Consider the following 72,089-nt stretch of genomic DNA (forward strand, 5'->3'; position numbering starts at 1 on the left):
AGCTGTTTGCCATAATAAGGTATTAAACAAACAATAAAAATTTAACTATTAATAGGATGAAAGTATAAAAAAACGTGTACGTACAAATAAAAGCTTATTAAATAAAATGTATCAAATTATTGGGATCTATTGGCATTGGCATTAACAAAAATGAATATAGTGATAAAAATGTGACTTATCAATGATGCAAAAGTAAATTTTCTACTAGTTACGATTCTTGTTCGACCGATAACTTATAATTTATTTACCATTGATAGCAAACGTGTGTGTGCGAGCTATAAATTAAATTAATGTATGAACTCAAGAGAACATAAACATCATTTAAACGTGTTCTGCAATGATTGTTTTTTAAATTATTTTATATTTTAACTTAAAAAGCCCACTTTAACTCGCACAAAAATCTTAATTCATTCCGCTATAGTGTCGTAAATCGTTGCAACATTATTATTTAGCTTTTTTTAAATATATCTTCATACGTATGAATTCATTTGCATTTTGTTTTAGTGTGAATGATTCAAAGCGATGCTTGCATAAATTTATGTGTATAAAGATAAAGTACGTTAGTGAGAAAGTCAGTGTTTAAATAGTAATAATTTTTATTTACAACTGTGAGTTCTTATCACGGTCCGCTGCCGGTGGCCTAAGTATCCACTTTGAAATCGCAATATGTTAACATTCACAACATTTTCACTTTGTATTACGCTTTGTTGGTCACTGATACCCTGGACGGAGGATGATCACCAAACAAATACATTAAGACCTTTATTCAAGTTCATTATGTTAAAAAAGCCTCGTTAATAAATTCCTTTCTTTGTGTAATGTAAAATGTTTATAACAAAAAATTTAACCGCCTCCAAGAAGTTATTATTATAGTTAAAAAAGCCCAAATAACACGCTTTAATGATAGAATCAACTGAGTTTTATTCGATTTTGTTTTTATTCGTAGTATATATACTACGTATAAAAACGCAAAACTAAGAGACTACGCAAGGAAATTATTTAAGCCTGGTGATCCCAATTGTGATAATAAAATAAACTCCTGAAATGACCTATCATGTTTTCAACGATTCTTGATAACTGTACAATATTTGGATAAAATCTACCCGTTTAAAGTGAGTCAATCTCAAGGAGTCTATAAGCATCCAAACATACAGACAAAGCTAATGAAGGGGTTTAATTTTTTATTTAATAAATTAATAGTTCCTTTTCCTGTTTTTATTGCAAAAATGTTTATGTACTTTGTACATACACGTTGTTATGCTTTTGTACGATCTATGCACTTTAAAAAAATTAACAATCAACAATAAAAAAGTGGCTTATCGATGAATTAAAAGATCGACGATACGTGACATGTGCCATCCCGAACTTGGCCAGCTTGATGGATTATGGCCTGAACTGTTACAGGAAGCCTCGGAGTGGAAATTGTATTTCAGCAGTGGCATATAGGCCGATAATGATGACTATAATAAAATTACTTCTATGCCCAAACAGTGGTTATAAATAAAGGTTTCACGGTGCTTCGAAATATTTAAGTCAGAACTAGGTACCTATTGAGGATCGTTGGATATTTCCTATTACCGTTCGTGACCACAAAAAATAACTACAGATATTAGTTTTATATTCAATAAACATTTATATATAAGTATAAGTTGACGTTAGTTAATGAGCCTCTGCCTGGGGAGACATGTGTACAATATAGAAGATATACTGATGTAATTCCATTTGCCTTTAGGCCACTATTACTTTTCTCTGTGCTGCATCAGTCAATATCTATTTTGTTGCTTGGCCTCATTTAACAGACATATTATGCTTGTGAAGTTTATCAATTTTTATTTAATTCTATTACGGTGTTCTGAGTAAATAATAGTGTCTTACGTAAATAACAAATACTTTTATATATTAAGTGCAGTTATTGTAAACGAAATGTTTAAATGAAAGCAAACATAAAAAGACGTTTCATTGATTAAACAAAATAATGCCAAAGATCGTTATAAATCAAATATGATACATTTATTGGTAAATATAAAAAACGTTTATAGTTGTATTATAATAATTAAAGAACCATTTCATGTCTGCGATATTGTGATATTATTCTATAGCTATTCAAAGTTTAGGACCAATGTAACGAATCCACGTACAAACATACATTAACACAAAAATTGAATAACAGGTGTTGTAACGATGTTACACACATTGATTATAATAGATAAATGGTTAAGATACAGTAAGGCGTCAAAAATAAAACTACAGGAGGTTTTAGGCACATGTCCATTATAGCCGATTTGAATGGCAAATATTTTATTCTTATATAGTTATTTTAATTGTATTCATAACATTATTCAACGCGAAGCAGTTTACTCGGATAAAAAATATTTCTTTTTCTTTTACATACTTTGCTGTCAGGTGGTTTTTACATTTATATTTATGCGTTGGATAGACGATCTAGATCCCACAAAAGTTATGCAAAATTATAATGTTAAAAACATCATGTTTTTTCTATCCAATGTAGACATAAATTACCATTTCGTTTTTACGCATTGAACGTATAAAATCGGGGCCTGTGAAAACGTCATTATTGTTTACGCTTTAATTTTTTTTATCGATTATGTTGAAAATTATTCTTTCAAAATCGATTTTTATTATTTGCACAATGTTAATTAACCGATCTGACAGTTGAGGCCTACTAAAATGTCTCGTTAACCATAAATTATATTTAAAACGATACTTATACTTTTTTACAACGTCACGTAACATCATATTTTGGGTGTTTGGTTCCTACTTTAATGTACTTATTTTACTATAATAACCTTGATAATTTTATATTATTATGGTATAATCTTTAAAATATTTAGAATCTTTTAAAATAATTTCAATACCTAAATAGTTCGATCGTTTTCTTACATTTATACCATTAGACTGAAGTGAGATAGTCTTAATAAAACAGCTACTTAATGTAGCTAATAAAATAATAGCTAAATAAGAACAGATCTGACACCAGTTTAATTACGCAGCCTCGCACAATGCTCTTCCATTAGACGAACAGAAATATACAAGGGGATATTTTAAATAGGTGTACAGATAGAACCACGCTTAATTTCTTTATTCTCGAGATATAATTTATTCTTAACATCCAGTTCTCTTTTTCAATTCTATTTGTGATGTTAATTCCATTACGAAATAACAAACATCTAGAAATCCCGGAGTTTTTAAATTACCTAGGTTCTGAGCTCGTAACAAGCTAAGTTTTCTACAAGTTTTACAACTAATGGCTTTATGCTCTTACAGTACTGATTTGTAAAGTGTTTTTTGTTATGAACATGCACTTCAACTGTTGGCAAACTTTAAACAAGCTTATTTCACAATTAATTATTCGAAATAAAGTGGACATTTATTTTTATTAGCTGTAACAAGATGGTAACTGTAATTGATAAATGAAAATGTTTTTATAAAATCCTTTTAGAATTATAATCTAATGAAAAAATCTAATTTTACTATATCGACTCATTGACTCCGGTCCAATGAACACATTTAGAAGTTTAAAATTCTGTTTTATCGAATTTCCTGCCTTACCCCATTATTTATAAGTTTTAACTAAAGTAGTAGTCTTGAATATAAATATTCTTGTAATATATTTATAAGCATTGGCTCAGTGGCGAGGACCTCGGACTTAAAATCAACAAGTCGGGGTTCGAGACCAGGCGAGCGTGCAGAAATGAATTGATTTTTCAATTTATCTGAGCATGTGGATAACATTACCACTACTTTAAACGGTGTAGGAAAACATCGTGAGGAAACCGGCATGTCCAAGAATCAAAAGTTCGACGACATGTGACATCTGCCAATCCGAACTTGGCCAGCGTGGTTGATTATGGCCTGAACCTTCATAGGACGCCTTGCAGAGGAGACATATATGGGCTGATGATGATGATGATAATAACTTCTTATTTTTATTTATTTTTGAAGCAAACCTTTAAAAAATAAACAGTTCTTATAAAATTGCTCCCCCTCTCATTATAATGAAATTAATTAATCATCCTAGGCATAAAAAAATAATCATAAGACGACGGCATTTTATTATTTCCTTAGGAAAAGCAACGAAAGTTAGTTTATTCATGTAAGTTTAATACATGTGCGTAATATAACAATATATCATAACGATGTAGACCGTGTTATTTATAAGCTACAATTTAGAATATAAAAGAGTTATCGTGCGCAGCTAACGGTGTGATACGCAGCCATATTTTAATAGGCTTTTTCCAATTTTTGAAACGAATGAAATAATTTGCTTTTGTTGTTTGGCAAGTTCAGTTATTAGGAGATAGGGATTATGTTTTATATTGTCTGTGTACGTATTTTACAGTAAACAAGATCATATTAAAAGGGAATTACATCCCGGGAAAATGTAATTAGCATAGAAATTAAAAAAAAAACTACTTTCCACATTGTATCGAACGAAAGTTACAAATAACTTCATTAACAGCATTTACTTCTAAAAGGTGATGACGCAGAGGTCAAGGACGGTCAAAAGTTTGATGCCACGTGTTTATTATGTATTTCAACCGTCATTTATTGCGCCTAGTGGATTATGTCATAAACTTAAATTACAGTCCTGTGACTACTACCGTAATATAAATACGGTACAAATAGGCTGGAGATAGCGATGACATATTTGAGGAAAGTAACTATTAAGGAATGCAACCAAAACGTAAAGCTAACGATGTCATCATCAAGCGCTACAATACCCAACATTAGATTGATACATAATATTTTGTTTCGAACGCATTCTATAATCGAAACAGCACCCCACTAAAGCAATTAAAAATCAAACAATCAAATTTTACAGCGTAACAAAATCGGATCGGATCGCGTTTACTAACCAACAATAAACCGGCGGTGAAACAGTAAAAAAAGATATAATTGTTGTGCCATAAACGGACGGTCCTCTATGCGTTAACTACCGCGGTTTTTTGTGGATATTTACAACTAGAGATCAAACACTGGGAGCGGTGATAGCTGAACTAACTTTTAAAATGTATTTCGACGCTATAAATTTCAATTTTTATTTTCCTAGTAGAAATCTGAGACAGAAACGCTCTGCAACAGTATGACGAATAGGAAAGACATTTCGGGATATTTATCGTATTTATGGAAGCGTCTAGTACGAAATAAAAGCTTAGATGGAAATAAACGTTCATCGTGCAACAATTTAAGTCTTTTTATAATGATAGACTATAAAAATAAAAATAAAGTTCATACTGTAACTAAATCCCATATTTCATGAACCTCAGACCGACTTAACTTTTCAACATACAATAAGGATGACTAACTGAATAAAGGAAAACAATAAACATTCATAAAACTCTTTGCGCAATTTGCAAAATTTTCATACAATATATACATTATACGACACGCAAAAATAATGACAATATACGATGCATTACACAAAAAGTCTGACCAAAGGAGATTAACAGTGAAATGAAGTGTTAATTGTGTGGAAACATTGAAAAATGATCAGCATACGTTATATAAATAGCCATAAATAATGTCTCGAAATTCAGTTTAAATAATAATAAGTGCAAGAGCAGAACCGAAATTAAAAATCAACATGTTATTAATTTTGTGTTCGGCTGAGGTGTGAGATGAGATCACAGGGCATGATGGGAGACGCTATTGTCCTATTTTATTTTAGTTCATACTATTGTTTATTATTATTTGGGTTATTTAGGTCTTTAATTAAGTTATAAAAACAATTTAAATTAAATGCATATAGATTACTACTTTCTACTTCAGAACTCCCCAAGTTTTTACTTAACACTAGCTTTCCGCCTGCAGCCTCGCTCGCGTAGTTAAGGGAAAATATACATAGTCCCGGCGTTTTATTCGCATAGTACGTTCTTCTGGAATTTCCGGGATAAGAATATGTCTCATTAATCACATTTATAAAAATCCGTCTGTATGTTATGCATTGGTTTGATTGGATCATTTTTTTATGTAATCGCCTGATGATAAGCTACTAGCAATGCTATAAAACATTTGCAATAAATTTGCATCACTGCAAATGCAGTGCTGATTCTTCTTGATAAGGGATAAGGAAAGCATTAAAAGATAGAATGAAATATACAGCTGGCCCTCCCAGTCTTATAATTTCGTCCTATCCTTTATTTCTTACCCTTGTAAGGAAAAAGATACAAGTCTCCGGTTACCTCACTCACCGAACGAAATACAGTATCTTTGTACTATTTCGCACCATACTTATGTGGTTTATTCCCCAAAGCGACTTGGCCCAATTGAAGCCAACCATGCTGGCTAAGAAATATATTATGATAATTTTATTGTTGATTGATTATGAATATAGGAGTGGTATTCGGGATCTTCAAATTTTATATTATCAATTCATATCATTATAATATTTAAAAGAACTTACAACTGTCTAAAGTTTATTCAAAAGTATGGAAATTAATAAATACTCCTATCAAATGCAAGGCAAATGTCTTACTGCCCACTATATTAAACTCAATACCACAATATATTATGAAAGATATAAATACTAAAAACTACTTATACTACTTATAATACTAAAAGAATATATAAAAAATATTTTCTGAATATATCGAAACACCAAAATGATTAAACAATAAATAGCATTGAACACTCTGTATTTGTATGTAATATCCAGATAAGGAACCGGTTTATGTAGGCACTGCTTTTGTCTTTCTTGCGAATAACAAACGGCGATTATGCGACTGTGAGCGTTGTTACAAACCTCATAAGGTTTCACAGCGCAAAATATTTTGTAAAAAGTGTTTTATTTTCTGTACTAATAATAAATAAAGAAATAAATCAATTTTGTACCAAAATATATTAAATATGTATATAGTACTTAAAAAAACTTGGCTTTCATTTTTTTACCACAATAGCCGCTCCACGCAATCGCTGTTCCGAGTTCAATCCAGAACCAGCGTTTGACTTACGAGGCGGTTCTAAATAACTGCCGGCCACTCATTACATTCCCCATCGCTATTTGCATAACTATTGGAATCTCGACCCGACCGTGTGTGCTTAGAGTGTGATGTATGTATGTCTTCGCCGGCGCTAAATGAATTTCCTGTCAAACACCATTGTTTTATTTTGCAATCGCCCTTAAATATGAGGTGTAAACAATTGTCAGGGGATACACGATTAATTGTATCAGTTTTTTGCGAGCGTGGCGTTCGTGTGAAGACTTATATTTGTTTGTCGATAAATCGATATGAGCTTGTGCGATTAAACCGAGATACGTACATATAATTGTGGATAAGTGTTAGTGGTACTATTTAATTATAGGTTAGTATTACTTATTCTATTTTATTCCTGGGTTTTGCCAAATAGGCAAATAATTTTTTGTATAAATCATTTATTACAAAGCAATATTTTCTAAATTCGTTTTCTGTGTCATAATAATTAATATTTCTTATAGCAGACAGTAACATACGTAGTAAAAGTACACTATAAAAAACTATTCAGACATATGTCTTTATATTATCATCGTTATTTATTTTCCATGATTGATTCGCAATTTCGCACTAACATTAAAATATAATAACCATTGATTTTATTTCATCCTAACAAAACACTTCATGGACGTTATTACTATTTTTTGAAGAGCCTCGCTACCGTGAATTTACTACACTCAATAGTACCGATACCGACTTCGAAAACACTCGATGCAAAAAAAAACACAACACTTAAGAAGCGGCCTCTCTTGCTCCGAAAAAAATTAAAATACTGCACCCAATAGTCCTTCAATAAAATCTGTAGGATTTCGTCTTTATTTTCGAAATTAAAAGGTAACAGTTCTTGGAAGTGATCGGTCTGTTTTCTCACGAGGCAGTAAATAAAGACATACGCTCGCGTTTGATAGAGTTACCGGTAATAAATCGTTGATTATAGGGTAAGCGTCGTCGGACTGTAAAGGCATATAATATGTTTTATGATGGATATAAATGCACTTGTATGCGTTGATACTTATGCATGATGCGTTTCTTATTTTGTTTGATTCTTAATATACATTTCGTTCGAAATGCGTTTACGTTATTGAAACTTCATTAAAATAGACACGTTTAATGGTCCTAATTACTAAATTAAACAAAAAAAATATAAATAAACAAACATGGTTTTAATAATTTGTATGACTTAAGAGTGTTATTATTTTTTTTTTAATTGAAATAGATTCGAGTCTGCTCATACTGGCGAGGTGTCACATGATGATCGGGTGTTCGGTGCGTGGAGGAGCTGAAGGTAATCCATTTGTCAGACCTCTACGTGGTCTTTAATAGATCTCACGCCTTTGCAAATGTTCGTGAGTGCTACCAGCGGTTGCCATTAAGCGCCTCTGCTCTTTTGCCAATGCTGACATAAAAACAATTTAAACCCAATGGCATTTGAAAATATATTTCGTTAAACGTTGTTTCGCATAGTGGACACCGTTTTTCCCCTATGTTTAAAATAAAACTAGCCAGCTTTTGCCCGCGGCTTCGCACGCGTTAAATTCGGAGAAGTTTAACAGTTGTTATTATTCATATAATCCTACGTCTTGAATCACTTTATCTATAAAAAAAAATCGCATCAAAATCCGTTGCGTAGATTTAAAGATATAAGCATATATAGGGATAGAGAAAGCGACTTTGATTTATACTATTTAGTTATTCTGCATAACAACAGCAATTCCGATGATACTTAACTTGCTGAAATATTGTTTTATCTTTTGTAGAAATAAAAGGCATTAATTACAACAATATAAGATTTATCGACGGATGAGACTTGGCAAATGATACCCCCCCACGCAAAATAGTAATTACTATTTAACCTTAACATGATATTTTAAAAACTTATTTCGAATTAATTATTTTAATAGAATTAAGAATCTATGCATATTTAAACTCCCTTCGTTTAAAAATACAATAATCGAAAATTCACATTCATTACCTTTCTTTGAATATTTGGGGGCTTATTAATGTACATTTTAAATAACACATCAATGGAATCGAATGAATGAAATTTATTTGAAACTTGTTCAAAATATTGTTTAATGCTTCAACAATACCACGTTTAATACTATTAAACAAAGCCTGATTTAACACCTCTACAATATTATATTTTAATGTTAATATTACTGAAAGAGATATTAATTAAAACTGTGTGTGGATTGAGGGCAACGCGTAATACATTCAAATTGCTGGACTACTAATAATATTGTTAAATTTGAAAAGCAGATTGGATTCCATCGCTACGATACTTTCATTGATGGCGTTTCATTTTCTATTCTAATTCCTTGAGCACAATTTAATTGTTTTTATCATTAAAGCGTGTTTTTTTTAGTTTTTTTTTCGAGTTACAAAAAAGGAGCTGGGAAGTTTTACCATTATTAGATCTTTATAAAAACTTAGGCAGTGTTTTAGGAAAAAATTGTGTCTTAATATAAATAAATACAGGTATGCTAAATTGCCGTGTAGAGCTGCAAGGCCATTGAATTTTGGTTATATCTTGATAATATTTTTATAGTCACGAATAAAGGCATACCGAAAATGTTCAGCAAATTTGCGGCTGTTTTTATTTGTGACCACGCAATTACACCTATATATGTACACAAACTCTCAACAATAAAATGGAACTTTCACAATCGCCATTCCATGTTTTGTTAGGTATCTACGTGATTCTATTCAATGTTATTCCTATATTTTATTTCAAGTGAGAAATCTAGTACCGCAATTGTCCGATTTGATTTTTATCAGTCAACTGTCCTAACACCAGCTGTAGGTGTGAATATCTCAATTTAGTTTCAAAATGTGCAGGTGCTTCCAACAAAGAACTTTTTGTTTTATATATTCGGTTAATAGAATAGGTGCTAAACGCCACCTCACGGCAGCGTGTTAACGTCATGGTAATTGAATGGTGTTTGGAATCTTTATTGGTTAACACTAAATCGCTGAAATCAAAACTTTTCCTATAATTGCAGGTTAGGACGTTTGTTGTAATCATTTAGTTACATAAGACGTTTATTTCAGAGTATAATAGAGTTGATATTACATTAAGTGTAAGTTACACCTCTTTTCACTTTTAGGTACATTTTGACAAATTCAAATCTTATCATTAACAGAGTAGACGAACGGTATATTAAATATAGAATTATATGAAGGGTTCTGAAATTAATCTGTTCAAAACTTGACATTGGCAGAATCCGCCCTCGGTGGGATCGGAAATTGCCACTAAAGAAAATGAAGAATAGGAAATATACAATTTACTTTTATTATGAAATTTCTATAATATATCTTTTTAAACTGTGATCATATAAATTTTCATGCTTTTAAGTTATAAAAATTCTATATAATTTTTACCTCAATATTTGACGTGATTTGAGTGCCTTAGGAAAAAATTATACAACAGAGAATAAACGCATCTGATATTAAAAACACATCTTATGTTTAAATATCAAAGAGATGAGATGTATATGCATAATACGCTGGTATCGTATTAAATTATGATATCGGGAAAATAAATCCGTGAAGTTAAACGTAAGGCGATTGTTTCAAGCCCTAGGGAGAGTTGGGAAGGAAAGCTCTCCTCCTAGTAATGGTATTAAAATCGCATAAAGTTAACAATGGCTTGAGATATTTTAAAATGCTTCAGTTTCTGTGCCTTTATTTTGCTATTTTTATTTTATATTAAGTGGCAATTCTACTAAGATAATCTAATCTGGATCATCCATCCATATTTTTAATAACTTTAAACAGTTTGTACGATTATGATTAAGTCCACACTATTATATTATACACTAGATGCTTAGACTAGTAGTTTCATGATGATTGACGGATAAACCTTTTAACATACAAACCTTCACATTTATAATATTAGTTTCATTATATTAACTAAAGAATGTAAGAAAAATGTGAGAACAGTATAAGTCTAAAGAAAATGGGGCAACGAATTTTGTTTTGAATGCGTCTTATCAAAAGCAAGTAATTATCCTACGTGCTAATTATGGTATTATAATTAATTGTATTACGAAATACGTCATTAGTCATTACCCTTTGCTTATTATAAACAGCGCGTGCATTATGTCGGGGTGAGCAATGAACGTCATACGATGCGGATACCACGGCCTTTGATGTGCCGCTCTTTGGTAATATGAGATCAGATGTCCAAATGACACCTTAGGTATAGTTAGCGACGTGTTGATGTTATAAACGTGTTGACTGAAGACGGGTAAGCTGAGACACCGGCTGAAAGAAATATCTTCGCACTGTAACGCGTCTGGGGTTTCGGAAGACAATTAGTTGAATATTTGTTGCTCATTTTTGATAGGCGCTGAAGAAGTGATGTTCAGTCCTGAGACCAACATACGACGCTGAGTGGTATAGATGTTAATTAGAATTTAATAAATTTTTAATCGCATTACTAGATTGGATATTCAATTTCCATAGACATACCAGATAGTGCGCTTTATTGTATTATCAGATTAAGATTTTAAGGATTCGAACATTTATTATGAAATTTTTTGATTAACGATATGAGTTTCGAAGTAAAACGGAGAGCCATCTGATGTTGAAAATTTTTTTACCAATACAAAGCTTTAGGTAATGTATTTTGCGAGTGTCATATTATATTTTGATCATTTTGGGAACGGTAGCTGGCTTCTGATATAAAGGTGTAAAAGTACCTATGTCTAGTTTGAGAATCATAAACTTTATTCGATGCAACTAAATGTAGAAAAATTAAATTTAAATATTATAGTGTTTTTGGAACTGTAAAAGATTTATTTAATCACTATGTTAAATATTAATATCTTATATATATTCTACCCATCGTAGCATAGTAAACAACGCATTGAAATATCTGGGATGTAACGAAGTATCTTTTAAGAAACAAATCCCTAGAAACCCTTAAAAACAAACCAGCAACGCAATTACATATTTTGGAAGTTATTCACATTGTTCACATATAAATTGAATACATATTTTCCTCTAAGTATATTAATTGCATATTTAGCAATATTAATACGATATTTACGAATGAGTAATGAATTTTAGACTGTACCAGCAAAAAAACCATCAATGTCATCTATTATTTTGGGTTTTCCTTAATTTTGTTGTTTGGTGTATAATTAATATTTTATTGATGTGGTAGAACTTATCATGAGGACATGTATAACGGGTGGTAGTGAAGTGTTTATCGTTAAAGTTTCCTTGTTTAATTCAGAGCACTGTAGTAAGAACGTCAATCAATAGGCTAATTCAAATTTTATTAACGGTTATATTAAAAGAAAAATGTACGCGAAATGAGAGTGATAAATTCAAATTTAATGCTAAGAAATTCGTTTACAATTGATAACATTTAAAATATTTAAATTCTTTTTAAATTTTGACTAATTTCAATGACAATTATCAATATTGCATTTTGAAATTAGCATTCACACATGATATATTTTTAGAAACATTTTAAACAATGTCTTCAGATGCTCTTTATGGACACATGAGGGTATGTGCCACCTGTTCCGATCACTATCAATGCTAGGAAAGATAGATATTTGTCTCGTCATTAACCATTATTATGAAGATTTGGAAGTTATAGCAAAATGGATCTTGAATAAATATTATATTGAGCTGGTTTGATATAATTAAGTTTTAACATTAATTAATATGAAACTGCATCTGCATAGAAAATGAGAAAAAAGGGCATACCTATACGCTTATAGAAAGAACGAACTCTTATAGAAAGAAGGCAGATAACTTCGATGTACTGAACAGCTTAGCTAAAAACAATGCTAGGCATTGTTGTTTTAACCGACTTAAAAAAGGTTCTCAATACGATTGTATTTTCTGGGTGAACCAATTCTGATAATCCTTTTTTATTTAAAAGCTGGTGCCTTCCTTGTGCTACCAATTAAATTTGCTCTAGATTAGACCATTTGAACGCGATTTATTTTTTTTGATGAATTTTGGTCTCCGATCGACTATAATTAAATATCTGTATGACCAAGGTAATATGACGTATTATTTTTATTAGTACAATAGGTAAATCGGGATATTGTTTTAGTGAGAATATGTGTCGTAAATTTCTCATTGCGATTGCCTTTAATTTGGATAAGAATTTATTCACAAAAGAAACACTCGTCCTAATATAAGGGAATCTACGCATTATGACGATAGTGTATCCTATGATTATGCTATCAGCTTAAAATCAGGTTACAAGGAAATATATATATGTAATATAAGGAATATAAATATGTATATAAAAATATAATCTAATATATAAAAAAAATCTCGTGTCACAGTTTTTGTTGCCATACTCCTCCGAAACGGCTTGACCGATTCCTCTGAAATTTGGTAAGCATATTGGGTAGGTCTGAGAATCGGCCAACATCTATTTTTTATCCCGATATTCCTACGGGATACGGACTTACGCGGGTGAAACCGCGGGGCGCAGCTAGTATATATATATATATATATATATATATATATGTAATATAAGGAATATAAATATGTATATAAAAATAATCTAATATATAAAATTCTCGTGTCACAGTTTTCGTTGCCATACTCCTCCGAAACGGCTTGACCGATTCTTATGAAATTTTGTGTGCATATAAGGTATGTTTGAGAATCGGCTAAGATCTTTTTTTCATACCTCTAAATGATCAGAGTAGGGCAGAACAGCGTTTGCCGGGTGCAGCTAGTATATTATATATTAATGAAACGCAGCATACATGAAAGCCTGTTACATTGTATGAAGCAAACTTCAGATTGATAGCTGTCGGCCATCGTACCTTCGAGTTGTCAAAACAACGGTCTCTGATGCGTGCATCATAAGTCATACTGGTATCAGAAATTCAAACAGACAAACTTAGCAATTCGGTTGGCGATTCCCTGCGCACGATGAAATCTTGTTTTTATACCATCGTGGTGAAAGGCGGGTCCATAATTGATATTAATTTCATGATTATATTGAAATAAAAACCGACGTAGCGGTCGAATGATGACAAGATAGCCATGTTATGTTTTTGCAACGATCCCGATGAATACTTGATTATTCCGCTTCGTGGTAGTTGTACGTGACTTCACCGCTACCTATTTGTAGACTTTCATCTATTAATGTAGTTACTCATCTACATAATTTTTTGCTTTGTCAATTATATCGTTTTACACGCAATGTTGTACAATAATTATTTACAAATTAGTGTAAAAATAGCGAGTGATTTATTTGATGTCGTAGGTATGTTTTGGGATAAAACTGGCGCCGTCAGTCAACGGGAGCATAATAATTGTCGATGTGCGGGTATAACGAGATGAAAGCAAGGGGGTCTATTTTAGGCAAATAGGTGAGCGACGACATATAACGTGTAAGTTTGATGGACGTGTTGTATTGCAAATATTATTATTGAATCTTTTAACCAGTATAATGAGCGCACTTGATATTAAGGCCATTCGGATTGTTAATAATTCAACAGTTGTAATCAAGATATACAACCACAACTCTCTAAATAAAACAATACGTTATTATAACGACCGTTCACATTAATAACATTTATTCAGCAATGGCACCGTCCGTGTGTGGTATTTCTAATTATTATAAATCTGTCGGCGGTGTCGGGACGTGACATTGTGTAGTTTTATTTGTAAAGAAGCGAACAAATTCACACGAACAAGTGTTAGGGTTTTTTAATAATATGTTTTCGTATATTTCCTGGCAATGAATTCGGAGGAAATTTTCGTTTCGCATCTGGTATATTGAGCTATTTGTTATTTTATTTGTATAAGTGATTATGAATAAGATTTTATTAATAGAATTTAGATATTGAAATATATCGGTTTATCTATAGGATAAAATGTAGGACAAATCTACTCAAGTATCTACTATTTCAGACACTTTCATAAAATATTATAAGACAAATGTTTTTTGAATATATAACGTAAAAATGTAAGTAACAAATAAGTTTGGATAAAAAAGTATTTTCTATTAGCGCGATGAATATAAGTTAGTTTGTTCTTATTGTGATAGCAAATGGAATATAAATAAAATATTGAAATTCATTACAGTAGATATCGTGCTTTGAAATATTGTTGTTAAATACCTGACAAGAGAACTCAAAATGGTCTTCTTGTCATACTGTCCTTCATATATTACACCCACAAATTAGTCAAACTTTCATCATCATCACTATCATCATCATTCCACATTAGTTGCCACGGCCTCTAGTAAGGGTTCAAACCATTATTCACTACGTTGGCAAACTTAGAAGTTTTTGGACTTACCAATTTCCTCGCGATGTTTTCCTGCACCATTTAGAGCTGTGGTGGTTTGGAGTTAAATTGAAAATTATTTCTTGCACGCTCGTCTGTATTGCGCTGCATTAAAGTGGTATCACATTATCTTCTCTTTATCTTATATCTTTATCTCTTTAGGACATAGGAAATATGTCCTAAAGTGTACGAAATCTATTATTAGGTATTAACAAAAAACAACAACGCTTTGAAATAGAACAACTAAATTTAAATGGGACCACTCGCTAGAGACAAGCTTTCAAATATATAAGAATCATCAAAATCGGTTCACTCAGAAACAATTTACGAGATAACAAAAATACGGTCGATTGGAGAGCTTCCTTTTTTGAAGTCGGTAAAAACATCCTGTATAACACATAAATGAGACCAACAGACGAAAAATTTTTTTTGTGTTTATATTTGCATAGAAAATACAGTTAGTTTACGTTAGTTATTGTGACCCATATTTTGTGATTTTAAAGGCAATATGACATAAAACTAAAAAAAATATCATTCAATTTTTTTTAATTATTTAACAGCTACTTTATAAAATTTACAATCATATTTAAGCATTTATAGAATTAACTCCAAAATACTGTCTATTGGACATATAAAATATTATATCTTTCCTGTTCAAATATTCGCCAGAGGCGCCATACGTAACTGCGGGGATTTCAAGAACTATATTAGTATACAGTAAGTTGGAAGTTCGTAGTATCTGTAATGAGTTATTTAAGCTAGTTCGCGAACTCACTAAACCTGATTATTGAGTTAGAGTGTTCTGAAACTCAGTAAGTGGGCTCCATCGACATTATTGGAAAAAATATTATACAAAAAAACTCACATATGAACGTGACAAGTGAGGTTTGCGTAATTCGCGTATAGATGGCGTTGTGTGAAGATTCATTTATTCACGATTATAAACTCATTAGAAATTTATATATATCTTCTATCGGAAATATACCTACATGTAAATTTATATTTCAGGAGATAAGAATGATTGTCGTGAATGATGTTTTATATTTAGTGGAATAAAGTTCAAAGTCGTAGCATGGGAGTGTCGCTTCCACAGAACCTTCTAGATAAATCATCATCAATTCGCTATACACGTGATACTGAGAAATCATAGCTATATATTATGTGTCGTCTCCTGTCGTCGCACCGCATTCAGGTAACAATATCTATGTACTGATGTGTCAAGCATTAATTAGTTACCATGAATGTGTTACTGTAGCATGCATTCTATTATACATGCATTCAAATTAATTACTGTAACTCCAGGAATTGACCAGAATTCAATTGACACCTACCTACCTATAATAATATGATAGGTAGGTGTTATAGGTATTATATTATAATGTTATAAGGTAGGAAGGATTTGACATTTGGAAGTATTGTTCAAGTGAATCTTTTATACTTTGTTTATAAATTAATAAAGTTTACAAAGGACATGTTAGGACATGAATATCCAAACATCTCTGTAGGTACAAACCGATGGAAATTCATACAGTAACTTTTCATTAAAACTCTATCCAGAAACACTCAATGCTTTTTATTTGCATGTGTACATCACAGTACTCTATACATTCATGAAAAATGTAAATATATCATCGCTAAATAAATAAATAAAAATTGTCGTTGCTTAATAAAGCAATGTGTGCATTTATTTTAATTTTACTTTATCTGGCAGAAATGATCTTCTATTTTGTGTTGAGCTATTTGTATAATAAAACGATCATACAAGAGTATCATTTCATAACAAAGAGTGTCTTTTTATACTATTGCAGACTCCGGAACTCTATCTCAAATTTAAGCATAATCGATGCTCAACCGCGTGGAAGCATATTATACTTAAACTTACCATTTCATTTTACCGCTACTATTATCTTATCGTACAAATAAATTCAAAATAAAATAGCTCATATAGCGATGCGTTAGAGTATCAAATATCTCATTTTGATTTAAGACATAGGCCGTTTTAACCGACGACTATACGAAACATTTGAAAATAATTTCAAACAGCGAGCACATGGCATCTCGCTCTATGATGTCAATTTTCGAGAATGCTGAAAGAGACAAAATGTACGAACCAGTTTGTATTCTAAATCACATGTGATGAGGTGACGGATGCGATTGGTGTACACTGGGAAAGAGGCGTGGCAACGTCGCAGCATCGTTTCGCCTCCTCAGATGTCCGACAAACTCTTGCAGTGCCGCGTTCAAATTTCGAACAGTTGAATGCGTATTGTAACTGTTTGGCGGCAATTTTAACGTGCCGCGCGACGTTGCCACTTCGCGCTTCGAATTAGGAGGTAACTAATTGAATTACGATATTTTAATACTCATGCTGCTAGTAGCGGTTGTCTTTAAGTGTTATGCTGTAGTTACGTTAGTAGCGAGCCGATTTAACTCCATCGCTAAATGCGTGGGCCGACTACGTGTTCAAACAAATGTTAATTTATTGTATCCAGTCGTAATAATTTCATTGTATGAAAGCATTCGAAATACCTATTCTGCGAAATTGTTTTATAGCACTTTATTTCAATTAAGTAACATAATAACTGATCTTCCACACTATTTAGTAACAATAGGCAAGAACCTTTTCTGAGTATTACGTTGGATAGTAGACGTAGTATAAATAAATTGTAACATTCAATAACTGATGGAAACTTTATTTACTCGGTAATACTTTTTGGACTTATTTTACTTGTCATACTAATTGTTGTTTGTTAAAATAGTTTGGTGTAATTATTTAAAGATGTTTACATTTTCTTAGAAATTTAATTGCTATAAAAATATACATATGTATCTTTTATTAACGATGTTATTGTCTCGCATTAGTCCATGAACTCTTTTGTCTGGAAGTATTGTTTTTTATTGGGGAATAGGAGGGAGGAGAAATTTTAATAATAGGTCGAAGGTATCCATCTGTTAGTAACTTACCTAGTAATAAATACCGTATTTTAGTGCAATATAAATAGGAAAATGAGTAGTTAATTTTAGTTTGTTTTGATTTTTCGAAACCATTTGAGGAAATATTAGCAAACATAATTGATCAAGTAATTTTTGATGATTTATGTATGCTTTTGAATTACATATGAAGATATTTGTTTATTATACATTCAATATATTTTAAATGTTTCAGTCAGATAAATATTGCTGCTCGTTTATGTATAGATATTTATCTATATAATAAAGAGAAAGATATAATAGTCATTTAAAGTAAATAATTATTAAATTTAGCAGTATTAAAAAATTAATGTACATCATTATTAATAATTTACTATCACGATATTATAAGTATTTATATCTGTGTTCCGTAACAAAGTAATCATTTCATGTTTATATTTTACATAAAAATTCCCGAGGTTTCAGTTAATTTTGAAGAAATATAAGATAAATATTTATCTGAAATTATTCCATCTTTGCGAGTAGGTATGTGTATGTTTGTATATTCGACGTGTTATCAAATGTGACTTCAAACTATACAAGATACGTGCACAGCTATACATAAATCTTTCCACCGAAAAGACCACCAACATCCCTGCGGTGGGAGGTACGACTTTGTATCTCAAAATGGGAACAAACTACAAGAATTTCCTATTAAACATAAAAATAATTACATCCATCCAAACAAACAAAACCTAAAATTACATTCGAATCTCAATTACATACAAAGTATTCATATAACGAGGGTCTAAAGAATGTTTGTTCCATTATATTTACTAGACTACCATTTTCCGCTAAACTAATCAATATAACAAGCCCTATTAACATTATGCACCTACCCTCACCTAGCTATGAACCGACGAATACCTACGAATTTAGTTTATATACCTATGTTTCACTTAAGCTCAGCCATTCAGTGAGGTAAGGCATTCTCTTGCTGGATACCAACATGTAATTGAAGAACACTTGCTGGCCTGTTAATTACGCTGTAAACTCTTGTACTATGTCCCTTAACAAACTAATTACGCTTGCGATTATAATTATGTAATAGCTTACCTATAAAAAGAAACGGATAATGAAATTTATTTCACGCACTATCGTTCTTAATGTGTGGTTTAATGTCAGGAGGATGAGAACTTAAATTCGCTTTGACCACATTTATGATGGAGTTTATCTAAAAGCGGCATTACATTTGCAATGTGCTATCTATTCTCGATGTGCTGAGCGGTAATTGATCTCAAAGTTTAATCTGTTAATTACAGTTTTCGTTTCGAGCGTTCTAGGTAGTTTGAAAGTTTTACGCAAACATGAATTAACTGAATCCATTTTATGAAAATACTATTAATTTCGATATGAAGGGAACATTTTGTTAGTTAGCGACCAAGACAACAATGTTGTTTCCTCATGAGATATTAAATAAATTAATTTGAAAGGGAAAATAAGTTTGTTAAATGTTTAAAAATGTATTTAACCGATAGATATCAGAATATTTTATATCACCTTGTGTAAAGCTTAAAATTGTAATTGGTCGTGATCTGATTTAACACCCACAGCGAATCGAGGCTAATTAATTACATTTTAATTACGTCAATTTTGGGTAGATTGGTATATAAATTATTGTTCAATATAGGTAAGTATATAAGACGATTTTTTTTTATTGTTTCGAAACATTGTCAATCTTCCTTTCCATGATATTATATTCTAGCTACGTTTCACCCGCGTGAGTTTTTCCTTTAATTACAATGATGCTGGAATGTCGAAATGGAAGTATCCAAATTGCTCCTTATCTCCGCTGTGTACAAGTGAAATTTCCGTCAAAATCGGCCCAACCGTTCCAGAGATTGACCGGATCAAACACCATATATACAATCGTATATTTAGTTGTTTAATAACCGGTTATTTTAATATAACAAACTGACAGTGCAATTGAATATATGTATAGATGTACCGTATAATGTTGCGGGTAAAAAACTTAGGTTTAGCCTTCTTCTTATAGTAATACCCTGCGTCTTTGGGTAATATTCGAAACTCACATAGAACTTTAAATAACAACTTATTATAAGAATCAAAAAAAAAATCAATAGAACTTTTATGGGACTAAACATAGAATTTACAAATTCCATAATTTACCGAATGTATTAGACGAAATCAAGTGATATTAAGTTATAAGTGAACTGTGATCTGCATAATATTCCCAATTAATTCGGTTCATTCTCTTTTTATACATTGTTTGCGAAGTTTTAATTTTGAATTTTACCAAGTTCTGCTATATTCTTCTAAATTCTTAAATATTTAGATAAATTGGAAATTTCTTTGTCTATTGTTTAGAAAAGAAAACAATAAATAAAGTGCGCTTTGTGGGTGAAAAACTAACAGTTATAAGTGGGTACGTTAATACTATAATTTAGTTTTTCAGCGCTGCTAGACTTGCATAGTAGGTACCCTAGCCCCTGATAAAATATTAATCCATTCCTAACTATATTTATAAGAAAATTTAACAAAATTAAAGTATGCATTAGTTTATTAACGATTTATAGATGGCACAAAATTATATTATATGACAAAATGATGAATGATGTACTTCCTAAATGTTATATAATAATAATATATAATAACCAAAACAAAGACAAAACAGCGATAGGGTTTATAATATAATGTCAAACTAATCAGCTTACCGCCTTCAAGGGTATCACCATAGCAACATATACCTTTGATTAACTACGCGACTAAATACGCAAACATGAAATAAATCTTACATAAAAGAACTTACATAATACTAAACATGAATATGAATATATGATATTTTAAGGTTATGCACACCCATTATTATGCACACACATTTTTTGTCTTTGCATTATTCGCATAATTGCAAGTATACCTATAATTTATGTACTCTATGAATTATGTATCTTTCTGATAATTCATATTGTTCATATTTACTAAATACCTTATAACATTGCTTTGCTTCAAGTTTCATTTATTGTGTTTTATTTTATTGAAAAAATTTTTTATGATTTTGTTTACTATCATACTGCTCGTTCAATTGAACTATCATATAACTGATGATAAAACAGGTACTAGTGGTAAAAATAATTTTGAAAATGTAGATAGCATAACGCTATCAGACTAGTCCGTAGCGTCCGGAAACTTACCCCATTCTAACCGCCGGATTTTCTTAGCAACAAACGTTCAGTTCTCGCATTTCGAAGGGAGTGGTGAGGAGGGGAGTCTGCGAGGGATTCCGCCCAAAGGGGTCGAGGGCGTACTTTTTGCAACCCTCATTCGCGCGAATGCGTTGCAGTTGCAAATTGCGTACTCCAATATTTTATACATTTCCCTCCGTTATAATTTCGCTGTAAAGTGATTTGTATAGCTCTAAGCCCAGTGTGTGTACATAGAACTTTTTCAATGAGCTGTAGTGACAGTGTTTTAATGAAGCAATGTTTTTATTATGTGACACTTAATTATCTCCAGGTAACGCTAAGTTAAAATTATATTTGTTTACATTTCCCTTTCGTTGATGTACGTACTGTGAAATTGTGAAAGAATACATAAGGTATTGTATATACCGATATCTATAACGGAACCGAAACCTTTAATTATACGTCGATAGCAAATAACGTGTATTGCTACGAATAAAACAGAAACAAAAGAACAGTAAACGTTACGAGTTTATTGCACTTAATTTTAAAACCGAAACTTTAGAACCCTGATATCGAAACCACGAGTTACAACGGCCATAAAACTATTAACGGTCAGCGGTTAATAAACGCAATAAATGATAAAATTTTAGGAGTTATTTTGTTTTTGATTAGATAAAGCTTGAAAGTTTTATGTTCGAACAATTCCTGTACAGTTCGCTTTATTTTTCTGTATTTATTGCCCCTAATATTAATACACTTACGTTTCTATTTTCGTATCTAGTAATAGTTAGGAATTAAAAATAACTCTGGAATTGATTAAGTAGAGACAAATAAAGAGTAAATAATTGAATTATAAGAGTAAATTCGAGGTTATGATAGAAATATAACTATCTCAATTTTTGCACAAATATCACAATAATCATAGACGATAATAAGACACAACAGTATTTTAGTTGAAATAATTAAAGGTACATTCAGATTTGGTTAAATCAACATATCCACAAGCTGAGTTTCGTATAAAAATATGCTTTGAAACTCCGTTTTATTATGATTAATTCGCTGTAATGCGCGATACTTAAACAATTGCAGCTGCGTATGAAAAACGTGATGGCTCCTTAGACTTAATTTACCACCCACTGACTGGTACCGACCCAATACATACAAAAGGTTGCCACATCTATTATGGTCCTAGAAAAAACCATCATCTTTTACCCATTACATTTAATTGTCGATCTTATTCGAACTTAACACCCGCGTATTATAATTCGCACCTATAATTTTGTACGTAAGATTTCATCCTATAATTAAAAATGTCAGTTCGATACGCATCGTAGGCTGGATGGTATGAATTACATTTAATTAGAATCGTATAATTATATTATTTATGGCCAGTTTTGTCAGTTTTAATTAGTTATATCACAAACTTAGTCGGTTTTTGTGGCTATAAGCATGAATACTTTCAGTAGCTGCATTCTTTAAATGCTACCATGACGGTAACATGTCGTACACGATAAGTTATTAATTAGTAATCCATGGGCATGTAGAAACGTGTGGCAAGTGGCAACAATGAGTCATAAATTTTTTTTTTACTCGTCGATGTCTGAAAAATAAACAGCTTTCTTTCTTAGTAAAATAAAGGGCATATAACGGAATAAAGATTTAATTTACGACTTATTGTGAACAGTCACAGTTGTGGTGGGATTAAGGTTTCATGAGTTTTCTACTCCCTAACGGCAGTTCTGGATTGGAAGCTAGAGTGACTAACTATATTTTAATTGATTTAAATTTATGTACATACATTTCAACCGGTATATATAGAATTCATAAACTGTTTTATCGACAATACTTGCATGAAATCTAAAACTTTTACCATTTCGAATAAATACACAACACGTAGGTAACCTAAGAAAGTTCAGTGGATATTATTTGTGGGTCGCAAACGTAGTCGTCATATAATTTCTTACTTGTAGGTAAGTTACAAAATCTTCACTGAAATAAATATTGATATATTTTATTGCATTCCGGTTGTACATGTCTACGTGAAATTCTGGCGTAGAGAGGTCTATTCATGCAGTTTGCACGACAGCATATATCGCTCGATTGGTCATTTACGACCCTGCAAATTGCCATATTAATTGCCTCTTTGTTACGCTTTGGCGTTTCGCAGCCTATTCATGGAATAATTCCTGTGTGAGATTTATTAAATTCCTTTTACAGTTGCAGTGTAGCGAGTTTGCGAGTCGGTTCGTACGGTGCTTTTATTTTTATACTATATATACTAGCTTATCGCCCCGAATCAGTACTGTGAGTAGTTTTTTGTTGGTTTTTGAGATTTTGAATTAGGTGAATTTACCAGTATATTTAAGATGCACTTACATGCGAAGGCTAATCCAAAAAACCAAAACTCTAAATCCACTTAATCGTTTTCAGGTTAATCTTGGGTAACACGTCTTTCTTTTATTTATTAAGATTGTTTTAACATTAATTTGCATTTTGCATTAATTAGCATGTAATGACACTCGTGTATTATTATTATAACAACAACCTTACAAAAGTAATTATTTTATTTGTGTGTAAATTTATTTATACAGGTATATTGATTAATTTGGAATTTCTTTGTTATATCGTTTAAAATTTAAAAGTTTGAAGAATGTAGTTCTAAATAAGGACTTTATTTTTCTTTAATTAGGCAAATAAGCGGTTAGCGTGGACATGGCAGTCACGACTTTCGCCTTGTGCGTACGAAAATTTATCTGAGACAATTGACAAAGAGTAAAATTTAGTAGGAGTGGACATTAGTTTCAAAATGTCGAAAGTATAAAGTAATAAATATGTAATAAAATCTAAAAAAATTACATCTATAAAAGTTTTGGAATTATAAAAAAAACATACATATTGCTAACATTATATAACATATTATTTATCTACCTGTACCGAAGTCCACATTATTATTGATAACAAACGGAAAACACAAATGCTAGTCTGCATACCAACCGAAATGTAGAAATTATGATTCCTTAATTTCCCTCTTCAAAAAGTAGATATATATAAATGCATCATATCCAGTAGCGCTATCTATATAAAATTTTGAGTTTTAATATTTGACTAAGTCGCGCTGGCGCTGATTAAAAATAAAGAACTAACTCCCATTGTCTGTTCCAATAAAACGCCGGCGGTGAATCTTGCACAGGATTCTTTAGACATCCTATTGTATACAGATCTCTACTGTCTATAGCGGGGAATAATAAATGATATGCTAAGAGGGGAACACGCTATGTGTTCCCGATTATACAGTTTTCAATTCAAATGTAACATACAGAATACATTTTATTGTTTTTCCTTTCAAATTCCAGTTCATGCGTAACATTACAATATTAATGCCTCTTCAACATTTTGCGAAGCTCTTGAATGGTGGAAACAAAATAACTTAAGACATAGAATGTTAAAGAAAAACGATAATAAGGACAAAAACCTGTTGTTTTGTATTGAGCTAACTTTATTTTTCGATTACGCCTCGTCATCTTTAACTTAATATACGCAAGATCTGGTCTACAAAGTCTATTATTAAAAACAAAGTACTTATAAAGAATAATTTGATATGTAAGTATATCAAAGAATTGGTCTCTGATCGTTCATGGTAGTTGGTTTCTATAAACGTTATTTATTTCGTATAGAGGAATTCCTGTTTTATTTGACCTATCGTAAAACAAATACTACTACAACTAATACATTTTCAGATAACTTTCAGGTAATTTCGAGGAAACAGTCTTTACTCGTGTAATTGACTGGGATCCTTGAACGTACGTTTCAACGTACAAATCACAATATAAATGAACATTATAGAACATTGTCTAGTAGGTCTCATATCGTAGCGTCGTTTCATTGTTCGTGAGGACATTCCGTAAATTCCAGTTCAAAAATTACTTTTTATTTTTTATTTAGTTAATTTAATGCAATTGTTAATCTATATACTATCTTCCATTTAGCTGAATTGTACACCATACGTAGTTTTCGCGTATATTTGCAAATTTCTTGTAGTTTCTATTAACAAATTTAACAGAAAATTGATAATAAAAATATTGAGCTCGAAAATTTACGAATGTAAGTTTGATGCTTTTCAAAGTTTTAAAATGTTTGCCTAAATGAAACGAAAATTAAGGTCAGCAGGGGGTGCCCATTTAATAGTAATCACTCACTAACGCCACCAACAGATTAGCGAGTCAATACGACGCATAGCGAACCGAAACCGAGCCATGTATTCGGGACTGAGGCAACTATCTGACTTTAATCCTAGATGTTGTTGTGTGAATCATATCTCATCACATCTATACTTAACATTGTATGTTTTGTTGGTTCCTAACAGGTTCCATCCATAAGGAATCCAGCCCTGATTCAATCAAGCAAAAACATAACAGCTATGTCTGTCCCAAACTCCGTCGAAGAAGGAGTGATCCAAGGTGAAATGAGCCTTGTTATTTGAGACAAAGAGTCGTGTCCAGAAGGCAGGACGGGTTCAGAAACAATGCTGAAGGAGCGGGAGAGCTCAGAGGGGTCACCCGCTACTCCTGACGAGTGCGCGGGGTGCGGGGGCAGGATACAGGACAGGTGAGATTGCCAATTCAGCTGTTAACTGTATAGTTATAAACTAAACTATTGAAAAAGCCATGAAATATTTATGAAAGCGTACACAAATTATCAAACATGTTAATGGCAGAACAAAAATAGCTTGTTAACAATTAGCACAATGACAACGACTCTTATGGTATACCGTATTTTAATTATCTTCTAGCGTGAATGTTGATTAAGGCTATATTGAGTTTAATTGTTTTAAGCTGAAAAAGTTTAATACAAAAAGTATCTACATTCTTAGCAATTATTAATAGTGTTATCTTTTTGATCTTAGATCATTAACGCAATGGATACTTATAGGCTGTAGCGTCCTATTTCTGTTTCTTCAAATCAAGTAAACACTATGTTGTAAAATATATTTGAGGATACAATTTTGCTATTTTGAAATATATTTAATTAGACATTTGGAAATTTTGTGTAGGTATTACCTCCTCGCCGTGGACCGTCAGTGGCATGGTTCCTGTCTGCGCTGCTGTGAGTGTCGTTTGCCTCTGGACTCAGAATTAACTTGTTTCTCTCGAGATGGCAACATTTATTGCAAGGAAGACTATTACAGGTAAAACTTCAATCTACCACTAATAATATTCTAGAACTATCCCTTAGAAGCAATCGAATGTTGCATTCAATGATATGTATCTATTGAAGATTTAGAATAACTTCAGCCATTTTTAAAGTTCCCAATCCTTTCATTATTTGTTAAAAAGTCGTCCGATACGTTTAAAATAAGACATAAGATTATCACTGATGTGATTTAAACAAAGGCATCTATTACGTAGACACTCATTGAATCCATCATTCATAATTCATTTGAAGAAAAGTCATTTTTTAGTATATTTAGGTGTTTGATACAGGTAAGTCGTAAGTACCACTGATGCGGTTCGTGTGTGTGCCTCCGATATTGAGCGGTAGGCGAAACCTGTATTCCCCAGGCTCTGAGGTTTTCTGCAACTGCGAACGTGTATTGCTAAAAGCGATTTTATTCAGAATCATTGTGGTCATATTAATTATTATGCTAGCGATATGATATTCCTTTAAATATAATGCATTTCAGGTATGAAATCCAAAAAGGGATTAAGTAAGTTTTAATTGATCTTTCGCGGAATATCATATAATGTGAGTACATTTATTTTGTAAAAGAGCCAATATTGGTTGGGAAACTACCAACATCAACTTACAGCTTTATTCAACGACAATGACACTCTCAATATCACATAACTACTATTCCTTAAAAATGAACATTATATTATTATTTACATTATATTATCGAAGAAATATCCAATGAAAGTTCCCGCAAAGCTGCAGAATGAAATTCCTATCGCCAATGATAACAAGCGAATAGTGAAGATTACGAAGCAGCTACATACGCTAGTGAGTTACACGCACATTGTTACAGTTGTCACGTGTCAACCCACGTAATTACAGCGAAGTGCGTTTATGCTGTCCGTCAGACCGAACGCACTTGTGAGTTTCACACACCTGTCGAATCGAATACATTCTACATATGTTTTTTTACATGTGTCCCGCTACAGTTTACCAGGAAAATGATAAACGTGATACTATTTTGCGCTCATGTATGTCATTTAAATGAATATTTTTAAGTGAACGGTCAATTACGCTAGATCATACCAATTATTCGAATTTTCGCTACAAAGTTGTGTTGCTCGTGAAGGAATTGAATTTAAAAAGGAACAGTTTGTATTGAAAATACAATGTGAAGTTGCGCGTAAAAATGTATTTGAGCAATTCATTATGTTTTAGTTTTACTTCCAGTACACCTTCCAGTTAGCAATAGCTGATGTTTTTGTTCCCTAAAACCTGAAGAAAAAATAAAACAGCAGACCTGCTTTAAATTTATGCTCATGTTATATATTTAATATGCATTAAATATTTCAATGAACAGCAGTTAAATCGACACATAAATTTCATTTTTATCTATATGTCGATATCTATAAGTATATCTAGTAACAAAGCACAATATTTATCAACTGTCATCTATAGACCGATATAATAATTCACTGCTACATTTCTTGACACAACCAAACTCCGAAGCCTGCTATTAAACCATATGCCCATAACAATTTGAGGGCCAGTGATTGTTTACCAAATTATGTCAGGTTTAACCCCTAACGTCAACAGTGTCAAGAGATTCCATATGCCTTCATTGATGCATACGAACCCCAATGTTTAGTAGTCCGCCATCATTTCAATTGCGACACACCATAATTATAACAAACAAATACATTTATTTAGAATACCGAATACAAACTTTAACTTATGCAATAATAAATCGAAACAGTTAATCATTATGACAATTGATTAGTATGTAAGCGATAATTGTGTTATTTAGAAATCAAGGAAGAAAATAAAACTAAAGTCTTCATCATTTCAAAAATCAATGTGTTAATGAATTAATATGATAAATACTTATTCACATTAATTTATTAAATACCTATAATTCATCAATAAAACCATAATACACAGTTAATTATAATATACTTCAATTTCTTTGTAAGTAGATATTAAAATTGATATCCAATAATTATGACGATAATTTGGTACATTTTAGTGGAGGCAATTATAGCACTTATTATCACAACGGAGGTTCATTTGTTTCAGATTGTTCTGCGTCAAGCGGTGTGCGAGATGCGGTAATGGCATAACAGCCAATGAGCTGGTGATGAGAGCGAGGGACATGGTATACCACCTGACGTGCTTCACCTGCGTGGCCTGCGGCACCCTGCTGTCCAAGGGCGATGTGTTCGGCATGCGAGATGGCCTGGTGTACTGCAGGCCGCACTACGACAGCGCATGCTTGGACGAGTATTGTGATGAAGATATGAACATGTACAGGTATAGCTGACTGACGAACAATATCGGCTTCTAATGAGCGCTGAGTGTAATTAAACACGAGGTTCAAACCATAATTATTGGATGCTATTCATTATTATCCGGGTTGCTCATAATTAATTAAATTGTGTATTTGTTAAAACTGTTGTTACATATTTTCGCTAAACGCCATTTCCTGTGTAGGCATAAATGTGTCAGATATAAATACATGATATATTTTATTAAGTTAGTATTATAAGTTACTAATAATAGTCAGCGATAACGGTAGTTGGAAAACAGTTACGTATTTTTCGTCATTGTGTTACGTCAGATTTATAAGGTCTGTTTTCAGTCGCTACCCTTTACAGTCGATGTATAATAAATATATGTTACACTAAACTTACTAACTAAATTAATACATACGGAATTGTCTCTCCCTCTGTCGTACATCATGTATTTCTATTGCCGCTATAATTACAAAATATATTAAAACGGCTTAAGCCAAACGTCCATCAAACGCGATTTTTACCGACTCGCTCGAACTTAGCCAGATTAATATTCTGTTGAGAGACTTCAAAGTAATAAAAAAAACCGTAGAATTAGTGTCAATACGTTGAATGCATATATGTACTGCAGATGTCAAGAAATGCACAGCGAAGGCGATTCCCCATCGCAATACTACTCGGGAGGGCCAAGCCAAAAAGGACGCCCAAGGAAAAGAAAAGTCGCCCAAGGGTCTCCTGAAGACATGCAAGTACAAACGATGCGGATGGCGAGCACAGCATTAGGTAAGTAACATACCACCCACACAAGAAGGCTAAGCCCTGCGAATATATTTATACTGCGAATTTTTATTACAAAGACTTACTGTAATTAAAAACAGTTTATTAATTATATTTCTCGTCCAATCGAAAGCTTCTTTCGTAAAGCTTATTTGCTTCCCTCGTTTCATCTTAAATTCAAGACTTCGCCATTTATTTTCCTTTGAAATGTACTTCTTAGATGGTCGTGCAAGAAAGAAAGAAAAACAAGCCAATAAATAAATATTGCTATATGTGAATGACTTTGGGGAAATTTTCAGTTTTTGACAGCCGTTTAAAATTTATCAGAGAACTCAGAAGGGAAAACACGACGGGTTCCCCTCGATTCATCCCAGTCCGACCGTAATCACGACTAATGAATAGATGACGCGCTATCAAAAGTGATATCGTCTCTTTCCCGCTCGCTTTTTTCCACTCAGGTTAGAATGAGAAAAGTAGAGTCGAAAATGTTCAGACTGTTCTTGGGGTCGTTTGGATTATTCTTTGTAGCGTTGAAATACGAGGCACTCGTTGAGGTGAATTCAGGTTGTGTGACTTCTCGACCCCGATTAATCATTGCGAGCCTGAATGGACCACGGGACGTTACTTCGTTATAGCCAGTCTAGACGCAACGACAGCTGCACACCATGTCACTACGATGACTTTTTGTTGCATGAAGACGCGGTTCTACGTTTTGAATATTATGTATGGACTTGACACAGTTTTTAATTTTAAAAAGTTACGCGCACTCTTTTGATTTGTAACCTTTAAACTAGTTTTGGTCGACAACGTTTTGAGTGACTGATAATTAATGTTTTTAATACATGTAACGTCTTTCATGTACCTAGGAGTATCCTTAAAGTAGACATTACTATCGTCTCACTGAATATCGAACATAGAGCCGCTATTTTCAAATGCTGATGCCAACGTTGCGCTTCTAAGATATAATATATTTGTAAACAAAAATAGCAATTATTAATTAATATCTACCTGTGGTAACCTTGTAACTCTGATATGTACATAACGTATTAATATAATAAATAGGTAGTTTGCAAATTTGTATATTTGTGACGTTGGGCTCTGAATCTACTCAACCGTTTTTTATCAATTACAAAGCCATTGTCTATACAATATGCTTTTTCCATCTTTAGTCCCGGGTCAAAACCCGGGGCCAGCAGCTAGTTTACATATATTTGGATGACTGCGATTATATAAATACAAGTTCATATAAATATAACATAAAAAACATAGATAACGAAATGGCCCTATAGATACAGATGTTTTATATTTGCATAAAAGTGGGCAGATATTTTTCCCGCGCTATGTTGACAAAACAACGTCAGAGAGGAGCGCGCGTGACAACGATAATGCAAACTAAAGACCCTTGAAAACTTTTCGTGCCCTATCAGTTATCGCACCATCATTATGCTCATTTTGTTCCTTTGCTTGAAAAGCCAAACCCTATAGATATTAGCTGTATAGCCAAGGTTTTTCGATCAGCCTCATTAGCCATGCATATTCGAGCTGAAATAGTACACTTTTTGTTTCAGTACCACGCGTCCGCGATTGTACCGGATAATAAGCAGACTGTTAGTAATTTAATTTTTGGTAATACGTAATTTTCAATTGCGTTCCGCCAATAAACTTTTTAAAATGAATATATATAATACACACCAAAACGTAGAAACAACTTAAACGAACTCAACCTCTTTGCCTTCCCGTTAACAATTAATTATAAGAACATAACCGCAGACCTCCCACTAACTCACAAAATTTATTAATTAGGCCGTCACCTTCAAAAAAGCAGATGCACGTTGTATATCACGCGAAACCGGCGCTGTAAAGCCGAAAATTTAATTAAAAAAATTTAATGAAATAGTGTAATAGAGCAAACGTTGCGTGGAGCTTCAAATGACATTCCCAGCTTTATCGTCCATCCGATCAATGAATAGGAACAGAAATTGTGTATTCCTTTTTAATGTATGGGCAAGTTAACTGTATACTTAAATACGATACTCATCGTGCCTTTGCCGAGGTCGGTTAAGATTAACTTTTGTCTTTTAAATTTAATGCACAGGTAGTAATTAATGGGTAGATAGCTTAACGTAAAACTCTTTTGTTTTTTGATTTTCGTACAAATTACGTTTACTAATTTCCCTATTTATTGATAATTTAATATGTATTTTAAACAAATTAGAACAAAATTTATACAAAAATACGTTATTTAAATAAAAAAAGATATAGTATGTAAAAAAATAATACAACCTATAAAAATTATATTACAAAGTTTATTTTAATAACGTTATAAATGTAAAGAAAAAAGTTGTTTGTATGAAAAAGCAAGTTTAAATATAAGGTGCATTATATTTATAATTTAATTATCTTGAAACGGTGAAGGAAAACATCGTGAGGAAACCGGCATGTCCGAGAATCAAAAGTTCGACGACATGTGACATCTGCCAATCCGCACTTGGCCAGCGTGGTGGATTGTGGCCTGGACCCTCATAGGAGGCCTGTGTCCCAGCAGTGGGAACATATATGGGCTGATGATGATGATGATGATGATTTTGAAGCTAGACTTGCACATTATAAATCTTTGTTAATTTAAATATGTACTTACGAAATGGGTTCCTTGAACAAGCTTCGAAATTTAATCCAGCCTTCATATAAATAACGTATTTTACAACTCAAATATTTTGTATAAATTTGAACTGAACGTAAATTGGTAATCAAGTGTAATATCACCAGCAAAACAACAAAGAAAATTCTTATAAAATTTACAGAAATATTTTCTTGATATTAATTAATTTTATCGATAACGAGATCGGGAACAGATTATTGAAGATAACTTTTGTAAGAAATGAGAAAAAGTCATGAAAACTTTCCACTCATTAATAACGGTGTTGTTTTATTTCGACTTTTTGTACTGTGACGTCACTTTACTTGATTATTGTTGATATGAGTATGAAAAACTTCTTTTTGATTCCTTCCTTGCATATTTCTTGTCTATGGCACAGACTAAAAAAAAAGTTATAAATTTATATCTAATGTATGTTAAATTTCTTTCATTCTTTACAATCTGCGTTTTCATCATTATATTTATTTAGAGTTGTGATAACCAGTAACTGCCTGATCTAAAGACTTTGGTACTGCTAAGCTTTTTTATACGGGGGGTAACATCATGAGATTAAACGATATATACCTGAAAAATATCAATTTCTCAAACTAGCTATCTAAATAGTTTGTACGTGTTATAAAAGTCCGGTATTTTCTTGTTTACATTTATCTCGATAAACCTTCCACCCACAGTGCGTTAAGAATTAATGACACGTCTTAAAGAGCCGCCTAATACAAAAAGTGTATTCAATAACATCAATCGTTTGACTTTACAAAGATAGTTAAATGCCCAGTCACCTGTCGCGGCACAAAAACAACGTTTCCGTTACTTTCATTTTAACAAACTAATTAATAATTAGTTTTGTATATAGTAGATTAGTTGTAATTAATTGGATTATGCTCAGTTATTATAGCTTGTGAGTGTGATAAGTTATGTTTTATATACACGTTTGTGAATGCCGTCCACATGCGAGTGGAAGGCGAATATTTAATAATATTAGTAACGTAAGTAACGTCATTAAAATGTGTGTCAATGCTTATCGAAACAATACTTAATAGGACATCGCTCTTTATAGAAATAATTCTCTAATTCTGTATAATATTATAGACTATTGTACGCACTGTTTTATCGATAATAATAAAAGCAGTATACATTTGAAACACGTAACATTGAGTCTGATTGATATATGCAAGTAAATAAAGATTGATACACATACATGATAAAATTTTGTTTCTATTTATAAGTGACTTGACGGACGGCTTTCGTTTCACATCAATAATTCTTTACAAGGTTTACCAAAAATTTATTACACCTCGTGTCCTAAGTCATGGTTAGAAGCGGATGTAAATAAAATAAGCATCACAGCAGATATTACTAAAGTTAATAATAAAATGTTATGATAATATAACATAAACCACTTATAGATAGAGGAATTTCACTTATTCATGCATGAAACGTCATTTGACTACATTGAAAAAAATATTTAATACGTTCTATAATCAAAAAATGTATGAAAAGACCACACAAACAAAATAACGTCACTCTCATTTCAGTATAGGATTTCGAAACTTTTAAGGCTACATTTTATAGACACGATATAACTAATGAATATACAATTTATACACGCTGCATCTCTTCAACGAGACCGAATCATCGGGGCGCCTGTCGGCGCAATGAAACACGTATGCCTCTAGTGCTTCTTTATTTTTTTTATAACCAGTCATTAATATCGAAGCCTTTACGACCGCGATGCTTTATTACTGGATTTTCGAGAGTAAAAAAGAACACTTTTACGTAAAGTCGGTAACATGTTAATTCGGCCCATAAAACGAAGCATCAACATCGACTCGTTTGAATCTAATTCGTCAATTTTATAGCGTGGATAACTGCTCTCGATAGCGACATGTTATCTGAGTTCTTAAATCGACTGGTCTCGTAGAATTTATAATTGTTCATTATACATATAACTTGTTCTATGAATATATACTTATGTGGGTATTTATGGTTGATAATCTCTGTAAATCGATGGATTTTATGGTTTATGGTTAACATTTATTTCAAAGATTGGTTGTTTGAAAGGCATCTTCAGCAATAACAAAAACTGAAACCCTTTACTTTAATAATATTCTGAAAATATTATATGCATTTCTATTTGTTACATACTGAAGTTTAAATAAAAAAAAAATATATGTATTATATATAATATATTTTATAATAAGGATATTTGTATGGTTAGCTTACTACGCGATGAGAATACCGACATTTTTATATCAATAATGTTAAATTTCCAAGCCTATTAGCCTATATATATATTTTAACAGTGATTAAATAAACAATAGATGATCGATCAGTTGTGGCTAAGCTAGCTAGTTAGGACTTGGAACTTAAATCCAAAAGCCGGGCTCCAACACCAGATGAACATGTAAGAAATAAATTGATTATTCAATTTATCTACATCACAACTAATCGAAATGGTGAAGGAAAATATCGCAAGGAAACCGAAATGCCCATGGATTGAAAGTTCGGCGACACGTGACATCCGCCAACCATTTAACCCATTTGCCCATCATGGTGGATTATGGCCTAAACTCTTATAGGAGGCCTGTGGGACACAAGGGGAAAACATATGATTGGTGATGAATTCAAAGGCGAGCAATGTGTCTTTTAGAATTCCCTATGAATTACTTCAATAAGCCTCGAATAAGGTTGCCAAATCTAGCGTGTCGTCCGGCGCAGCCACATCCTATAAGTTTTTTCTTGGTGACAGGAAATTTAGATCGACGCTACAATTGTAGATCCGGTTGTGGTTAACTATTGCAGAGTCAATTGTAGACACCGAATTTTTTAAGACTTCAGAAAGCGCTTAACAGATTCAATAGACTGTATCAAAAAACTCTGCGCTCAATTTTTTTTGTATCGGTTACTCCACAACACGAGTATTTCTGATCTTTCTGATTGTAAATACTCAAAACAAAATTTGATAGATTTTGAAACACTTCCTTATTAATATTGATTTCGAATGAATAAATTTATGAAATATGACATGTCATTCTGACGCAGTCCCAACAGAAGTTGATTACACATATCTTAGGTGCAGCGCTAATAGGCACCAACAAAATGGACTCGCTTAATTATTTAATAGCATTTTACAATTCAGATGCAAATTGATAAAACAAAAGCTGTCTAATGTTCGAATTCCCTTATCGATCCAACTTTTACTGACGAGGAACCTAACCATCACTTATATGCCTGTCAAAACAAATAGCACGAAATGATAAATGCGATGATAATTTGACACGTTCTTGATTTCCGACGATACCACAAAACAATCGAGCTAAAAATACCATTTATTAAATGTTCTCCCCAACGAAATTGAAATCGTGATAGTAACGGATGACACGCTGCACGCGGCCAACGACCAGCGATGCACGGAAATAATATTATTATTAGGAAATTAAATATGTTTAATTGAAGGCTATAATAGTATTTCAAGTGTCATTGTTCTGCCTGTTACCGATAAAAAGTTTAATCCGCCCTTCTCGGTGAAGCCGCAGAAAAGGAATTTAAAATAAATATTATTTAAATACGTTTGAAATAAACCATCACACCATTACCACAAAATAAAGCGACCACTATCCGTGTTTATATTATGGCTATATTAAAAGCCGTATGCGATTGTTTCAAAGTAAAAAACATAAGAGTATTATATGAAAAACAATAAAGAATGTAAGTTAACTTTACTCGTTCACCGTTATACGGTTATAAGATATTATTCACGATAATAAATAACCGAGAAAATCTCGAGCATCTGTAATAAACACATCAACATAGCACTTAAACCTTGTTCAATGAATAACACTGGACTGCAAAAATATTTTCTTTTCTGTATCATTTGTAGTTAGTTTATGGATTCGATTGCATGGTTTTTAGGTATAATATTATAAGGCTTTTATTAGCATGTGTGTGTGTGTATGGATTTTTGGCACCTAACTTTTAATATAATAATATCATTAATATATGTTTTAATGGTATATTAGTTTTTGAGTTTATCCGATACATACAGATATACAAATACAAATATTAGTGCATTAGAGTTGCAATTATAATATTAAAATTAAATTAATCAAGACTCCTTCAAGTCAAGTTCAAGTCGTACTAACAAAAATAGTAGAAGAGAAAAATAATAAATTGGCGGGCGTTGTCACTCGTATCTATTTAGTGAAGACCCATGTCATCAAGTGGGGTATGGGGCAGTTGGTGTTCACCTGTTTACTGAACCATTAATTCTGATAAACTAAATATTTATGGACAAGTAGGTGATCAGCCTTCTGTGTCCTGCCAGACCGAGACATTTTATTTGTGTTCCCACCGGGAGTTGAACCCGAGACTCCTCGATTCTACTTTTATCAACCACTGTATCAAGGAAGCGGTCAATTGTATATATTTGATTTTGGTAAAATAAATTCTCAATGTTAAACCGATCATAGTCTATGTACAACGGAAAAAATAACCTTCCTATTAAAGAGTTTAATATTGTGAGTTTTTATTGAAATAAATAAAGAAGGGATTTCAGGCTATTGGAGAAGAACGATTATCCGTTTATTTACCCACTAAAGTTCAACACAGAACACTGTTATTTACCGATCGGAGCATAAGTAAACAATATCTCAACTAGTTGCTTAAATTAATTGTAAGCCATATGATTGTAATATTCATTATACTTTATGTACGTAAATATCTATTATTTTGTTAAATGAAACTAAATATTACAAGACATTAATACGCTTAGGTTTATTTAATCATTGATTACTTTATGGCACTATTTTCGTTGTTTGAATTCTTCTACTAACGATGTATATCCAAAAATACAAGCGATTTCCTCGATACTACATAATACAAATAAATTGCAAACTTTATAATCGATGCTGTATAATTTATGTGCATTACATTTAATGTATTACTTGGAATTTGATATTAACACATTATTCATATGGAAGCATTGAAAACGGAGCTTTTTATACATAAGTTGAAGTCGTATGGTCCCCAGAGACCTCTATTTGACAACTTTCCGTTGTGGACATCAGAAGCACTGGACTTTATATATTTTTTTTATCGTAGATATATTACACCGTGGAGATCTGTCCTCTTCTATGGAGTCCTTGGCCTACGACTCATCAGTGGCCTCTCCGGGGAGCGTGACCAGCCACACGCAGCGCACCAAGCGCATGCGCACAAGCTTCAAGCATCACCAACTGCGCACGATGAAATCGTATTTCGCAATCAACCAGAATCCTGACGCTAAGGACTTGAAACAGTTGGCACAAAAGACGGGATTATCTAAACGAGTGTTGCAGGTAAATTGCCTTTTTTATTGTCTTTTAGTATAGGTACTACTGCTTTTAAAATTAATCTATGGGTGAATTTAAATATTAAAATATTAATATTATTACGCCTCATAATTAAAGCACTTTTCGTTTATCAGGTATGGTTCCAGAACGCTCGCGCAAAGTGGCGTCGGAATATGATGAGACAAGAAACGTCCGCTCATGGTCAGATAACCACAAATGGAAATGGGAGTCACGTCAATGGCAATTTAGTGACCGGCTCCGTCCCACCCCCCAACGTTGGCCCAATGATGATACCAGAACCACTCCAGTCGATCGAAGACTTACGGGTCCATACACCGCATCCCATGGCTTTCAATGAGATGTTTTGACATTCGTAAATTGTAGACAGATGCAGATCTTACAAATACTGAACTCAAACTCAGAAACGTTTCGTTCGCACCTTCCCGTAAATAAATAGAAGTATGTATAATGTGAAAACTGCACCATAAAATAACCGTATGTAGAGATGTAATTTTAAAATATTTCCACAACGTTGCAACCATTCATTAACAGCTAACTGCATATTTATAGAGAAATATACGTTCCCAATTATGATCGTAAAAAAGTAGACGTAATAATATTGTACAATTAAATTATAAACCAAATAACTATTTTCGGGAATAACGTTATAAGCTCCACGTACGGCAGTGTTACTTAAGTTCAAATTATTGCGTAGATATACTATTTATTAAGTTTCAAATAATCGATTCTTTATTTTTGCATATTCCTAAGTTATTGTTATTACTATTAAATGTATGTGTGAAATTATTTAATATATGGTTAGATATTAGAGTGACTGTATATTATATAACTACCGAATTATGCATTCCGTAGTCTTAGTATAAGGTTTCATCTCTTTGTATATACAGTGATACTAGTCAAACTTGTAGTAAGTAGAACTCAGAACGTATATATCGTTTAGATAATAACAGTAGTTACTGATCATATCTTTAATATAAAACTGTTATATATATGAAATGGCGAATATTTGTCTCTTTATTATAACTAACTTTCTAATATCCATTAATACGTTTTTCCTCTTATTATTTTCATTTAAACGGTAGTTTTGTGTAAGAAAATTCTACAGATAGGTACTTTTCGATACTTTTGTTGAAGTCAATTTTTGTTCTTTCTGTGTTGGGTACAAGTAGGCTCCCTTTATAAAGGTTTGTGGCAATGTTGAAGGTGCATTTAATTTATTAAATTGCAAATATTATCTGATAAGAAATATAGAAGAGAAATTCCTCACGATTAGGCAGTCGTGAATAACACGTGTTTAACGTTTTTTTAACTAAAGTGTTTCTGTTTTTTATCAACATGAAGATAGAAATAACGTATCTTATTACACTTTATTTAGACTACTCACTTGAAAGATAAACCAAACAATCTAAAAATTTGTATTGATGTGTTTGTATACGTACATATTTACATATTGTATAGGTTATTATAAATTTGAAAAGTCTCTGTAATGAATGTAACCACCAAAAGTTCATATAAAAAATAAATAATTGTTTAAGCAAATAAAAATCAGTTACTCGTCTAGAATTGTGTAACAATATTCCACACAGCTTTTAATTGTAAATGTATTAATTAAGAAACCCTAAAGAATTCTTACGTAAACAACACTTATCACTAGAGTGTGGTAACAGACGAGTTGCGAGGCTACATAAGTATTTTATTCTTTTAGTCTTCGCTTTGTGCTTATTAAGTTCTATCTTTATTTCTTGTTCAGCTGTTGTGAGAATTGAATTCGTTTGCTTTCTTTATTGTATTATTTTTCGGTATTATCGCCGAGCGAATACGTAAAATAATATTTGACAGATAAATAAGCTAGACTGAAGAACTTGCTTTGCTTGTTACATAATCGCCGTAAAGAAATCGCCGTTTTTAAATTTTATCGAACAAGTTCGCGAACACAATGATCGATGCTTTGCTACAGCTCGATGTAAAAAAACATTTCAACGAGCAAATGTACGGTACTGCGATAAGCTACAGAATGTACATTCGCTGTGAGCAGTACACCGAACAGAGCGTCGAGCATCCGTAGGGACATTACATAGTGTATAGGACATACCTAGCAGTATATATCATATCACCTTTGACACATACGAATGTGTAAGTCACATTACCTTTATACGTATATATTAACGATATTTGATTTGTTGGTCTCCGCTCATAATAGCTGAATAAGCAAAATCGAAGACTCAGATCAATAAAACTACATATTAATTGTTAAGTATCAATTTTTTTAATAAATAGCTAACATTAAAGCAATGTTATGTCTTCATTAAGCTGCCAACCAACGTCGCCACAAGCTGCAATGTCAAAGTTTCTAATAACGTCCGCAAGTTCAATGAATATCAACTCAAGTTATAATTGCACAGTTGATATATTATAGCGAAGTATATTCAGTATGTTATTATACATACTGTCTTCATATTTTCCTATGTAAACCACTTTTTAATTGATTTTTGTAAAATGTACCTATCTATACTTATATTATAAAGCTGAAGAGTTTGTTTGTTTGTTTGAATGCACTAATCTCAGGAACTTCTAGTCCGATTTGAAAGATTCTTTCAGTTTTATATAACCCATTTATTGAGAAAGGCTATAGGCTATATGTACCACGGGCAAATCCGAGGCGGAATGCTAGTATTGAATTAGTCACACGCTCTTCATGTGTTTGTTTGCACGACTCATCAAGTGTGGTTCAAGTACAGATGAAAGCGGATAAATTCTGATTTGTTAATATTCAATATAATGTAAATTACTCCTGATTCGAGATATATCGATGATAGGAAATTTTGTTAAAATTTTAAAGTACTCATATAACTTTTCCACGGTCTTTATCATTATATATATATATTAACGCGATAATTAGATGATGTTAACTGTAAATTAATATTATTTGAAACTATTATTATAAATATGTAGTAATTGTATAACCTATTTATATACTGAAAAGACCTTAATATATAAATGAAACATACTTTTTATTTTATTTACCTATTAAGGTACCTAAATACCTCTGTGTTAGTTAAAAAAAAGGTTAATACAGTTTTATAAGCAAGTGCTATTTTTATATTTGGGTAATTTATTCGCGTCATAATACTTTCGATTATTACTAATAGATATATATGAAATTACTTTATTAAAATTTCCATAACCGCTAAGGCTATTTAAGGATATCTAAATAGAATATTAGTGCTCTGTATTAAAATAAGGTATAAGTATTTATATTTAATTTATCGACACTAATATTATAAAGAGAAAACTTTTGTATTTTTGCATGTTTGTAACGTTTTCACGCAAAAACACTGTACCGATTTTAAAAAATATCTTTCACCACTAGAAGGCTGCAAGTTCATTTAACGACAGTGGACAGTGAACAGCTAGTTCATCTATATTTAAATAACTTAGTAGCTGTTTGTCTGTCATGCTAAACTCGAAAACGGCTGGGAACAGGAATTGTATTCTAATAACGTAAAATAGCATTCACAAATATACGCGATGGTACAAAATTCGTCGGGTCATCTTGTTTGAAATCTTAATTTGTCATATTAGGTTAATACGTACCAAAAACATATGTAAGTAGGAGGTAATATATATATTTATATACCTATTAGATAATTAGATAATACAAGGGTAAATATCTAATAGAAACATTAAACATTAAACGCGAAAGTGTAAGGATAGATGGATGGATGTTTGCCAGTCTTTCTCGTAAAAACTGCAGTATAGATTTTAATGAAATTTTACAATAACAAAGCTTATACATCAGTATAAGACATGAGCTGTATAAATACTCTCTATTGCCCGTATATCGTCCGCGGGTAAAACCGCGCGGCGCATCTAGTAACAAGCAAATAAACTTGTATTCGTTGAATACCGAAATAATTAAAATCACCTTTTATCATTATAAATGTTATTAAGATAAAAGGTGATTTTAAGGATTTCGAGATAGCTCATGTAACTAGTTATTTAATTAATGCAAAATACAATACGACAAGCATACCCGGCCACGCGATGCTGTGGCTGAGTAATAATTAAAACTATTAATTAAGATTATAAATTATTGGGATAATTAATCGAAATAAAAACTATCCTATATCTTAAGTTGGACCAAATTACACATAAAATGCCAAATTTTATCAAATTCGTTTGAGTTGGTGAAGAGTCCATCATGACACTGGATTTTTATAATAAGATGTACCTATAAGTACATGTTGTGTACAGACACGGCTATCGTATCGCGTGGCGTAATAAATCAACGAATGTCGGCGCATTTTTTATTATTTCTTTACAGTAGCAATGGAATTCATTAAAATATTGACGTCCCGTTATAAATCTAGCTAAAAGTATTTTAACAAGATGCCATAGCGAGCGATTTCCGATGGATTTTGAGTTACCTCTCGGTAAAGTTTTCGGTTCCCGTCCACGTGGCATCGAGACATCAAGATTAAGAAGTATCATGGTATTTTAATGATGTTGACGGAGATTAGTATCGATGGTTGTGACTGCTCAAAGGCTTCGATTAAGTTCATTAGGATTTTGCAAAATACCTAAATTCGATGTATGTGATCGGTTTTCATTCATTTCATTTGTTACGTTTTATTTGTAAATGTTTTAGATTTTGCAGATTTAATACATGAGTTTTTCGTTACTATTTTATATGAAAATATTGATTTTCCATGAGTGATGATAAAACATAAAATATGATATAATTACCCCAACATTCAGCGTTGATAAGCTCTAAAGCGTGAATATTCAACGAGCAAAATAAATTACACCAATTATTTTTGATTTGATAACGTTTTAATATATATTTTTTATCATAGTAGAGCGGGCAACCTAGCTAGTGGATCACTTTAGGCAACGCCACTGCCCATAAGTAATCACAAAGCTGTTACCTATAGCTTTTGTGGAGCTGTTGCTGTGGCTTTAGTGCTAGCATAATAGTAGCAAATATGAATAAAAATAATAAAACATTGTTGCTTTAGTTGTGGAATAGCTATAATACCATAATAATAAATGTTCACAAATGGTTTTCTACAGTAAATAAATACTTATTTTCAAAACAAGGTAAAATATAAGACAATATTATGAACATAATAATTGTTATTATTTACTGATAAGGCCAGCGACCTACATACCGTTCGTTAAAAATTAAATCGATATGACGCACAAAACGATATTTATACGGTATATTATTGCGTTAAAGAGGTGACATTTGGAAATTTTACTGTACATTACATCAATTAAAAAAAATCGTCTGACCAAAAACTACGATGTCAAAACCGTCAAACTCAGCACTGTCATTCACCACAATCAACCTGTCTGCGATGACAATACAAAAGAAACTCGTTCTACCATCTGATTTATTTATTAAGCACGCCGTACACAGTTTCAATGCGTTGATTCATTATAAAAATATATAAGACGATGCTCTCGCAGTCAGCGCAGCTTGGAAGACAAAAAGCGGTTCGACCGCCGACTTACAGACTCGAAAACGAGTACAATCCGGAAGCGATGCCTCAGTATTTTCAGGTTATGTACAGCCAATTCTTATAAATTATTTATAACGGCCTCTTATTGGACGGAGCACGCGTTTATCTTTTTGCTTTGAATACAATAGACGCCCGATGTCGTGCCGGCCACTACACTTGATGTAAATTATGGCTTGGTGCTGGTTTAAGGGTATATGTTAAAATATGTAACTTTACAAAACCATACAACTGTATTTACCTTCCATAATAATTGTGGTAGTTTTGTATAATGAGAGAAAAACATTATTGTGGGTAGTAAAGATCATGTAATATTATTTACAGATATCAGTTAGTATTATAGAAGGAAGAAAGTTTGCATGGACCAATCCACACTCGTCGAATTCCTATGTGATTCTAATTTTTGGGAAAAAGAAACATAGGACTAGTATTAGGAGACACATGATTGAACCCTATTACAACGAAGTAAAGTTTCTTTTAGTATGCCCCTCATGTTTATGTTACTGAATTTAATTTTTAAAGAGGTGTTATTGGATAACCGTCTGGGATCTCTTGAGAATCGTAAAAATCTACTTTAAAATGAAAACCGTCACTTATATCTTATTTTTATGAATATACCTAAACAGAAATGTTAGTGAGGATGGATGTATGTTTATTACACTTACTCGAAAACCACAGAACGGATTCTGATAATACTTGCCAGTGATGTAGGTTATGCACCAATAAAACGAATTTGATTTTACCCGCTAGTTTGTATGTGGCTGAAACCGCAGGTCACAGCTAGTTATATATTGTATTGATATTGACTTTACATCATTTTGAAAATGTTTATGACAATAAATCACATTGATTTTAGTACAGTTAATACGCTTAACTTGAATCGCAAAAAATATTTAATTAAATTAAGTTTTTTTTTTTTAAATTAATTATTTAAAGAATTAAACCTAATTAAGTAAATTACACATATTTTAATGCATTACCTTATTGGATGTGTTATTTGCTACAGCATCATTAAATATAGCCTGTGGGTACCAAACTGACATATCATTCAAGATTCCACGTCTCCTTTTCGAGTATAGATTTCATGCTGCATATTTTCATCGTGAGTCAGAAGATCAAACGGTTCACTCAAAAATGTAGCACATAACCATGTAACATAAAATAGGTGACCAAAAGAATTGTCACGGATGTAGTCTTTAAATGGCTTGGATGGATCCTAAAAACTCAGACGTATAAGCACAGTAAATTATATTATGCCATGAGACTTCATTCGTCATGAATCATGAGGGTTTTTTTACTCAGAACACAATCAGTTTGCCCTTTGCTTTCCGAGGAAATCGAGGTTATCTCCCCGGTAGAGAATAACACGTAGATGTACTCCAGGAAGAATATTATAAAAACTTTTTACACGCTTTTTATTAGCTTCACCTGTATGTTTGTTTGTAACCGACTTCTTTGGGCGCGATTTTGACACACTTTTAACGGCCAGATTTCGTTCAAACTTTGTAGATTTATTGAGGACCGATGACAATACACTAATTTGATAAAATTATTCCATTTTTCAATTTGCAAAATATGATTTTTGTTAAAGCGTGTTTTTTAGTTTTTTTAAACTATTATTATTATCATTGAAATTCCTTGTATTCCTTTTCGTCGGAAGCTAGAAAATTTATATTATTTGAACCCAGTAATTGATTTCTTGATTTATCTTGAAATTGAACGTCTTGCAACAAGAGTCAAAACGCGAAATAATGCATTAAATTTGCTTAAATGTGTGTGAGCGAGAGAGATACTGGGGTATATCCTAAGTACGACCCCAGCAGTATTGAAAATGGCGCACAGCGTTGTAGGTGTGGATTCACTATACTTTTCTATTTGTAGAGTTTTATCCTGGATATGTACTCCACTATACAAGTTCTACAACGAACTAATCTATGGCTGGCAGTGATGGAATTACGGTGTTGTGCGGCGCCTCGGATCCTGGGCGAGACGACCATCGACTTGGGGCTTATATGGTCTCAGCCAAGTTAGTTACGCATATAATAATGGGTTAATTATTTGAATTCGGTTATATTTTAGACCACAGTGATGTACTTTTGAGCAACATCTATCTTCATTGATAAACATCTATCTTCTTTGTATGTGGTAGTCGAGCACGCTTCGGCACGAATTGGGCCAGCTCGCACCGGGGAAGTACCACACCCCCACAGAAGACTGGCGTGAAATAGCATTCTGCTGTGTTTCGTTCGGTGAGTGGGGGAGCCGGGGGCCCATATCCTTTTCCTTACCCTTCCCAGTCCTTTCCTTTATTCCTATCGCCAATCCTTTCTTAATCCCTTCCCAAAAAGTCGGCAATCCATTTGTAGAGGCGTAAGGTCTGCAAAGGACCTTATGCCTCTACAAATGTTCATGGGCGGTGGTAGCGCTTACCAACAGGCGTCCCACCAGCTCCATTGCCGACTGTAGTTATTTTCCGTTACTAAAAATCGCCTGGAGCACCTGATGACTGACGTTGGATATGGCTTCGTGCGAGTCCCACGGTTGCGCAGTAAAACTGCGGAGTATGTGTAAATGTATTGTGTAGTATCTGTAAATGTATTTACTAACATTGAAAGTAAGACATAAAACATCGTTATAGGCCTCTTAATGTGAAGGAGTGCTTCATGTATTGATGCATCATGACCCATTCATGTGACTTATTCTCAGATTACAGTTTTGGTGTTTAATCGTTCTTGACTTCGTGATTATTTTGGTAGTTGTGATTAAAATATATTAAATATTACAGACCATCAAGTTATTCACAAATGGGCCCAATTATACCTACCCCGAGATCCATCTCTTGGGCCAGTTGGATTCTTAAAATTAAACATATCAATCGCGTTTCGAGGCGAAATTCAAGTTATGTCTACCGTCATGAAAAATGAAAAGTTAGAAGAGTTAGTAAATGTTTAAAAATACGTACATTCATATAATTTATATATCCATATATTATATTTGAAATTTAAAAGTCTTAAATCCTCAAGATTAAGGAGTAGCAGTGTCTGCAGCTCCTATTACTAAGCTTGTCAAGTCCCCCATCATCTCTTGTGGTGCAAATCGTATGTCTCAAATTTAGTTAAGCAAAAACCGATTAGATTATGGTGCTACACGAGATCTATCATCTAATAGCTTCTTAGCAGTGTAAATCTTAAATTGTAGTCTTGACAACATTGTACTTGACAAGTCTTTAATGAGATCATTAATTCTCCCAAACTAAATTAGGCATCACGATACGAATTATTAATTTATATAGTACATTTTGTGTTTTTGATTTTTATGTAAAATTCTCAAAATGGTCCCTTTAATCAAAGGAATCTTCTTCTACCATCGGGTTTGGAGCAGCAATGTGCCAACTACCAAATAACTATTTACGAAGCTTTTGGTCTTCCTTGTGGCACCCAGAGCCAGGGTGAGAGACGGTTTGGGAAACCACCGAGTACCTTTGTGAAGGTCACATTTTGTGGATTAGTGGTAAGAGATACATAATCGTTAAATTATACAACAAACGCATCCAAATGTAACTTGGCTACGACAAATGGAATAAAAATTCAAAGAAATTGTCCAAAGCATAAACTCGAAGGATCTTGTTTATCTTTTACTTATCGATTGTCATACTATTATTATATTTCTTTCCGCGGAGTCACACGTGTGGTCAAAGAAAGTTTTCACCTGCAATGAGTTAGTCCACCGCGGAAAAAAGTAGCCTATGTTACTATCTGGCCTTCTAATTATCTCCAAACATAAAAATTATACCATATAATAAATGTTGCGAAATCCTTCCAGCTCCCATAAAATGATAAAAAGTAATCCGTAATAATTTTGCACATACTGCTATTACGGCACTTTCTAACTTTATATACCCATTTGTTTAGGCAAAAACAGCTATTCAGCATAAAACATGCAATCCAGTGTACAGTGAGCATTTATCGATTGTGGAAATGTTCCCGAATATGAATCGTCTTATCCGTATAGAGGTGTGCAGCGCGGATGGATGTTTCAATAAGATACTAGCTAGCACTCACCTGAAGCTCGAAAATATCTCACATGATGGTGAAAATGGTAATTCATTTCTTTATTAGTCTATCGCTATCGCCAATAATTGAAGTGCGCAGCCTCCTATGCCATATTTCAACGATTGCAGGATTTTTGCCAACATTTGGCCCATCGTTGCTTCACATGTACGGATCTTCAAATAGTGGTATTATAGGCCCTGCAGGAGAAGAAGGTCCCTATCATCGCGGTTGTTTACTCGTTGCTCTCAATACTGTTGTCCCATATTACCAGCAAATAATTCGGAGCGTTAATGTGGAACCGGCCAATCCTATTCAACATGTAATACATTTTTATTTATCTGAGTGTCTTTGCTTATGTGCTTTGGATTTTGAATATAAAGCGTAATATTAAAAACTTACAAAACTGAATATTGCTATGGAATTGTAATAACATTTCCCATAATGTCTGCAATAGTTATATCTATAAATATCTTACAACTGGACGTGCAAATAATTTAAGACTGTATTGAAGGTAAGTAAATCAAACCAGCTAAATAGGCGCTGCAATCAATCAAATCTGTATCGCCTTCTGTATCTTTATGCCGTGCCGCGTTTGTGAAACGTGCCTGTATAGAAAACGATTGTACACGCAGTAGTTATGGTATATAAAGGTCAGATAGCAAAATATCATTCAAGTAATGAACGTAATCTCTTTTCAACCGACGTTCCCAAACAAGAAGGAGGTTCTCGGACTGCTTTTTTTTTTCATGTGTTTTTAACCGGTCTACGTGATTGTTCCTGTGTTTAGGAAATTGAAGTCTTTTGTTCCCATTTTAGGTTTTTGTGTGGTATCCCAAGATATTTTGGTGACATTTTATATACCTAGAAATTAATTATTTGATCATTTGTAGATTTGTTACGCTGATGATTTGATTGATGCTTTACTGTTTTAGGAAAATTTGTGGCAGATACACGAATTCTGTTTATTCTGTCCCATTCTAGAAGTTTCTATGCTAGATCGACGAGTAACAGGAAAGTATTGTGGTGTGGCAGTAACACTGGGTGAAATCCCGGCTTCCAGCTCTGGGGATGAGGGTGAGTATGGAAAATTAAATGTTCCTTACAAACCAAGACTTACGCTTAGTATAGTTATCATGTTATCTGTGCTTATGAATAAAATGTACACATTTTTCATAACATTTACGTATATAAATTAGATTCATCTTCAATAGTTCATACAAAATTCTTACTTTGTCAAGATTAACAATATTCTAATACGATAATTTACATATATGTAAAATATTATATTAATGTTTCAGAATTTCTAACAATGTTGAAAGAAACACGTAAGTTATTTTCTACATTAAATGCATATTTGCCATCGTCGATTACTATGTACATGCGAATTAATTCGCAGGTATACGAAAACTACACTACACGGGCTGTTTAAATGTGAATAAAACACCGCCGTATGGATACTTAGACTTCTGCAACTCTTTTCCTGTACTTCAACTTGCTACACGACTTCCAGACTTTAGATTTAGGATTTATAAAAATAATATGCTGCTGGCTATCGTTCAGGATCTGGTATTCCTTTTCTTAAAATCTTAGAATAATGATGGTGATAAAACTCACAGTTGTATGAATCTATTCAATTTAAAATTTTACGAATTAATTGCGTTGTGACCACCAAACATAATCTTAAGCTATCGAAATCTTTGCCGTGGCCAGATAAACATTGAATAATGAAGTTGACTTATGTAATCAATTATTCAACAGGTATTAAATTTAATTAACCTTTTTTTTCATTATACGCAAATACTTGTTTTAAGGATGTTGCGGTAAAAAATATTGAGCGTAAATTACAAAGTTACAATTATGAAAGTCCTAATGAACTTTCGGACGAACTGAATACGGCTCGCAATGAGGCGGCGTGTAACATTCTCAACTTTCTGAACTCCACACAAAATTCGCGGAGCAGCGAAAGTTTATTACAACAATGTAACACGAAATTGGACCAAAAACAACTTGCTTTACAAATAGAAGAAGTTGTAAGTAATTTACAATTGAACTGTTAGAAAACGTAACCCAAGCACTTTTGTAGAAACAAGCATCGGCATATTTTAGGCGCACAGACACAAAATTTCTGTAAAAGCAACTCATGTATTAGTTACTGAGATGAACGGTTGAATTTCTTTAAATTCTATCTAATTTGTATAACAAGACTCTTTAACCTTATTGTACAAATGTTATACTAAAATGATCACGACATATCGCATTTCCGTCAAATTTAAAAGTATTGTAGATAATTTTCTTCCTTAATGTATTAAACTTCGAGTGTTTCTTATTCTTATATCGTCTTATGTTAATGGCTCAGTAGTTTAGTGTAGTTGCAATATCTTTTATATCAACAATCATTGTTCGTAGTTATTACAATTTCTAATGTAATTAAAAGTTTCGTCTGCTTATTGTCGTGGTATGTTAACAAGCCTTCTCCTTTACTTCAATGCGTACAGTATACCTAGTTACAATACCATCTTGTTATGAACCGATTTAATTAATATTAGAACTAAAGTTGGAAACATTGTGTATAATATATTCCCAAAGCAGACATCGTAATAGTCAATGTTTGGGTAGCTATTGTGAAAATGAGGGTAGTTTCATAACATTGGTTTTAGGAGAAAATATACCATCAAATATCACGATCAGCGTCGGTATCTATGCAATGCGTTACGTCACGATGCAGTAAAATAAATAAGGACAGTCCTTCAGTGACGAGGAAATCAGTTAAATTTGTATTATTGGAAACAAGACTTATAACCGAGAGCCTCTGCAAACTTATTTGTGATGTATTTAAATTTATGTTTACTATATTTTTTCTTATTTTGTTGCTACTATCATTAATAATAATATGTATTAAGGGAATTGTAGTGTTGTCTTTTTTTATTTATAAAACGAGAATTTGAGAGATATAGATTAATATTCAATCAAACGAATCTTTATTGCTGGTAAGCCAGTTGACAAATAACGTAATTTGTTTGCTGGATGGCGTAATTCGGCGTAATTAGGTACGTAATACGGAAATTAATTAGATGTCAGGTATGATATTGGTAAATCATTGTTTGTTGTACACCCATTACATAGTAAAGAACTTCTTCTTAGATGCACCCCTTTTAACTTAAGAATTGTTATACCGGATTTAGTTGATTTTTGCTTTGTTGGATTTATCTCCACCTGGTTAAGAAAATAAATGTTAATAATTTGAAAAAATCCGCCCGGGCGGAACCAGAAAGGAGAGCTTATACAGTGAGGATGTATGAATGAGTGGTTTCTACTCGTTCGAGTTAAAATAGCTGATAGGATCTCAACAAAGAGCAGTACTGAGTTAGATTACAATCTGGAGTAGCATATAGGGTACATTTTATCTGCGAGTGAATGTAAGTCGACAGATATTTATTTGAAGTATTATTCATTAGGTGCAGTTACACGGATGGCCAGATATTGTGGTCTGGTTTCTGAATGAAGGCTCAAGAGTCGCCTATGCAAAATTATCCGTAGAAAACGTCATATATTCTGTAATCCCCGAGCAAAGGGGTAAATACTGCGGACGAATACAAACCTTACAGATGAAAGTAAGCATAAAACAGTACTAGTAATTATGATATAATAACTGATTTTTAGTAGTGGTAGCTCAGTGGTGAGAACCTCGGACTTCAAAATCGATAAGTCGGGGCTCGAGACCGGGAGAGCGTGCAGGAAATAAATTGATTTTTCAATTTATCTGCACATGTGGATAACATGACCACTGCTTAAAACGGTGAAAGAAAACATCGTGAGGAAACCGGCATGTCCAAGAATCAAAAGTTCGACGACATGTGACATCTGCCTACCCGCACAGGCCAGCGTGGTGGATTATGGCCTGGACCCTCATAGGAGGCCTGTGTCCCAACAGTGGGAACATATAAGGGCTGATGATGATGATGATGATGAACTGTTTTTTTTTTATATTTCTGTCTATACGTAGAAGTTGTTTTGGATATGAAATTTGTTATGCTTCACAAAAGTAAGTAATGTAAAGAAATTAAATGTTTAATGCTTAAAAAAACTTTATTAGGTTCCCTCTAGGTATAAATAATATAAATTCTATGCAATAACAGTGATATAGTATTAATCTTTTAGTTGTTAATAGCATTAGGTGCAACTTTAAAATATCTGAAAAACATAAAGAATGGAATACTTAATTCGAAAGGCGTAATTTCGAATCCCGCCTTATAATAGTTTTTTTTTTAATCTTTATTTCTCTGACATACATTTGTATATATTATATTTGTAGCCCCTGAAATGTCCAAGTCACGTGAATTCCACCCACTGCTCTTGTATTGCTGGAAAGGTGGAAGTGATAATGTGGCTGGGATCGTACCGGCAGCGACCAGTCTTCGATACTTACATACCAGCGGGCTACAAAGTGAAGATTAAAGATTATGATATGTGTTTGAAATCTTCAGCAATGGTAATATATAAATATTGCCCTCTGAAACGCGTTGTTCTCGTCAATTGTAATGCGATTCAATTCAGCTTAGAAGCAACAAGGAATAGGAGTGCCTTTTGAACGTTATTTGTAAATATTTAAAGTTTAAACGAATTAGTAGGTAAACCAAGCTATGAAATATCGTTTGTATTTAAATGCAAGCAGGCTAAAATAAAACAAATCACTATTGAAATGCAAAAAGGATTTCTAAGTTCGTATAGTATTTTTCAAATTAAATAATTCTGAAGATGCGGGAAGAACTAGTCTCTAGTTCTAACTAGAGATTCATTTATATATACACAAAAGCGTTCGTAACGAATTGAACGATATAATTGAATCCTTTCAAAATCTGAGCGTTGTTATTGTTATTTGTTTAAGATGGTAGAATGTCGAGCTTTTGTTTATAAAGCTAAATTACTAAGCAGCGCTTTAGGAGCGAACCCGGCAAATACGTTTCTCCGTGTCAACATTTTAACCGCGGCCAAGGAAACCAGGGTAAAACATGAATGCATATTTCATTTTCTTTATTTTTGCTTGGATATTGATCCTATATTTCTATTAGACACGTGAAATGCCATTTATTTCTGATGTTATTGATCTTTTTATTGTTATTTACATAAAAAAGTGTAATTATTTTTATTACTTATATATTTTTAATTTTTCAATTCAGACTAAGAAAAATACTTTGACGCCGATGTGGAACCAAGTATTAAAAGTCCACAAGATGATTTTCATGTCACCAGAACGCCTAACAAGTTGTCCTCCAACAGCAACAATAGAAGTTAACAATGTTGATCCAGCGGTAATATAATCGTAGTCTGGTAAAACAAATTATAATGTTCCTTTCCGGGTAGTCAGGGTGAGCCATGTAGGGCCCTATGACTAAACGTGATATCAAATTCTATACTGATTAAAAACTGAGAATTTGCAAGAACATTTGCTAAAGTTGTCAATTCTTTCAGATGTTAGCTATTTTTAGAGGTAGAGATAAATAGGTCAGAAGTCAGTTTCAGAGGTATTTTATACTAAGTAACTGATACATGAATATTGTATTCATAATATAAGAATAAGATTTCACTGTGCATGTGCCTTTCTGTCTGTCCGTCCGTCAGTTATCTTATTACGTTTTATCTTAAGAAACGAATTATCGTGATAGACTAAAAAATCGAGGTTAGCACGGTCATAAATTGAATGGGTGACTAATTTTTAGCCACTGCTTTTTAACTTATTTGTTCGTAACCCTTCTTGTCACCAGCCCGATTTGAACTTGACCGATAATAATTCCTAGATATGTTTTCACTCGCCAATACATCCTTTGTACAGTGGCTTAACAATAATTTGAATTAAACCATATCTTACAATTAAGGAGGAAGATTTTCTTCTAACAAAAAATCGAACTATGTTCTTTCTGAATCCGGTACTAAAAATTAAAATTTTGATTACTTTAAAGAATGACACCAGTTCATGTACACTTTTAAAACAATAACAACATTTTTCTGCTTCAAACATATCCCTATATTCTAGTTAAAACTCCCAAAAACAAGTAACGACGTGCTTTAAACTCCACGGAGGTAAATAAAATTATCTTCCAGGGAAAAGTTGAAGTTGTTGGTCGCTTTGACATCCAGTGTATTGTTGACGATAGACAAGACTACGAGTTTGCACCGAGGCTCCAATGGTGCGGGCTGCACAAAGGGATCGAATATGTAGGCCAAGTATTCATGTCCGTCCAGTTAGTGCAGGTAATATTTTCTGATTCGATTTCTGAATTTATAATATGTATGAAGTCTGGATTTCAATGACAAACATCCCTCTTTATTTGATACTAGTAGCTTCGGCCGCGTGGTCAAAATAAATTTTTAGAGTAACAAATTTTTTCTTCCATTCTATTCACTTGGGGGAAGAATTGAAAAATCCCTTTTGTTTACAAAATTTTAATAGTTGCCCTAGTTATCCAAGCGGTACGAAATTCAAGTCCGTTTTTCTATATATAGTTAATGAAAGTTAAACAAAGAAAGTTTGTTTATAAAACACCAGATATAATTTGCTAAACATACTAAAACTTATTGATGATGCTGTACAGAACATTTTATAACATGTTTTAGTGAAATAATTATAATTATGTAAGAAATTTATAAGCGCCCTCTAGTAATACGCTGCTGAACTACAACGTTTACCGCGTCATGTGTATTGTTATCGTGTGATTATGTTTCCGCTTGCTTTTAATAGATGTCACTTTTGAAAACTTTAGATTCCTGAACGATTAATGAAGACTACAGCATATTCATCAATTGACGAATCCATAACAACTGGCGTTAAAGATTTGGATTTGACGGACAAAATTGAATCGATACCTTTAAATTTGATTCCTGTGTCTACATCATACAAGTATCAATTTTTTAGCATTTTTTTTTTTATCATTGATCTTTATAGGATTGGACCTCAGACTATTAAAACTAGCGACTTAATGACGTGCATGGCTTATCATCAATTCACGATCTAAGACCGGACATACAAAGCGTTTAATCATAATGCACTTAAATCAGATACGCCTACTAGCTATGCCTAATTCATTATTTAAACAAATTGCTGTAAATTTATACTGCAATGTACCTTACAGAGTCGACGTATATTGGTGGGGTCTTCGTGATGTGAACATAACACGAAAACCGTGCGTCATCTTGGAAATAGATGACATGACTTTAAAATCGGACGTTATAGTAGATAAGAGAGCTAACTGTAACTTTCCAAATGGACGAGTTTCGCAGACATTTGAGGCTCCGATGCATGAAGCGTACTCTCCTTTGTTGAAAATACGACTGTACGACAGCAGTACTTTCGGTCGAACTTTATACCTTGGCACGAATGTTGTGAAGAATCTTAATAAATATATAGTGGACTGGCTTCCAAAGAACGAAAGGGACGCGTCCCTGCATAGGGCTTCTATCATGTCTTCTGATTTTGTACAAGGTAAGAGTTAAATGCGTATAGCCGTGCGCCATCTAGTTAAAATGTCATACAACTAGATTCTAAATGAAAACGTTAAATAGTAAATTTGGGGGTTCAGTTACATAGCAAGAGATACATTGAAACAAGTTTGTTAAAATGCTTTGGAGTTTTGGATAAACATTCAATGCAATTATATGTGAAAAATCTTAAAGAAAGTAGTAACATTTAAAATTAATACAAAGTGTAAACAATTTGAAAGAAAATAATATTACCATACACCCACCTCAACCATATGAAAATTATTTTGTTCCAGTAAATCAAAGTTTAGTTCTAAAGAGGATAAGTCAGTTAAGAAATGACTCATGCCAGAATGATAATAAGCTGTTAAGCAGTGTTGATTGTATCAGCGATTGGCAAACACGTCACTCGGCGTGGAACTGCACTTGCTGCAGAGGAGAGCCCGATGAAGAAGAATATACATTGCTCCCATTGATGTCTAGCAATAACAAAACATATTTGACTAAATCTTCATCTTCTGAGCAAAAGGATTGGTGGACTAGATATTTGTACTCACAGGAGGTACTTTTTGCAGATCGTTTTAAATTTTCCTTGAACGCTATCAACAAATTAAACAATAATCAAATCATTGCAGGATAGCGCAGGCGACGGTATAGAAAATGCTGAAAAACTGACCGTAAGAATATCGATATTTATTTCTTGTTGTGTCGTATTGGGAGTATATAGTTGATTTGATATTTACAGATATACGATTCGGAATTGGAACTGCAACCGCAGTTTTCAAAGTTTAGGGACTGGTGTACGACGCTAAAGCTTTATAACGGCAAGAAGAGTGGAATTCGTGAGAAAGATGAGCAGATGTACTGTGGTCTTTTAAAAGCTGGCCTGGCCATCTACAGGTGGCCACCGCCTGATAATACTGATGCAGTTAGCCTGAGCGGAGTGGATTTAAAGAAGGGGTATTTTTTAGTTTATATAGATTACTGATATGCGTGACTTAAATACAAATTGGACACTCGTTTTTTTTATCTCTTATAGACATTGGTCGTCAGTTGCCGTTTGTGTGACAATTTCTAAGAAGGCTTCACGTTTTCATTATTTTCTTTAAAAAAAGTTAGCAAATATTTAAAGCGAAATTCGAAAGTACATTATTATTTAATCGCATTTCGTTTCAGATATTTTGATGATCATCCCAACAATGATCCAGCAAAGTTCTTGGTCAGGATATATATTGTAAGAGCGATGAATCTTAAAACAAAGGAGCTAACGGGAAAGTCGGATCCTTATACAGTAGTCAGCTGTGGCAAGAAGCATTTCGGAGACCGCTCTAATTACATTCCGAATACGTTAAATCCTGTTTTTGGAAAGTATGTCTCTTGATGGATAGTTAGTTGTGTTTATAAATTTATATGTACCATACTTGTAAAGGTATATTTAGTTCCATATGACGAAGAATTGGTTGTATGGTGCAACCGTACACTTTAGGCTTTGTTGGGAATGTGTTATTACACAGAAAAAAACCCTCAATTATATGTATAATTCATATTCTCCTGTTTTTAGAGTAACTGATAAAACGTTGTGAAGAAATAATTTATCTTTTAGAAATTTTTCATTTTTCTAATGTGTATGTTTAGTAACAATTATTATTTTCCGTCGTCCAAGAGAAAAATAAGGTTATTCTTATATAGGGCTTAAATTAATTTTACATTTGGTTAATTTTTCGGCGTATGTAACAGAGGCATCTATCTATCCGAGAAAATAGTTCAAAGTATACTCTTACTTCATGTATTAAGAACTCTTGATTCTCGAAAAATCGCCCAGATGGCAGTTCAATATTGAATACGATTTTCATTATTTTGACATTAAATAAATAAAATTTTAAATCATTTATTGAACAGATTTTAAATCAAATAAAATATTATTTTACATTATTATACTGGAGTATTTTTAAATACGTACTTTCGATATTGTAAGTAAAAAATGCCATTTAAAAAAAATTCTCAAAGTTTATTACATTTTTCTTATAATAATATGGATTCCTACAATAAAAGTTGCACACTGTATGCAGTTTTATCCAATATCAATCATAGGATAATTTATATCTCGATTGCGATAAAAAATATGATTACCCGGGCAGAGTCGGGGCGAACATTTAGTTATTAATAATCTAAATCTAAATAATTCATGAGAACACGGTTTTTTATAGGTAAAGTTACTATAGACGAAGAAAATACGTAAAGTAGTCCATATTTTAATTGCACGAATTTTGGCGGTTTTTGTCTTTTACAAAACGTGATTGCAGTTTTGTTAGTTTGGGACTAGATGGCGGCGATGAGCGACATGTTGAAGAATATTTAATAGCTGTTTGCTGGGAATGAGATCTTTCACATCTACAATATCTAGACACAAAAAGCGTACCTAGAAAGACAAACAGACAGACACCCCTTCGCATTCATAACATTATTATCATGAGAAGTAATATATATATTGGTGTTTTTTTTTTTTTATCCCAAAATCCTTTCAGAATGTATGAGTTGCGATGTAACTTACCAGAAGATTATCTGGTCACCGTCTCATTGTATGACTATGAAGCGATTCCTCCAGATGAACTGATCGGCTTCACAACAATAGATCTGGAAGATAGAATCTACTCACGCCACAGGGCTCGTGTCGGTTTAGCAAGTAAATTCAGATTGTAAGTGTAATTATAGTTGTGACTATTTATATATATATTTATCACTACATAGCATAAAACAAAGTCGCTTTCTCTGTCCCTATGTTAGGGACATAGGGACAGAGCTGTATGCTTAAATCTTTAAAGCTACGCAATAGATTTTGATGGTTTTTTTTTAATAGATAGAGTGATTCAAGAGGATGGTTAATATATATATATATATATATATATATATATATATAATCTATTAACTATATTATTTTCTTAATATTATATTTTTGGTACTCCGTCACGGTCATTGACGAATAAAGGTATATTTATAAAACATATTACAGCGGTCGTTGCTTTCTTTAATACTAAACTTAATAGGTAATAAACTCTGGGGAAAAACAAGCAGTCCACTGATTAGATTAAAATGCCATTAGGTTTTCGCTTAATATTATAAATGCGAAAATTTGTAAGGATGTGCGTGTGTATGTTTGTTACACTTTATTACAAAAACTGCTGAACCGATTGTAATGAAATTTGGTACGTAGACAACTGGACAACTGGAATAACATATAGGCAACTTTTTATCCCGATATTCTTACGGACTTACGCGGGTGAAACTGCGGTGCGAAGCTAGTAATTCATTATAATAGAAACACATAAGTGTTTTTCTTTTTTCTATATAAGGGCTCCCTTACAAAAAATAGCTCAAAGATATGTGTTATATATTAAATGAAATAATTAATTTTCAAGGAGTGAACCATTTAAATGGCGCGATAGTGTTAAACCATCAAAGATTCTCGAAGAACTGTGCGTAAAGAATCACATTCCACCACCTGTGTTTCCTGATGCATCCACTGTATTGGTCAATGGAGTCAAATATGTCGATAATAGCCAGCAAGGTTTGAGGATATTGTTACAGTTATATCTCCGCTAATAATATAAAGAGGATTTTTTGTGTATTTTTATATGTTTGTCGATTTTACGTTTTCAAGCAAAATCCACTGCACCGATTTCAAAAATTCTTTCACGCTTAGAAGCTGCAACTCCACCGAGTGACATAGGCTTTATATGAGCCACGGGCGAAGCAGGGGCGAACTGCTAGTACTGCATAAATACCAACATGTATTTTCCTTGGAAGTTACTTCATAAAAGAAAATGAATAATGTAGAAAAGTGAAGTAATTTTTGACCACGCTATTTTTAACGTGGGAATCGACACGAATTGGGCCAACTCGTATCTAGTAAGTACAAGAGAAATACTGGCGTCATATGCGAATGCCCATGGAAATGCTACTGTATTTCGTGCGATGAGTAAGAGTTGGATTTTGTTTTTTTATTCCTTTACTTCCGTCGTCAATCCATTCTTTAAATCTTATCCCTTACAATCGGGCAGTTGAGTGTAGATCGCTTACCATCGGGTGAGCCACCAGTTCGGCTGCCCGCTCTCTTCATGAATAACCTCTTTAACAGTTATATAATTAATAGGATAGCGTCTATTATGTCTTCGATTTATATGATACCAGTTTTCCGCCCTCGGAAATCGGTATGTTACTTTCGTATTTATAATATTATTAAGGATGCGTACATATACGTATTACTTATCATACAATACCTTTAAAATTATTGTTTTTATGAAAATGCGTTAACACTTTTTGGTACTATTGTCATAGATAGAAGTTATGTATCATCTATAGAACAAAGAGAAAATCTATGTCTCAGCATTCTACATCAGTGGCACACTATACCAATATGCGGATATCATTTGGTGCCTGATCATGTTGAAACTAGAGTTTTGTATAAAGAAGACAAGCCTGGTGTGTGTCAGGTATTATATAATTCAGTAACTAAATCACAAAATTATTGTTAAATTATAATTACCTTATCATGTTTGTATTTTGAGAAATAAGCACTTGACCACAAAAAGAAAAAAGAGGTGGAAAACTTGTTTCTTGCCACTTGTAGAGGCCTCTTTTGCTACTTTAGAATATCTTTATGTCTTTCTTTATTTTATCCATCAATTCATAAGGAATATCAGAATATGGTAATAGAGAATAGAAATAAGGAATAGTATGGTTTTTTAAATTAAGGGCACACTGCATATGTGGGTCGATATATTTCCACTGGACTGCGAAACCTCGATCCCGCCAGCAGTAGATATCACCCCTAGAAGCGTGGAGGAGTTTGAACTGAGACTCACTATTTTAACTCTGCGAGATGTTGATGTGTGCAACTGCCCAGACAATTTGGAGCTGTATTCAAAAGTGTAAGTTGAGTGTATCGAAGGTATTCTGCAATCTATGGTAATATCGAATCTAAATCTCCAAGTAGATTTCTTTATTGCTAACGCATTTTTTCGTACTACGCTTAAGTTTTATGTTAGCCACCGTCTGTAAGTGGCTGGGCACATAGCTTTAACAGCGTATAGTAATATGTTTTCGATCTGAAAAGAAACTTACCTATTCTCCAACATAGTAGTTGTACACGAAAGCAATTATGAAGGCTGGAATTCAACAAAATCTACAAACAATTTTAAGGTGGATTGGCACGAGCGACATGGCACAGGATAGCGGTGTCTACCGCCCCTGTGGGAATAGTGTGTGGAAGCTGAATCGTCGAATGATTTTCACTTTAATTTACCAGCAAACGGAGAGAAAGGTTTTGTACTAATATTACTTTGACCTTTTCTTCTCAACTTTTGATAGCCACCGCACATATGACGACTTCCTTTATAATTAACTCGTTGCACGGGACAGCTCCGCTCTGTCCTTGCAGTCATGTCCACATACTTTGATGAAGTATGATGTTTTATGAGACATGTAGAGTATATCACTGTTATGTAATAGATATAAATTGTAATAGAACTCGTCCAATATTAAATTGAACATTTTTATTCCAGCTCCTAAGAAAAGAGATGGGTCCATTTACAGAATACGAAGAGTGCATGGCACCCATATTAGTTATACAGTTAATGAATAATCAAGATCCTATTGAAGATTGTATTGGTAGTAATAAATGAATTACATTTATAGTTTCACAATTTTCACAATTTCTGAATAACATATACTGTATAGTGTGTCTGTTTCTCATAATGAAATATAGTATATATATATATTGCGTTGTTTTGCCGTGAAAAGTTGCATTTTCCTTAGATAATTACAATCATTATCTGCATTATTAATCACTTCAAATTGTAGGTACCCTAGAGTTTAATTTAAATGAAATGCCACGTGGATTGTCTCAACACAGCAATTGTAGCATACGGAATGTTGAAAAAACGGCCAAAATAGATTTATTTGCCTCGGGCTGTGTCCGTGGTTGGTGGCCCCTACGTGGAGAGGATAGCAATGGAAATGCTAAACAAACAGTAAATTTTATTTATTCTTTGTAATACATTGATTCCAAAATACCAGTGAAATAGAGACAATAAATTATCAATATATAAAGTAACATGCCGGCACATATGTACTAAAGGGCAATACATTACTTATTGTAATGAAATATATCCCTAATAATATAATCTTTCTATATATCACTGAACCGACATAGAACTGCGGGGAAGGCATCGGGACCTGTAACTAGGCAAGTGAAGCCGTGGGCAAAGTGTTTGTTTGAGTCAATGTTTTCACATTGCATTGCTTAATATTATTCAACTGTAAGTGAAAAGTCAATGATTGAAGATAAAAAGAAAAGATTTCACAACTCGATAGATAATATTATAGAATAAGATGAAAAGAAAAGATTTCAATAATATTATCCCCTGCATTATGTATGTACCTCACTTTACTGGCCTCGCTTAAACTCGAACAGCGAAATGTAATTTGGAATTGCAGTGTTTGTGTTCAAAATGTTTATTACACTCAATATAATAGACCTTTTTTAATATATAGAGGTCGTGGGTAGATTAATTTACAACATGCCAATAATGTTTTCTCACAGGGTATCATAGAATTGGAAATGGATCTGTTGCCTTTGGAAAAGGCTATTTTGATGCCCATTGGCGTGGGAAGGAAGCCACCCTTTGCTTTACCCAAACGAAGGTTATAACATTGCTGTAATATACATAAAATATTTTATTAATTTTAAGCAAAATTTTTTTTAGAATTATGCTATCAGATAATCTTGATCACTTTTTAATAACTTATCTACTAGTTAGCTGCGCCCCGCGGTTTCACCCGCGTAACGCAATATTACAAATGCGAAAGTTTGTAACGATGTGTGTGTGTTTGTTGCTCTTTCACGAAAAAACTACTGAACCCGTTGCAATGAAATTTGGTACGTAGATAGCTGGACAACTGGAATAACATATAGGCAACTTTTTATCCCGATATTCCTACGGGATACGGACTTGCGCGGGTGAAACCGCGGGGTGCAGCTAATAATATATAAATGCACAATAATTTTAATGATGTCATAGTTTGAGCTGACACGGTTAAGTTAATTCAACTAGAAATGAAATACTCGACTAGGCATAATAAATATGTACGTCTTTTAATTATCGGGATGTTTTCCCTTGATACATATGGCTAATTGCAATACAACATTTTCTATCGAATAGGACCCAAACTAGATGGCGTTAAGGTGCTCTAAAATTACAAGCATATTTCAAAAATCTTACCCTTATCCTAATATTGTGTAAAAATAATTAAATAACTAAATTCTAAATAAAATTGTATTTATTTCATGTAACGTATAAACATATAAAATAGCTAGATTAATTCCATTGTTCAGTCGTAATTAAATTGAAAGTTACATATTTTTTGAAATTTTTGCAATAACCCAATTTAAATGTTAGGTAGTATTGGTAATTTTTTGTAGGACGAAACAGTTTTCTTTTACCAACTTTTTGGCGAAATAACTTTTTGCACTTTATGTTGCCAAAAATGTCTTTAAATATCATATTCAGCAATTTTTAACTATGGAGGTTATCGAAAGAACCTCGTTTGACGTTACTATTTTTATTCAAATGTTCTAACGAACTCTATCCGTGGAACAAAATGTTAAATTAATTTTACAAATGTTTATTTATTTTGTGCTAGCTGTACCCCTTTTACCCATGATTATGTAGCCTGAAGCCTGAAGCCTTTTCAATAAATGGGCTAAAACTGAAAGAATTTTTCAATTGGGCCAGTAGTTACTGAGATTAGAGTGTCCACCAAACAAACAAACTCTTCAGCTTTATAATATTAATAAAGATTTATATTCGTATCTTTCAATTATTCTATTTTTGATGAAAGAATATCTGATGCTCATCTTATTAAAAATAAATATATATAAGAAACGCAGGTTCGGATCCTGCCTCGTTTTTTCTATTCTTCAAAATTTCTCAATAAATATATAATAATACATTAATTTCAACGCAGTTTATTTTACAGCTATTCTGATATATGGACGAACCCGTTCGGAAAATTGATGCGGTGCTTAAAAGCAATATGTAAAAGTGAAGATTGTAAAATACCGATTATTGTCTTCTTTCTATTAATCTTAATTGTAATTATCATCGCATTTGTACTTTATTTTGATTGTACAACATTATTGATGGATTTTATAGATAAGCTATTAATATAAATTTAATTTTTAACTCGTTTAGTATCACATTTTTATAAGTACCATTATTAAATAGTTGGATTATTGTTAAATATACCTTCTCTGTTTATTTGCTGTTTCATTTTTTGATTAGCCTCAATATAACGATCAATAATAAGGCAGTATAATATTAGGTTATCTATGGTATGGCTAAAAAACAAAACTTTATTGTAAAAATACGGACAGAAAAGAAAAATGAAGTGGAACTGTTATAACATAAAATAATGTTAACTTTAATCCTCAATCATATTAAAGATATTTTTATTTTAATACTTTAATATTAAATTATCAAAACATTGAATTGATGTTTATCCGCGTGAGAGATGAACTTGGCAATATGAACAAAGTTTTATGGTATAAAGTTCCGAAAAATTCACACAGATGCCGTTATCCGATAAGTCAGAAATCATTTCATACTTAACTGTCTTAACGTTTTATTTATTATTCTATTATCAATGTTTATAGCTACACAGTTTTAAGAATACAGAATTTTTTGTTTTCTCTCTGTTCGAACAATTCATATATTAAATTGTAGTAAACTTATCTAAATTGCTGTTTACTTACAACCAAAAAAATGTGAGTTGTCTTCTGATAAAATTTAAATAAAACACATGAAAGTGAAACAGAACATACATTATACAATTCTAGCTTACCTCCCGTAACTCGCGTTGTTTCAAACTTAACAAATACTAAAATCTTCCTCGAATACCTGGTATATTGGTTCAAAACTGAATGAAAATCAGTGTAGTAGTTTTTGAGTTCATACCAAATACACAGACGCGGTGACGTGGAGAGCTTTATTTTATTATACATGGTGATACATATTTAGAAAAATGGCTGAATTTTTCCTTTCTGTCGTTCAATCTGAAATATACTACTACATGGTTCTAATTAACAATAATTAGACATGGGAAAAATTAGCAAATAGAGGAGTCTGTTGAATTTATGCAATCGGCCAGCAAATGCAACACGCATGTGTGGCGGGTGGCGCCAGTGACAGTTCAACTGACATTCGCGCCGCGATGTCCAAGCCTGACACGCTCTTGTATCGTTCCGAAACCGCTTCGAACCAAAAATAAAAGTTTTGTGCTGAGGGATATTCCACGATTCTGTACGGTAAGTTCATTGTTACTTTTATTTGATCTTGCAATCGCTGGATATAGTAGGTATATTCTTGCTTTTGGGACGCTGCATTGCAACGATGTTGCAACGAAAGTGTTTATTGCGTATAATATGATGATATTAAAAGAAAATAAGCAATTATACTAATATGTATTTCAGTATTAGTTTTACTTGAATTATTGCGAGGGGTGCAAAAAAAAAAGTTTTTGTCTTACGTGTCGTTATGCAATGCACTCTGACGCTGATTTGAATATAATATATCCCCTGGGCAACAGCAGGCTTTACAAAGTTACCTATGCAAAGTCTAAGTCTAGAACTAACGGGAGACCAGTGAAGTACCTTTACGAAAATAACGATTACTCAGCAATCACGCCATATTTTTTAATTCTGTAAACGATATTTTTTGATATACCGCCTTCTTTTCTGTTATAAAAGAAAAAATAAGGTAGAAGGAAAATATTCATTTGACGAAGCGAAAATTTCTAAGTCATGGTGACAAATACATTTTAAAAAATATAAATCTTCAAAGGAAATTCAAACTCCTACGCTACAATAAAATGTAAACAGTTTGACGACGATACTTGAGATCTTACAATAACATCATAAAAAAGCGGTCGGCCGTTGAGTCGTTTTGATGACGCGGCGATACATCATAACATTTAGTCAACTCCTTCACATTATCGGACATTATCGATATGTCTATTCATTAGAAATCTAATATTCTGAATAAAATCAGTTTTTATTTATATTTTTGTAAACTATTTAGTACAGTAAATAAAAATACTATTTCATTCAAAATTTTGCTTTTTTGGCAATAGAAATTTACTAGCTACGTCCCGCGGGTTGAACTGCCACTTGTAATTTTTCTTAATTTCGAAAGTCCTGAGGCCGTGCCTCCTGCCCGACACACCAAGTTGCTATTCTATGAAACAAACCAAGTATTAACGTTAATTTATTATGTATATATGTACATAACATACATATATATTAATGATTTATATTATACTTGTTGTAACCCACGGCGTAACTCGTGATCATACATTCTTACATATTTCGCATTAATATTTACTAGAATTTATAATCCAGTTTCACTATTATAACGCCTTAAATATTTTCAGTTTAATCTCGCAGAATGATCACAAGAGTTTTATTTTGTCTACCACTAGAGGGCGCTATTATGTACCTACCTGTTACTGTTACCTACCTGTAACTCTATTATATATTCAATATAATCTCAATGTTCATAACATAGCAGAATAAAAAAAAAAATCGTTAAATTTTTTTAGCGTCAAAGAATATTCAAAAAAATACACAGTATAAATTATACAGTTATGATTAGTATAATATGTTTTGTTGTAGAACAACGAATAGAATTTATTTCCACAATATAAGCGTTAAATAAACACTTAATATTATAGTAAATGGTAAACGAGTTTCGACTGCACTTTTCTACTTAGCCGTAACGATGTTTGTTAAATGGGTTCATTTATTTTTCACTACATAATGCATTTTCTCATAATAGAGCACTAGCAGCACGCCCTGGCTAGCACATTTAGGCTTTTATTGAACTTTTAAAATTTTAAGAATCAATTCCAACAAAAAAAAAATCAAACATAATTTAAGTCCAATGATTCTTGATATAAGTTGTGGAACTGAAACGACTTTCTTATATTATAACGTATACAATATACGTATACATATAAATGTTTATAAAATATATTGTATATGTTACAAGATAATGAAACCTAGACTTTACTTGACTAAAGGCACCCGGTTCGTAACAAAAGCATAACATGGAACCATGGGATTTTTCCACAAATATCCATTGAATTTGTTCGATTACAAACTCAACACGCATGTGTAGGGTGGCGAGGGCCCATTTGAATTTCGCCTCGCGATGCCTGACACGCTGCCGCAGCGTTCGGAAACCGTTTCGATTTAAATAGAGAAATAAATTATAAAGATTGCATGAAAATGCCATTCCTACGTTACCGCTGGGTAAGTTTTTCAATGCATTGCGATCGTATTGTTTGGTTGTAATTTTAAACGTTGCAACTTTAAAGTATCTTTAATACTGTTTGTGGAGTTTTTGACTAATAATATAAAAAGATATTTACTTACAATGAATTCTACAAATTCTCCCCATCTTTTTAAACGTTTATCGATGTTATATAAATGGCTTTTATCAGAAAATTTTATGTTTTCCATGCATTTATCAACACAAGTATCAAACACGCTAAAAATCAAATCCATTTGTTTAACATTTTTCGATATTTTAGACGATTGATTCTTTAATATTCGTATCTCTTCTCATTATTTTAAGTTTTGTTTTGATTTATTTTACACTAGACATTATTCCTGCGGGACACCTTATCTACTTTCCATTACTATTTCGTCTAGTGTAGATTATGACTATGATTGCAATGCATTATAATTGTGCAACTATGTTTATTCAAACGTATTTATATAGCGGTTTATCTGTTGTTATCATTAAAAACATTACAATCATACCTAACTATTACTGAACTTTGATGTGAAAGGTTTCTCATTTATGGCAAACTTTTAGTACACGATACGAATATAAATCCAATTTAGACCAGTTCGGTTAATGGAACTAATTTAATTTTCAGCCTAAAACATAGTTATCTTGAAATTTACTTTTTTAACCCGACCAGAATTCGGCATCGTGTTAATGATACATTTATTTTGACGCTAAAAGTCCGTCCCGGTTTTGTCCTTGGTACAGCAGGCTTTGTCAGAAAAGATGAAGCTTTCTAATGTTGAAAGAAATTTTTAAATCGCTCTAGTAGTTTTTGTGTGACAATATGACAAACATTCAAAACGCAAATATCCTCGTCATAATATTAGTATACATAAAGTTTACACATTGTCTGGTTAACAAAGTTACTAGGTAATGTTTTTTTTTGTACGATTTACTTATTGATAATATGTATGAGCCTGCAGGTATATGCCTGCTTACCCAAAAACTATGATGGGGAATAAATTTTCAAATTAACGTTTGCATATTATATACCTAGGCTTCGTACTTATGATAGGTTGAAAAAGATGTTATATTCTTTAATTCATCATACACATCACAATGTATTTATTATGATATTTAATTTATTAAAAATTGTTTTTCATCCATTAACCAGCTCGGTGAACGTCGTTTTATACTCCGCTATTAGAATATATTTACAAGAGCGATATGACGCCATAGCCTCAGTGGAAATGGTACAAATGACCTTTCATAGCAGTTTAGCTATTGCGTACTTTTACTTTGAGAATAAACCACAAACAAACATAAGTTTATATTTTTAAAAATCATCCATGAACACTTCTAAATCGATTATGTTCTAAAACATTTTTGGTATAAAAGCAGAGAAGACGCGAGCGGGTATTGCAGTGCTATTATATCTCTGAGTCTTAGGCTATAACGGCATCGCAATGCAGTCGCTTCTATTTCTAAAGATAAAAATAAATGGATGAAACGATATTTTTCTTCTGTTGGCGTATTAATTGTCTATTATATAGAAAATTCCCAGCTATAGTGTTATAATATGCATATGAATATAATGTTTCACCACGTTATCATTAAGATGAGTGTCCTTACTACAGTATAGATCAATGTGTTTTCTTATATGTTATTGCTTTAAACTTTGTACGTCGCTTATGCATCCTGAATTCCGATTTTAGAGACGTAGTTGCAAAAGCAATGCCACTATCTTATAGTTAAAAATAAACACTCGCAGTGAAAGTAGGAGAACATGATAAACCTGAAGATCGGTACAATAATGAAAAAGAGGCCCTAGAGTAGTGGCAGGGTTTCGGAGATGTTATTTACAGACCGTTTTCTGATTAAACCTTTTCCAAATATCTGTCCCGCTATCTTTGAAATATAGATAGCTCTTTTAAGTGAAGTGTTTATTATAATAACCATTGACAATAATATATTTTCTTTCACATGTTTACTTAGTTTTTCCTTGTAAGAAATTCAAGAAAATGACATCGAAGTAAAAAATAGCCGTAATTACCCAGAGAACTGTAACTCATGACGTAGATCGGTGCCTATATCGTTAGCCTCTCTAGTTAACGTCGTTTAGTGCATTAATCATTCAATGAAGAGTATGATGGAACGTTACGACAAATATTTAAACAACAGCTTACAATGTGAAGGAATATGGAAAATTCTTGTATAAGTTTCTCAGAAATTAGTCTCGTTGCCACTTGAAATTTTACAGGGCATAGAACATTATATATCTTTTTTATTATAATTAATGCCAAAGGGTATTTGTTTGTTTGTATTTCTTTGACGTAGCAACGGAGTGATATTATATATTTCTTGTATCTAATTTTTATAAGGCTAGATAGAGAGTTATGTAGGCTGATATTTAATGCAGTGAAACATGTTAACTCCCAAACGAACTTAATTTGACTACACGAGCGGAGCCGCGGCTCGAAGGCTAGTCTGCTATGCGTTGCTCAAGATTTAAGTCTCCAAGTTCATTTATGAAGTAGTTTAATGCTCTTGTTAGTTACTGGATACCTTATGAACAGTTTGTTGCGGTATGCAGATTACTTTGAAACTTAAGAATTCTTTAATCTCCAGTCTAGATCTTTGAGAGGACAGACACGCTCTGAAATGTTATACTTGAGTTTCGGATTAAGTGACTGAATGTTTTTTAAACAGCAACATATATGAATAAAACATCGTATCTTTTATACCATACTAGTGGTCCGCCCCTGATGGATGGTCGCTAACGCCCGGTAGTTTAAATAAAAAAATCCTTTTTTGTTCCTTTAGGTACAAATTTCCTGCCATATACAGAAGATAAATTCCCCCAATACTCCTTCAATTCGTTGGAATTGGAGAAGTATTCGATGGCATATGTCAAAATGTTACATAATTTTAAACTATATCTGTGAACTACGTATTAAAAGTTTAATGCTGTGTAATGCCACAATGTAGAAGCGAACAATAACGTTACTTACTCCTTTGGCCACCTATAGTAATTCTGTATTATGTGTACAGTGTACTTATTGCTATTATATTATCATATATTGCACACTTAGGACATTATGTGACTTGGTTGCTCTGTGTTGTCGGCGGAATTGCACTATTAAGAGCATTATATACATTTGTGTTACCAGAAACAGCTGGTTAAGATATTCTACAGATAAAAATAAATGCGGCGCTTGATAGGAAATCGATGTTGATGGCGGTATTGAAAGTAATAATACATTGCGGTATTATATTGAATTTGTATAGTTTTGAAGAGATGTAATGTCATTGGGACGACGTAATATGTCGTAATACCAATTATTTTCCGTCAAACCGTACAAGGTACCTACCTCGAGTGTGGGTAAAAGACAAAACAATATAGGTGGTTTAGAAATTAAAAACTTTTCAACGGATTTTAAACGCGATTTATTCATTATATTATTAACCCGACGTTTCGAACACTTTACAGCGAGCGTGGTCACGTTTAATTTCTAAATGTATAATACTCGCGTACAATCAAACACAAGAAAATACAATACAGGTGGTGCTAGACCACTTACTGGTAGGCCATCACTATCACGTGGTCTTGACCCAAGATTTTCAATGTCATAACGAATATTATCAAAATAACTTCATCAGGTGGCCCATCTGCTCCTTTGCTTACTCTGCCATTAAAAAATTGGTCCTGACAATGAACTTTATAAACATGTGCTTTACTAGCTGCTTGCCCCGGCATCGCTTGAGTCGTTCGGAGATAGATAGTAGCCTCAAGTTTTTACAGACGTGGGTCTCTAAGTGCTAAAATATTAGTAAATATTAGTTTATAAAGTACCGTTACCGGGCGAATTTTCGCATTGGAAACTAAAATATATTAAAATTAAACTATATTAATAACTTAGAGAATATTTATACCCTGGATCGTAACTTCTAAACGAAAAGTTCGAAATTTAAAGTGGAATTTACAGTTAGAGTAGGTAAGTAAACAATCTAATTTATCAAACAATTTTAATGGATAAGGATTAATATTCTGATACCGATATCAAATAAAGAGCATTGCTTAACTAAGCATAACACTTAGGTTAACACCATTGCTGACTTTTTGTGACTAATTAAGGTGCAAACGACATAAAGATGTCAAATTTTTCTGTTCTTTAAAAATATGTCATTTATAAAGCTTTTAAATTCTATAAAATTAAGAAAAATATAAAGCAGCAAAGGGAAAATTACAATTTTTGTACAAAATTTGCGATCTCTTCCCCACTTTTTGCTAGCCTACTGTAGACACACTTTCATCTACACAGCTAAATTTATTATAACGGCACGTTTCAGTGAAACATGATTACTATTTTTTATAAGCTCATGTGGTGAACGCGCAAAAGATAGACATATCGATACTATAATAACAAACATACAATAGGTATCCATACAAACTTTTATATATAATATATCGATAATCGTAAATATAGTCTACAGTCTGTTTTAAAGTGATTTCTATTAAGGCGGTGCCAACAAAATGAATAAATCGAAATTTTAATTTAATATACCTTTCAAAATTTTTGCTATTAAAGGTCATTTGATAGTGTTTTTCCCATTAAGATCGTAACACTATATTTTTCTTTCATGAAAGGTATTTTGAAGCATTAAAATTTTCAATAGCACACTCGAACTGAAACTCCTTGAAAAACACATTAAAATGCGATATTTCAAAAGAATAAAATTACTGCATCGATGCTTACCTAACTGCACGATTTATCGCCGTCCAAGCCTCACGTCCCAGAGTTCTATAATTCTTTTCACGTCCTTATTCCTTTTCTTATGTACTTGAGCACTTATGTTTATGATTTTTTTATGGCCCAGTGTCTGTTTCATAACTTTTGTTATCTACCTCTGAATTATACGCTCTGTATCACCGTGGCTTTGTTTTGTTAAGGTGTCTCGCTTATTAGCCTACATCATTATGACAAAAACAATTATAAGGCTAGAAATAAATAATTATGGGCAACATTACAAATTTAATTTGAAAATTTTTCAGTTTTAGTATAAGGTTATTTCATAAGATCCTAACCACTTTATATGCCTTATATTTCGATTTTATTCATTCATGAATGGCGTACGGTAAGAGGCCATGATAAGGTTAATCAAACAACAAGGTACAAAACAGAGCCCGCTATCAAGATTTCTCATACACTGATAATATGACTTATCCGTAGCCTTTATTCTTGAGACGAAAGTACAAACGTTGACTGCATTACAGAAAAAATTCCTTAGTATTTTCCCGAGAGCACTGATATTGCTTTTACAGCAAGAAGAAAAATATCTTCTATTTTTTTCATTTCAGTTTTATTTCTTTCAACTAGACTTACAGCCAAAGCTTGTTAGCATTTCTACAGGTTTAACAGTCAGGTTACAACGTTCTTTCAGACTTCACTTTGTTAGATGATAATATTTATCGTGACATTCATCGTTTTAGGGTTCCGTTACTATAAGGGAAAAAATCGGAACCCTTATAAGATCACGTTGTTGTCCGTCTTTCCATCTGTTCGGCTGCCTGTCCGTCCGCTTGTCTATCTGTCCGCTTGTCCGTCTGTCTGTCCGGCAGTCTGTCAAGAACTTTTTCTCAGAAATGGCTTAAGATCATCAACATCAGCCCATGTATGTTCCCATTGTAGGTACACTGGCCTCCTGAAGGTTCAGGTCACAAACCACCACTGGCCAAGTGTGGCAGACGTCATATGTCGTAAAACTTTTTGATTCATTCACATGTTGGTTTCCTCATGATGTTTTTTCACCGTCTCGAGCAGTGGTGATGTAATCCTAATGGGCGCTATTTATTTCATGTACGCTCGCCTGGTTTCAAACCCCCGACTTTTTAAGTTCAAGGTCCTTTGAGCCACCACTGATTTTATAAGTAGCGGCTTAAGATAGAGAGCATAAACTAATAACAAATTGAGCCTATCTTAAAATAAATTAAAGTCCTAAAACCCCAAACTTATAGGTCAACGCGTTCAAAAGATAGAATTACTTATGTTCCATTTTTTTAA

The 72,089-nt window shown here is 32.7% G+C and overlaps 3 protein-coding genes across 3 annotated transcripts in view; all 3 read left to right on the forward strand.

Moving 5' to 3' along the window:
- Positions 1 to 17,498: 17,498 nt before the first annotated feature.
- On the forward strand, positions 17,499 to 38,627 carry LOC119835657 (LIM/homeobox protein Lhx9-like). Its single transcript, XM_038360620.1, has 7 exons — positions 17,499 to 17,608; positions 25,752 to 25,993; positions 26,439 to 26,573; positions 28,634 to 28,867; positions 29,480 to 29,631; positions 37,379 to 37,614; positions 37,743 to 38,627. The coding sequence occupies exons 2-7, from the start codon at positions 25,911 to 25,913 to the stop codon at positions 37,974 to 37,976; spliced, it is 1,074 nt and encodes a 357-aa protein (XP_038216548.1). The 5' UTR covers positions 17,499 to 17,608; positions 25,752 to 25,910; the 3' UTR covers positions 37,977 to 38,627.
- Positions 38,628 to 43,089: 4,462 nt separating this feature from the next.
- On the forward strand, positions 43,090 to 60,346 carry LOC119835783 (otoferlin-like). Its single transcript, XM_038360775.1, has 27 exons — positions 43,090 to 43,194; positions 43,476 to 43,616; positions 45,033 to 45,177; positions 45,937 to 46,087; positions 46,502 to 46,661; positions 47,063 to 47,249; positions 47,332 to 47,522; positions 48,136 to 48,277; positions 48,502 to 48,528; positions 48,600 to 48,769; positions 49,015 to 49,255; positions 49,892 to 50,031; positions 50,659 to 50,814; positions 51,516 to 51,692; positions 52,089 to 52,205; positions 52,381 to 52,512; positions 53,303 to 53,452; positions 53,962 to 54,098; positions 54,331 to 54,680; positions 54,973 to 55,238; positions 55,416 to 55,636; positions 55,853 to 56,044; positions 57,202 to 57,372; positions 58,093 to 58,241; positions 59,012 to 59,166; positions 59,429 to 59,604; positions 60,238 to 60,346. Exons 1-27 carry the CDS (start codon positions 43,090 to 43,092, stop codon positions 60,242 to 60,244), a joined length of 4,356 nt encoding a protein of 1,451 aa, XP_038216703.1. The 3' UTR covers positions 60,245 to 60,346.
- Positions 60,347 to 63,914: 3,568 nt separating this feature from the next.
- LOC119835544 (transient receptor potential cation channel subfamily A member 1) overlaps positions 63,915 to 72,089 on the forward strand; it is a 52,949-nt gene continuing 44,774 nt past the window's right edge. Inside the window, exon 1 of the mRNA XM_038360447.1 lies at positions 63,915 to 64,040. The gene's annotated coding sequence lies outside the window, so the exon portion shown is untranslated. The remainder of the gene's footprint in view (positions 64,041 to 72,089) is intronic.

The sequence above is a fragment of the Zerene cesonia genome, chromosome Z (genome assembly GCF_012273895.1).
Source record: "Zerene cesonia ecotype Mississippi chromosome Z, Zerene_cesonia_1.1, whole genome shotgun sequence".
In the NCBI taxonomy this organism is placed as follows: domain Eukaryota; kingdom Metazoa; phylum Arthropoda; class Insecta; order Lepidoptera; family Pieridae; genus Zerene; species Zerene cesonia.

Coding starts and splice junctions, on each gene's coding strand:
- LOC119835657 (XM_038360620.1), top strand. CDS start 25,911: ATGCTGAAGGAGCGGGAGAGCTCAGAGGGGTCACCCGCTACTCCTGAC. Junction 29,632..37,378: donor GATGGCGAGCACAGCATTAG/GTAAGTAACATA, acceptor TTTTTATCGTAG/ATATATTACACCGTGGAGAT. Junction 37,615..37,742: donor TATCTAAACGAGTGTTGCAG/GTAAATTGCCTT, acceptor TTCGTTTATCAG/GTATGGTTCCAGAACGCTCG.
- LOC119835783 (XM_038360775.1), top strand. CDS start 43,090: ATGCTCTCGCAGTCAGCGCAGCTTGGAAGACAAAAAGCGGTTCGACCG. Junction 48,529..48,599: donor AACAATGTTGAAAGAAACAC/GTAAGTTATTTT, acceptor ATTAATTCGCAG/GTATACGAAAACTACACTAC. Junction 55,239..55,415: donor GATATTTGTACTCACAGGAG/GTACTTTTTGCA, acceptor TTGATTTGATAT/TTACAGATATACGATTCGGA.